This window comes from Podarcis vaucheri (genome assembly GCF_965113315.1).
Source record: "Podarcis vaucheri genome assembly, chromosome: 14".
Classification (NCBI taxonomy): Eukaryota; Metazoa; Chordata; class Lepidosauria; order Squamata; family Lacertidae; genus Podarcis; species Podarcis vaucheri.
Genome location: NC_138752.1, coordinates 30,407,096 through 30,459,248, shown reverse-complemented (window position 1 = coordinate 30,459,248; position 52,153 = coordinate 30,407,096). Strand labels below are relative to the sequence as shown.

The following is a 52,153-nucleotide window of genomic DNA, read 5'->3' as shown; positions in this document are numbered from 1 at the left end:
CCAAGTGGGATGGGCTGGCTGTGGACATTCCTCCTGAGCTGGTCCGTCAGGCTGGCCCCTTTCTGACGGACAGCCTGAGCCAAGCAGGGGCCTGCACAGACCGGATCCAGCTGTCTGCAGCAGGTGGCCTCTCCTAGTTCCTGGGATCACTTTGCCCTCACTGCCATCCTGCCCATTTTTATGGGCTTGTTCGTGGCTCAGCTCTCGATTCACCCGGGGCGGGGGAGAGACTTGCAACAGCAGTGCTGGGGGGGGGGTTGGGAAGGTCCAGCCTCTGGGAGGCTGCAGCAAGGCTCCTCCTGCACAAGGCATCTCTAGGCCTACTGCAAAGGGCAGGTCAGTCTCTGCAGCTTGGGGGCTCTTTTTTGTCCTCCGGTATGGTCAGTGGGGGTGGGAGGAAGGAGCTGGCGCCTTGGCTGGTTGCTTGGCTGAAGGAAGGTCTCTCTCCCCCCAACACCCTGAAGCTATCACCTTCCCATCATCTCTGCACAGCCCAGTCCCAGATATTTTGTTGCCCAAAAGCAGCTCTCCCCTTCCCTTCCCAGTTTAGGTGACTTTTGGGGCCTGGAATCTGTCTAATGCAAGGTGTCAATAGCCATGACAGGAGAGGCAGGTGCTGTCCGTGGTAGGCAGAGGTCTGTGGAGCATTTCAGGCAATTGGCCTCTCGCATAGCCTGATCCTTTGAACCCCTTCTACCACTTCCTTCTCTCCCATTTCCCAGGTAAATTTAGGGGAGTGAAGTTCAGGAAAGCAGGAGTCAGGTGGCCAGAGAGCAGTATCTATATATCCCCACCAGGGGGCTATTTACTCCCCTTTTGCCCCCTTGTATTGCTGAGCTCCCTTTAGGAGGCGATCAGCCCAGGGGAGCATTGCTTGATGTGATGCTCGTCTACCTTTTCTAGCTCTGTGGTTCTCCCCTTGTCCCAGCTCTTCTGGTAATTGGCACGAGGCCAGAAAGAGGCCAGTTGCACAGACCTTCATCCATTTTATACATGTTATACTAAACATGTGCATGTGTGTCAGTGTGTATGGCTGGCACAAGGCGTAAGCCCTTGATTATCATGCCACCTTCCTCGCTGGAGGCTGGTGCATCATAGAGGCTCCCATGTGCAGGAAGAGGCCACCTGGTTGCCAACCAAAACTGGGCGCATTCTGCCAAAGAGATCGAAAAGGAAGCAGCATCTTTATTGGTGTGTCATGTGCCTCTTCCTAGAGCACGTTAGCCTATGCTCCAATTCACATCAAGTAGAGGAGAGGGCGGGAAGAGGAGGAGGTTTGAGGAAGCAGGCAAGGCAGTTGCTCTGTCTGTCTCGTTTATTGTTAGCCCACAGAAAGGCCTGAGCTGTAGGAAATGGGAGGTTGCTTGTATCGCTCTCTAACAAGCACGGGTTGATGGTGGACTCCTCTTCTGCTTCTCTTCATCTAAAATAAACCCCACCCACAAAGAGTCCAACTCATAAAATGTTTTCCACCACAGGTGAGTTGGTATTCTGCAAAGGACTCTTACCCTCTCCCTCCAAACAAAAACTCTCTCCCCTCCCTGCAGTGTCACCATCTTCAAAACCCCAAGGTTTGAGGGCAGCAGATTGTACAGGAGAGTCAGGTGCATGGCCAGCCGGCTCAGGCAGGCAGCAAAAGGGTTCCAGCATCACTGAAACGTCAGCCCTGGCTGGGTTAACTGAGGCGTCTGGACGGAGCTTTGCAATATAACCCCCATTTCCACAACTCCGGCTCTGCCCAACCCTAAAGGGTTCCATAGAAGCTGCAGCCATGCACATTCCTCCAGCCAGGTATGATGCTCCAACTAAGCAGATGAGCAAAATGGGAGACCTCCAACTGATCAGTGTTTTGCAGGGGGGAGTCCAGCACATGTTTGTGTGCTTAAAAGTGCCCTGCCACTTTAACACAACGAACTCACGGGGTGGGGTGGGGGAAGACCACCACCACAGACAGACTTTGGGCAGTTAGGATAGTGACAGAGAAATGTACCGATGATGAACTATTGATTATGCAAGTGAATCAGAATGAATGCACATTTGCCGTAAACAAAGCGGAACAGACACTCAAAGCAGACTGGGCATGCCCTGACCTCTGTGCAATCCAATTGGGACAAAAGCTGAACCAGGAGCCCAAGGAGAAAGGGCTTTGCATTAGCAGCCACTCTTGAATCCCTAAATGTCCCACGCTGCAAGGAGCTGAGGGAGAAGGAGCAGGCTGTCTGGGTGGGCATTCCTGAATGGACTAGAAGACCCTTGAGGTCCCTTCCATTCTGCAATTCTACGAAGCCCCCTTGGAGGACAGAGTGGGGTTTCTTGGCTCCCTTTCCACATCAGCTGGGCATTAAGCTTTAGTCGGATCTGCTTCCCCATCGCTATCCATCTCCATGACATCCATGGCCGACACGCGGAGGGAGTCATACTGGGGAGGTGGCGTTCCTGGTTCAGACCCAGCCTCGCCATCTGCGGCCAAGTTGTCGTCCCCAGGATTGTCATCGACTCCCTCCTCCCTCTCCTCCTCCCCTTGGAAGCCCAGGTTGGTGTGAGCCTCCACCCTCTCGGACACGGTGGGAAGAGCGTCCTGCTTCGGGGGCTGGCTGCGCTTTCTCCTCAGCCCCTTGAACCAGCCAATCATCTTCAGGATAGTGATCCAGACAAAGTCGATGAGGATCTCTCCAAACTCAATGATGCACAGCACAGAGCCTCCCATCCAGAAGCCAAACTGGCCACCCAGGCTTGAGAGAAGCCAGACAACCTGCAATGGGAAGAATCACAGGTTGAGAAGGCACTTGGAGCAAGGGGAGGTAAGGGGGGGATCCTGACCCCAGGGGGGCAACTGTTTGCTTTGAGGGCCTTCCAGTGGAACAAGTCCAGAGGATGGAATAGGCTTTGTATCCAAGTTGTCCTCACTGGACTTTAATCACAAAAACCCTTATTTATGTCCTTTTCAATTTTACAATCATGCCTTGGATCCCGAACGCCTTGTGAGTCAAATGTTTTGGCTCCCGAACACCCAGCAGTGAGTGTTCTGGTTTGTGAATGTTATTTGGAAGCTGAACGTCCAACGCGGCTTCCGTGCCTTCCAGTTGTGTGCAGAAAGCTCCTGCAGCCAATCGGAAGCCACGCCTTGGTTGTCGGACATTTTCAGAAGTTGAACGGACTTCCAGAACGGATTCCGTTTGACAACCAAGGTACGACTGTATTGGAGTATTTCCAGCCAAGGACACAACCAAATTTTAGAGGGGAAACTAACAAGACTTTAGCTTTTAAATAAACTATCGGGGGAGTGCTGGAGATTCAAAAGCTGAAGAGTGAACAGTTTAAGCTTGTCTTTATTCCAAAGTTGGAATAAGTCTTTCTCATCTCATCATAGTCCTGGAGAGCTCTCCTGCTCACAGACGGCTCCCATTCTTTGACACCAAATCAGTATTTTCCCAGAGGCCACAACTCACCCTTTGCAACATGTGAAATAATAGCATCCCTGAGACAGTTTCTGTGACAACTCAGAAACAAAAGCCAAACCAGGAGGCACCTGAGAGAAGGGAAATGCTTTTCCAGTGGAGAGGGTGGGGCTTAAACACATCCCTCATTACTATTGGACAACCCGCCACCCTGTGCTTCATAGAATAGGCTGAGCAAGGGGATCTGGACCCAGCCCACTTACAGTTGTCCCTGCTGTCTCCACAATGGTTCGGTAGTTGTACTCTTGGAAATAGATGTTGAGCTTGATGATCCCAGTCCTGCAGGAAGCGAGAGGAGAAACAATTAGCTCCTCTTCCTCAAACATTCATTCACCAGGCCTGATAAGCTGCTGCCTGAGATTCTGCCCTTCCCTTCCTATAGGCTCCTGCCCTGAAGTTGGGGGCCATCACCGCCTCCTGTGGCAGGGAGTTCCACAGTTTCTCTGTGCTGTGCGAAGAAATACTTTCCACCATCTGTCCTAAATCTCCCAGCTTCACTGGACGTCCACAACTTCTGAGCGTTAGCAGAGAGGGGGAAAAGCTTTCCCCTATCCATTTTCTCCACGGCACAGGCACCCCACTCTCACTTGGTGGCTCTGGTGTACGTGGCACACAGGAAGGCTCGGCAAACAAGGCTGTGGCAGCTGCAGCAGCTGCAAAATGGGCCTATAAACCTGGGGCCAGTCGCCCAACTTCCGGCTGCTCCGGCGCAGCCAAGATCAAACTGGTTGCAGTTTGCGGGAGAAGGCTGAGACACTTTGCAGAGCTGCAATTTCACAATTGGTGGAGGTAAAAGGCTTGCAATGCGGCAGCGGTGGCTGCTGCAAGGGACCATGTGCCGCCTGGAACAGCTGGGGCTGGCTGAAGCGCATTCCTCCTGGGCCTGCTTTTGCCACAAGAGCTTTCCAAAGTGGGTTCTGGAGCTGGAGGATTGGCACCTCCTGGGGCCTCAGAAAGCAGGGAGAGCAGCTAGGCTGGACGAGTCTCAGAAGCCAGAGGGGGCTTTGTTGGTTCTCACCTGTGCTCTGTGGCCAGAGCAGACGCAAAAAAGAGGAGCCATGCAAAAGAAGCAGCAACTATCCCAAGAAGGCCTGACGGGAGCAGGGAGAGCACAGCGCCCTGGGCTTGGCCCTCAGCAGCTGAGCATCACAAAAACTTCCCTGGGGAAGGGGCCTTCATCCCACATACCTTAGCTCTATGGGTTGGTGTGGTTGGGAATCTGCTGAGGGCTCCCTCCCCCTCCTCCCCACTTGCTTGATCCTGGAGGTGGTGAGGAGAGGCCACAGCCTGATGGATCCCTGCTTGCTCTCTGCCTGGCAAGCAGTTAGATGGCAGGGATGAGGAGCAGCCAGGGAGTGGGGCAGGGGCTGGATGAGTTATTGCCTCAGGCCCCTCCAAGCCCTGGAGCCAACCTTGCCTCTACCACACATTGATTTTTACTGCATTCATAGCCCACCCTTTCCCTCCAAGGGGTTCAAGGTGACGTACATGCTTCTTTCCCCCTTCTCACTGAATCCCTGCAACAACCCTGTGAGGTAGGTTCCACTGAGAGGCAGCAGCTGCCCCAAGATCGCTCCATACAGGGCTGAGTGGGATCCAAACCCAGGTCTCCCAGGTCCTTGTCTGGCACTCTAACCACTGCACCACACTGTCTCTCAAGCCCCAGGCTGCCAGCTTAAGTAGCTGCCTTCCCTTCTTCTGATGCGGGTGGCGCTGTGGGTTAAACCACAGAGCCTAGGACTTGCTGATCAGAAGGTTGGCGGTTCGAATCCCTGCAAGGGGTGAGCTCCCGTTGCTTGGTCCCTGCTCCTGCCAACCTAGCAGTTCGAAAGCACCTCAAAGTGCAAGTAGATAAATAGGTACCGCTCCGGTGGAAAGGTAAACGGCGTTTCCGTGTGCTGCTCTGGTTTGCCAGAGGCGGCTTAGTCATGCTGGCCACATGACCCGGAAGCTGTACGCCGGCTCCCTCGGCCAATAAAGCGAGATGAGCACCACAACCTCAGAGTTGGCCACGACTGGACCTAATGGTCAGGGGTCCCTTTACCTTTACTTTCCCTTCTTCTGCATCTCCCTGTCTAACCCCCCCACAGCCCCCCTCCTTGTCTCTCCCCACCCATTCCTTGTGGCTCAGGAAGCAGCTGGCTTTTACTCACCTGTCCACAGTGATATCGCGTGACTTATTTCTTTCATAGGATAAAATATGGAATATCCAGTTCTAGAAAGAAGAAACAAAATAAGGTTTCTGGAAGGAGGGATGCTCTGACTGCCATCTGTGTGCAGTACCTCACCCCCTTTTTGCTTACTTGTACATGCAACGTCAGGTGGCTTGCAAATGAATAAATGTAAATGAATTAATTGGTTGCCTTTCTGACGTGGGTACATTTTTAGAAGCATAAAGCACTTTTATCCATTCAGGACAAATAAAAGAAAGTACTTCTTCATGCAGTTAAACTATGGAACTCTCTCCCACAGGAGGCAGTGATATTCACCAACCTAGATGACTTTAAAAGAAGATTAAACAAATTCATGGAGAAGAGGACTATCCATGGTTATTTGCCCCGATGGCTATGCTCTACCTCCATGGATGAAGGCAGCGATGCTACTGAATGCCAGTTGCTGGAAACCTACACGAGGGGAGAATGCTTGCAGGCTTCCCAATGGGGCATCTGGTTCGTCCCTGTGAAAGCAGGGAGCTGAACTAGATGGGGCCCCTTTGGCCCGATCCAGCAGGCTATTATGTTCTTAAAACAGGAGCTTATTTTTTATTTTTAATATTCCCTACTGGATGAATTTCATCCCTTTTAAAGAGAGCCACTTCTCTCTGTGTTTTTAAAATAAATTTAATCTTACGCATCCGAGTCTGGGACTGGGCTGCTTTAAAAGCCCCAACCACCTAAACATCTACCCAACTCCATGTGGGTAGATCTTCAGAACATCCAGAAGCCAAAAGACTCCCCCAAAAGCATCTCTGGGAGACCCACCTCAGAAGCCTCAGAAGGCCAGTCAGCCATGGAGATAGTCATCTTGTACTGGGTGTTGCTGTCGAAAAAGGAAGGAGAGAGAACTGTCATTCCCAGTCCCCCCTTCCCTGTCTCTTTGCACAGCAAAGCCCAGCTGGGTTATTCCAGCTGCCCCACTGGAGAGGCCCAGGGGTCAGTGCAAGACGGAGAGCAGGACTTCTGTGCCTCGGGAACTTTGTGGGACGCCGCCTGTACTTACTTGCAGGTCTCCTTGCAAGACTCGATGCAGGTCTGGCGGATCTCCAGTTGGTTGCGCAGCTCAGAGAAGCAATATGCTGCAGAGTTCAAACAAAGCACAGTCATTGCTTTCAGGAACTTGAGTGGAGTTGTTTTCTCCCTGTCGAATTTGCGGGGCTTAAAAGCTCATGGAAGTGCCAAAGGGGAGACGGTTGTTCCTGTGATACCGCTTCCCTCACTCAGGGCCGGATTTAGGTCTGATGAGGCCCTAAGCTACTGAAGGTAATGGGGCCCTTTATGTATCCAGCTGTCCTTTGTCAACAACAAATTGTCCCTGTTTTTTGTGTGTTGAATATATGCTATATGGTAATTTATGGACCTAATAGGTATCTAAAGCCATTTAGAAACACTGTTGCTGTATGTAGGCTTTATTTTATTTGTTTATCTTATATTTTGGAAAGGTACATCCAGTTTTTTCCCCTTTAAATTTTGTGGGGGCCCCCAAGAGAGTGGGGCCCCTAAGCTATAGCTTGTTTAGCTTATACGTAAATCCGGCACTGCCCTCACCCCAAATCAAGCTGCTGTTGTCCGGAGCGGAACTGAAGGTCCACACTGCTCTGGCAACCCGTCCCACATTCATAAGAACTTGACCTTATGGTGTGGCAACACTTTGGAAACTCCCTGCCTATTGATATCAGGCAGGCACCTTCACTGCACACCTGCTGAAAACATAATTCTTTAAAACTGTCTTCAATATATTGTTATTTAAACTTTTCAAACATTTAAATTATTGTTGTTGATTTACACTTTGAATGCTTTTTTTGTGTAAACCACTTTGAGGTGGGTTGTGTTTTTACGATTAAGTGGTGTATAAAGACTCTATGAAATAAAACAAAACAGATTATCTTCACAAGTTGAATCTAAAATTGCAAGCTTTGACACTTCGCTTTTTAAAAAAACACACCAAACGATGGAAAGACATTCAAAACAAAAACAGATGCATGAGTTTTAATTCCTGGCCCTTTCAAAGCATTGCCCTGGCTCCCAGTGTCCCTTCATTGCTTGACTAATCCATCATGGTCAATGACCCATTTACACAGGTGGAACACACACAATATCCAACACCCACTAAATAAACCAAATAGCTGTAACTAAACAAGGAAGCTGGACTGCTTGGGCAGTGTTTGCAGGGCAAACACACTTTCCCCAAGAAGGGGAGCACCCCCCGCGTCCTTTCTGTGTCCATTCTCACCCCAGTCTGGAAACTCCTGATTGTTGCAGTAAGGCTTCCCTTGGACCCTAGGGAAGGAGTAGTGGCAGCAGTTGCAGTCCTTCACCATCCAAGCTTGGAAGCAGGAACGTAGGCAAGCCTGGAGGAAGAGAGGACTCTGCTTAGAGCCAGCGAGTTCCCAAGAGGACTTGGAATCATAGAATGGTAGAGTTGGAAGGGACTACGAGGGTCATCTGGTCCAATCCCCCTGCAGTGCAGAAATCCTTTGCCCAACGTTGGGCTCGAACCCACAACCCTCAGATTAAGAGCCTTATGCTCTACCGATTGAGCTATCCCTCCAAGAGGGGACCTTGCGTTAAGTCTCTCTCTCAGCCTCCATCCCCCATGTGAGGAGGGAGACCAACTGAGAAAGGACATCACCTGTATTTCTAGCCAGGAGTGGCTTGGAGTGCTGCAGCAGGTAAAGCAAACCTTGGGTCAGGTCCAACTGTGACCTCAGCACAGTGGCGTAGCGTGGGTTGTCAGCACCCGGGGCAAGGCAAGTAATTTGCGCCCCCTAACCCGTGGATTTGCGCCCCCTAACCCCCAGACGTTGCGCCCGGTGCGGCCGGCCCCCCCTGCACCCCCCACGCTACGCCACTGCCTCAGCAACCCACCACTATCGGACCTTCTTGAAACTGCATCAAAAGTTGCTAAGGAGACACAACTTGGGACAAACTTGCTTGACTGGATGGTTGAGGGGAAACAGAACACGGTCTGTATTACTTACCTGGATGGAGTAGGTTGTCCTGTAGACCGCTCCTGTGGAGCTCTCCTTGCGGTCTTCCATGGTGCAGTTGGAGCAGGGCTCAGTCGGCACTGTTTCCTCCTGCAGGGAGGAGGAGGGGAGAAGTAAAACCTTTCTGGATTTGTTGGGTCAGGAAATCCTCCTTGCCCCTTGCCCCAGCTACCTGTCCCTGAGGAAGAGGGCAACCTAGGTGAGTTAGGTTTCCACCATATCTCCTCCTGCTGAGACCAGATCCTAGGATTGTAGAATTACAGAGCTGAAAGGGACTCCAAGGGTCTTCTATTCCAACCCCCTGAAATGCTCAAGAATCCCTGACCGAAGACCAGATAAGCTGATTCCGCTCAATTCCTAGTGGAGGGATCAGGGAAAAAGCCCAAACAACTCTGCCCCCAAGCACTGGGGAAGCTCCATTTATCTGAATCTACTCAACATCTCATCACAGGACTTAGAAGTGGTTGTGACCCAGCTGCCTACTCCCTCATCTTGGCAAGAGACGTTCTTCTGCAGACTAGGAGGCTCCATTCAGTCTAAAAACCTGACTCATCCTAAGCCTGGAATGGGCAAAAAAGTGCATATTGGATTTTATAATGTCCCTACATTCCCTAGTCCATCCTTTTGCAACCTGCTGTTGCCCAGATGTTTTGGACATCAGCCACAGCCGGCTGTATGGAAACATAGCCACTGGTGGCTGGGGCGGATGAGAAGGGTTGTAATGCAAAACATCCAGAGGGCAGCTTAACTCAATGGCAGAACATCCAGTTCAATCCTAAATGGCATCTCCAGACAGGAATAGGAATAGCCCCCTGCCTGAAGCACCGGAGATCTGCTGCCCATCAGTGTAGACAATACTGAGCTAGATGGACCAGGTGTCTTCCTTTGTCCCGGTTTAAATCAGCCCTTGATTCAGAAACAAAGAGGACTGGAACCTTGTGTTGTTTTTAAGGGAAGGACCGTCGCTCAGTGGTAGTAGAGCATTTACTTCCTATGTTCCTAGTTAATAGTTGATCCGCGCTACTGAAGTTCTCGCCTCTTGGCACACATCAGACAGGTATTATTTACCAGCTGTTCTTCCACTATAGACTTTACTGGGCTTTTAAACCTGTTTACGTCCTTTACAACATGAGTGGTGATTTCCCCTCCCAGGAAGCAGAGCGGCCAAGGCAGAGTAAGGCAAGTTGCCTTTGGCTATGGAAGAAACCAAACACCTTGCACCTTCCATGTTTGGAGGGCTTGTCTGCCATTGTTTACATGAAAACAGTTTACATGAGCAGGAGTCGAAGGAAGGAGACGACCGCCAGCCTTTCCTTCTCGGAGACACATTTAGAGCAGAGGAGATGTACTTAGGGACTTGGGAAAAGAGGAGACAGCCGGCTGCTCCCTCCCCAGCCTCCTGCCCCTTGGCTGAAACAAACTTTGGCTTTTCAGTTTACAGTTGTTGGGATTTTGTGCAAGAGGGGAGGAATGCTGGGAAACTTGCCCTTCGACTTGCTTTGCAGAAAGCAGCAGCAATATGCGTGGCAGCAGCAGAGGCCTCCAGCAAAGGAGAGTCCCCACCACTCAAGCCACCTGCTCTGCTCTGCAGAGGTAACCTCTGCTCATCAGGGGAATCACAGAATTGTAAAGTTGGAAGGGCATTTATTCCAACCACTGCAATGCGGGAATCACAGCTATGGGGTTACTTTCAAACAAACAAACAAAACCACCTTGTATGCTTGGAAGCTACTCTGGCCAGGAGGCAAAACTGCCCCACAACCCCCAATACAAGGACAGAGGGAAGAGGCAAAGGCACTCTGCACATGCTCAAGGACATCCTATTTGTTTGTTTTTGCTGATATACATATACATATACATACATACATACATACATACATACATATATATATTTATAATCTGCAGGTTCCTAAGCTGATTCCTGGCCTCCAAACTCACCTAAGACTAAGTCTTGAATTATGGGGCCCAACTGCCCAGAGAAAGAAATCCGATCTCAGGGTGACTTAAAATCAAGAGAGCAGGCACTGAAAGGTGTTTCCCTTCTCTGAGTTGTTTTAGACCAGTGGTTCCCAAATCATTTGGGCTACTGTCCCCTTGGTTCCATAAACTCATCCCCAGTGTTCTCTACCCTATAAAAAGCATTATTCAGAATAGCGGTTTGCAGGACCCAGTAAGGAAGACAATAACCCAACATAATTCAAAACAGTCACCATTAATAGCCCGTTTATTCAAAATCCAGTTTAAAATATTTAGCTTCATTAACAAAACTTGACAGACTTGATCCCCTGATACTAGCTTTTCAGAGTGTGATAGTCATTCACACCTCCAGCACCCCCCCGCCCCCTTGCCTCTGAGCAGCCCCTTAGGTAATCCTGCAGCCCCGCAGGGGGCAGCACACATTGGGAACCACTGTTTTAAACTGTGTTTTAATTGTTGTAACCCACTCTGGGACCTTCGGGTGGAGGACTTGATGATGACGATGATAAATTAAGAATAAATTAACAATTGGAGTGAAGTGGAGAAATCATCACCTGGTAAGTAGGATAGTCTTGATACAGATTCTTTATAGGGATGTCTGACCCGTTCACCGTGCAGTCGCTGTAAGGAGCTCCCATCCGCACAAGTTCATCCTAGAAAGAAAGAAAGAAATCTTAAGGGCAGATGGGATCCCTGAACAGTTGCTTCTTGCTCTCAGTTCTCCTGTCACTCACCCCATAAAAGAAGCACCAGATCCCTGAAAGGCAGTGATACTGCCCTGAAATGAAGAGAGGAAGGGGGCTTTGCTCCCTGCATGCAAAAGTCTCTGTTTTGTTGCGCCAATGTATTAAGAAGACACCAGAAACATCTGTATGTTTTCCTGAAGTCTTAGGCTGTGTACACTTCCCTGGGCTGAAAACAGAGCAAGATTGTACTTTTTTCAATTAAGATCAAAGCTGGTTTTGTGGGGAAGTGCACCATAATGCAGAATTTCATAGGAAATGGCAGGATAGGTATGGATTGGCTAATGTCATGTGTACGCCTCTTCCCAAACCAGTTGTGGGAGCACACTGGATGCAGAATAAACAGGAGCATGTGAACGCAGCCTTGCAAGCAAAGTAGGTACATCAGAAAAGCCTGGGTGCCGGACTAGGCCAAAGAGGACCATCTAATCCAGCCTCCTGTGAAAGCAAGAGCATTCAGCTCACCTGGGATTCCCAGAAACTGGTATTCAGAGGCGTACTGCCTCCGACAGAGGACAGTGCCATAAGAGCAGGAGGAGAGACCTGCTTTTGGATTAGACCAAAGGGGCCCAACCTAGTCCAGCCTCCTGTTCTCACACTGGCCAACCAGATGCCTTAATGGGAAACCTGCAAGCAGGACCTGAACACAAGCACCTTCTGCACCTGCCCGTGGTTCCCAGGAACTGGTATTGCAGGACAGCAAGAAGGAAGGACACTCCCTCTTGCCCCGACTCTTGGTGAAACTGGATTTTAGGTGTACTGAAACAGGCACCCTGATTTTCTGTCTTGCTGGATAAAGTTTGGCTTCAGGGTGGGGAGGAGTTTCGGCCAAGGAAGGCTTGGCGTTTGAGTCTTCCTAAAGCAGAGTCCTGTCATCTTAAAAAGCAGAGACATCACCTTGCCAACAAAGGTCCATAGAGTAAAAGCAATGGTTTTCCCAGTAGTGATGTATGGAAGTCAAAGCTGGAGCATAAAGAAGGCTGATTGCCGAAGAATTGATGCTTTTGAATTATGGTGCTGGAGGAGACTGCAAGAAGACCAAACCTATCCATTCTTAAGGAAATCAGCCCTGAGTGCTCACTGGAAGGACAGATCCTGAAGCCGAGACTCCAATACTTTGGGCACCTCATGAGAAGAGAAGACTCCCTGGAAAAGACCCTGATGTTGGGAAAGGTGGAGGGCACAAGGAGAAGGGGACAACGGAGGACGAGATGGTTGGACAGTGTTCTCAAAGCTACCAGCATGAGTCTGACCAAACTGCAGGAGGCAGTGAAAGACAGGAGGGCCTGGCGTGCTCTGGTCCAGGGGGTCACGAAGAGTCGGATGCCACTAAACGACTAAACAACAACAAAGCAGAGTCCCACCTCCCTACTGGTTGGACCAAGCAAGTTGGCTGGACCCAAGGGAGTCTCAGCCACTCCCGTCCCCGCCCCAAATTCTGCGAACAGTCGGGACATGCCAGGCACCTACCACCAAGACGCCAATGGAGGTCTCTGTCCCAGACATGGCATAGATTCCCTGATCCTTCAGGAAAGGGAAGGTCTTCTGCTCATGCAGCATCAGCCAGGCCCCGGCCGTCGAGGTGAGGTAGGGGATGTAGTCATCTTGGCTGATGTCCAGGATCAGCTTCAGCCCTGGGCAAAGGGAGCAAAGACCAGTCGTCAGCCTGCGGCCCCCAGCAAGCAGCGCGGGAGCTCGAATCGGCAGTGGGGGGTGGGCACAAAGAGAGACACAAAGTCCCCACCTGAGCCTCATTCTAGCTGCAACAGGCACCTTTGGAGAGGAGAAGAGAGGGCTTGGCTCTGTCTGGCCTGGTCTGGGGAGGACTCTGTGGTCTCTTGCAGTCTAGGGAGCAAAGCCGGCTCTGCCATTAGGCAGAGGGTGGTGGCTGACTCAGGCAGGAAAAAAGAGAGCCATCAGGGCCTCAGGTGGCAAAATAACTTGGACATGCTTTCATGCTGGGAGGGAAGACTCCCTTGGCTCTTCTGCCTCCAGGGATAAAATGTCCTAAGCCGGCCCTGCTGTTGGGGTGGCTGGTTGCCTGCCATGCACAGGCCTTGCAGGACTGCATGGCTTCGGGGCAGAGCATTAGTTCAAACCTCTGCCAGGCATCTCCAGTGAAAAGGTCACAGGGCTGGGAAACAGGGCTGGGAAAGTTACAGGGAACCAGGCAGAGGGCCTTCTTGGTAGTGGCACCCGCCCTGTGGAACGCCCTCCCACCAGATGTCAAAGAGAACAACAACTACCAGACTTTTAGAAGACATCTGAAGGCAGCCCTCTTTAGGGAAGCTTTTAATGTTTGATGCATCACTGTATTTTAATATTTTGTTGGAAGCTGCCCAGAGTTGCTGGGGAAGCCCAGCCAGATGGGCGGGGTATAAATAATAAAGTATTATTATTATTATTATTATTATTATTATTATTAAGCCAGGAGCCTGGGCCTGGCTTGACCTTTGGGGCCTAGAAGAGATTAGGAATGCCCAGCTAAACAGCAGGTGCTTTCCCCATCACTCCCTCCACCTGGAGGCCTGGGAATCAGGCCCCTTTTCACGATGGCACCCTAAGACTCCAGAGCCCCCCCCTTCCTACTCAGAGGAACCTGCAAGGACATTCAGATTTGGAAGCGGAAAGCAAAGCCAGGTGTCAGGGCTGCTCCTTCACCTCTTCTGCGCTACCTACCAAACTCTGCGCCAGGATTGGAAGAGATGAGTGGCTTCTTCTCCACGCCCCAGTTGAAGATGTAGCAGTTGCCGTGGTCCGGGTGGTAGAGGTGGGTGAAGTTCCTGCAGAAGGAAGCCCAGGTGAGAAAGGGGGAGAGGGGCGCACATTTGGGAAGGGAGCAGTTCACTTGGCTTGCAAAAAACAAAACAAAACAAAAACCTTCTAATACACCAGTGGTCTCCAAACATTTTTTTGGGGGGGTCTCACCCCCTTGGTTCCCTAAACTCCTCTCCAGTCCCCTCCACCCCAAATAAAGCATTATTCAGAATAGTGGTTTGCATGGCCCAGTAAGGGAGATAATAACCCAATACAGTTTAAAACAGTCACACCCCCTGTGAAGTAGGAATGTGTGTTTATTCAACATGCAATTAAAACTAGTTTCATTCATTCAACAACACTGATGAACTTGATTCAGGGATACCAAGGTTTTCAGAGCATGATAACCATTTAAACCTCCAGTCCCAACCCCCTGTTGCCCCTTTTCACACTTAGTGAAGTGCAGTTCCACCCATTTTGAGGACCACTCTGCCACAGCCAACAGAAACAAAAACTTGCTATTATTTGCGTCAAACCTTTCAGTGTCCAGAATGCCCTCTCCTGTCTGTCCAGACAAATAAAGGCTGTGAGATCAGGATGACCTCCTGTAAAGAAGCGGGATTTGAGCCTGGGTCTTCCACTCCCGCACGAGGGGTCCGTGTAGTGTAGTGGTTAGAATGTTGGACCAGGGTTCAAATCCCCACTCGGCCATAAGCTCACCAGGTGACCTTGGGCCAGTCACTGCCTCTCAGCTTGACCTGCCTCACAGGGTTGTTGTGGGGATAAAATGTGGGGGAAGAGAACTATGCAGTGCTTTTTTCTAAAAAAAATATGTTTAGGGGTACTCTCGTTTTGTCTCAAGAAAACCACCATTTTATAGTTCGAATTGGGAAAAATAAATACAGTAAATGGACAAAAGTACAAAGATTCACAAAATGTTTAGGGGTATGCATACCCCTGCGTCCCGCCAGAATAAAAGCACTGGAACTATGTAGGCCGCCTTGAGCTCTTTGGAGGAAAGAAGGTGGGGCATAAATGCAATCCATCCATCCATCCATCCATCAACCAACCAACCAACCAACCAACCAACCAACCAACCAACCAACCAACCAACCACTGCTAATTCCTCTGTCCCCTGTCTGTATTTAAAAAGCTGGTTGTAAATGATCAGAGCCAGCAGCCACCACCTCACTCTGCATCATATTATCAAGGCACCAGTTGAGGAGGGTGGGGGAGCTCTCAAAAATGCCCGAGCCAAAGACCCAAACCACAAACTGCAGCAGAAGGCAACCCCACCCTCTCCCACCAAGCTCCCTGAGCTACAAGCAACACCTGCCCCATCAAAACATCCTAAAGGGCTAAAAAGATATGTCAACTGCTATCTTGATGGCCTTTGGCCAAAGGGGTTTTCTTTCTCCTTTCTTGACAACAAAAGGAGCAGGGCCTGCCTTGAAGGTCAGGTGCCTGTCGTCAGGCAAAACTTATTTGCTCACCTGATTTCTGGTCCTCACAAACAGAACCTGAGAGGTCTGGTGACAGACAGGCCTTGGGATAAAAAAGCAAATTGCAAACAAGAGAGCGAAGAGCCAAGTAGAGCAGAAGGAAAGTCAGAGATGCGCCAGTCGGGTGACATTTGGCTTTTGGCACTTGGAAGGGGGGGTGAGGGGGTGGCTCTCAGCGAAATCCCAGACGTCACTCCAAAGAGAACGTCCTTCTCAGCCAGAATGATGGGAAGCAGCGGGGTGGGGTCAGCCCTAGAGGAAAGGCCAAGGCCCCTTTAGGCTGCCTCCATGGAAAGACGGCTTCCAAGTCAAGGGGAGAGAATTCAGTTCTTGTTCTGCAATAGAGCAGCCTCATCTGGACTCCTGGGTCCAGTGCTGGACACCACGCTTGAAGGACGCCAACAAAGAGCTTTAGAGAAGCGCAGTGAAGATGGAAAACCAGTCCTGTGAGGGAAGGTTGAAGGAACTGGAGCATATTTAATAGAATCATAGGATGGTTGGAAGGGACCCTCAAAGGTCATCTAGTCCAACCCCCTGTGATGTAGGAATCGCAGCTAAAGAATCCTTGACAGGTGGCCATCCAAGCTCTGCTTAGAAACCTCCAAGGAAGGAGACTGTGGGAGGCTGGGGAGAAGGTAGGGATACCTGTCCCATGGAAGAGGGGGGAAACCTGCCCTTTGAGCAAAATAAAGTGGGCTTGAGTTACAGGATAGATCTCAGAAGGGCAGCAGAAGACGCACTGGGGGCCTCTAGGCTGTGTCGCTATTTTGCAGGAGGGATTCAAGAGCAGACAAGAACTTTAGGTTGGTGCTATTAAGGCGGATCTGAGTGTTCTGCCTCCCTGGCACAACGTCCACTTGGAAAAAAGAGAAAAGAGGACTTTTGCAGTTATTTAAATGGTGGGTAAATACGTTGAAAAGTGTGGGGTGATTGATGGAAACCAGGATTAAGGATTTGTTTTGTTGTGTAACCACCCCATAAACAAATTAGAGGGAACACTCAGTAAAGACCGGGCTGAGTCCAACCACTGTGCCAGCTTTGTGCAAGCAAATAAAGTCAAGAGGTCATCTTGGGGATGAAAAGAGCAATTTGACCCTGACCTGAGAAAGAACTGAGATGGAGCGTGGACTCTCCCTTGCTGGAACTCCACAAGCCCAGGCCAGAGAGCCAGGGTTCAGGGAAGTTCTTGTTCTGCATTTGCAGCATCAATTGAGCGGGGTGGGGTGGACTCGTAATCTGGTGAACCGGGTTCGCGTCCCCGCCTCTCCACATGCAGCTGCTGGGTGACCTTGGGCCAGTCACACTTCTCTGAAGTCTCTCAGCCCCACACACCTCACAGAGTGTTTGTTGTGGGGGAGGAAGGGAAAGGAGAATGTTAGCCGCTTTGAGACTCCTTCGGGTAGTGATAAAGCGGGATATCAAATACAAACTCCTCCTCCTCCTCTTCCTCTTCCTCTTCCAAGACCCCTCCAGTTCTAGAATTGTCCCTGTGGAAGTCTGACTCCAAAACAGGATCTGCCCACAAAGTTTTCTCCCTCTCTCCTAACAGCAGAATTCATGGAAGTGGAATGTTGGAAGATTCTGGACAGATAAGTCCTTCACACAGCACACAGTTGAGCACTGTGAGAACAGGAGGCTGGACTAGACGGGGCATTGGCACATCAGGAGAATGTCTACTCCATTGCCCCAAAGCTTGTGGGGCGAAGGGGAAGTCAGAGAGAGCGGTTTTGAGGCTTCTTTGAACCGCATTTGTAGGAGATACTTGTGCAACAAGGACAGGGGCTGAGGAGGCCGTGATCCTCCCTGCGTTGCTTTTGTATGACAGGAGCTGCAGTCATAGCCAATGTGGGCAGAGCACAGTGCCGGGCGACAGATGTGCTGGGAGCCAGTAGGAGGCCCTTCTTGTTTCGGCTAAGGGAGAGAGGAAATGAGTCCTGTGCTTCTGTGAGTTCCAGAGCTCTGGCCAGTGGCCAGGTGAGCCTGACTGCAGCAAGCCCAGGTCAGCCCGCCTAGCCTGGGGCTCTGATAACCAATCTGTTAACCAATCTGTTCCTGGTTTAATTAAATAGCCCCAAGTGTTTGCTGATTGATAATTAGCCGCAATGTACTGGACACGGGTGACTCAGCAACAGGGAAAGAAAACCCTCCATCTACAGAGCAAGCCAAGCCATTCCTCATCTTTCAGATGCAGGCAGCGAGCAAACTTTGCAGCTACACAGAAGCATTCTTCAGTGTCCCAAGCAAGACCAGATCACTGATTAATTCTTAGTCCTTGTATACAAAAGCAGAAATCATTCTCATTACCATGCAACATTACCAGGTTGACATCAGCCTGGACGTGGAACATCGCTCTTAAATTTTATTATGATTCCTCTGGCAATGATCATCTGCGTCTGAAAAAGGCTTCTGTGTAATCTGAAAGGTCACACGCCAAGCATTTGGCCAATCCAACAAAAAGAGAGTTTTGCTTCTCCTGCTGGATGGGACTCATGCAGCAGCTGAAATATTGGGCCAAAAGTTGTGTCCATTTCAAGGTGGGGGCAGAGGTGGCGGCGGCAGATTGTCCATTGGAAGCTGACCAAGACATGCATTCCTTTCAGCGATTCTGCAAACTGGTCTTATTTGTTCTGGCCTCTAAGCTTCTGAGGGTCTAGGATTTTAGGTCTATTAAAATCTGATTCCAGTACACTGGATGTCATTTTTCAGACAGTAATCCACCCGAAACCTTGAGACTGGGCTAGAAATTTAATTAAATCAAATCAGGCTATTGGTGCCAGTAAGAAGCACTAAGTCGGCAGTGGGAGTGGGGTGGAGCAGGATGGGACAGCTCCTTAAATCCATCCTCTGCACACACCCCCAGCCATCTCCTCTGAACTAGGAAACAGCTCTAGCCTTTGCCAGCCAGGCACCCTCCAGCTGTTTTGCACCACAACTCCCAGGTGCACTGGCAAGGGCTGATGGGAGCTATAGTCTACATCAGATGGAAGGCCCTAGACTGGTGGAGTCTGCTGTGGATCAACTGTGCAGTACCACCCTTGGATTTGGGGTGCAATTTGAGCCAAGGAAGGAATGGAAATTATTGATAGTTCCCTGCAGATCTTACACACATTTCATAGCTTGCACATGTCATCTTGTACTGCAGATCTGGTGATACAAATTCACAGAGGAGACACAGCTATCAATGGCTACTAGCCATGATGGGTATGTTCTGCCTCCACTGTTGGCGGCAATATGCCTTTGAGTACTATGTGCTGAGAATCGCAGGTGGGGAGAGCTGTTGCTACTGGGTGCTGCTTGCTAGGAGAATGCTGGACCAGGCTGGGCCTCACTGGTCTGATCCAGCAGCTGGGCTCTTCTGCTGGGCTCAGGGTAACTCCTTTCCTGTTGTGCATTGGATTTTTCATGCAGCTGCCCCCACCATTCTGCTTAAGCTCAGAATCAAACAAACCCCTGTGTTGCAAAGAGAACATTGGCAATGTACAGGCAACACGATGACCATGTACATATGCAATAAACAATCTTTTATAGAATTCCTTCAAACCATAACAAGTCCAAAATGAAATCTTTATTCTCAAAGTCTCTGAAAATCTTTAAATGAAGCGAGGTACCAAACTTTGTACGATGAGCTGTGAAGCTTTGTGTATTCAGCAAATATGATGTCCAACACTGAACAGTGATTCCGGATCTAGACTACTGTTTTGTAGAATTCTTCGTCAGCATGGTGGGAGGATATAGAATTGCTTCATAAACTCATCTTATTTTGAATGAATGTATATAAATGAAAATATCAAATGCTGTGACTACATTACATGAGCACTGTTCCACAGCATTTGATATCCGTACAAAGTTCGGTACCTCGCTTCATTTAAAGATTTTCAGTTAAACAAAAACACGGCAAGGTCCCCCCCGGATACCTACTTGTAATTGCAAGGCTCTGCTCCAAACAGACAGGCCAGGATCATTTCCTCTGCCTTGTAGCCAATCTCAATCCTCTCTCTCTCTGTCTTCTGGGACAAGATGCTGGTGGACTGCAAGACGTACCACTCAGTCACTGCCTGGGCTGCGCTGGTGAAGTTCCGGTAGGTGCAACTGGTGCCGTTATTGGTGCACTTTGAGCAGAATTAGAGAGTGGTGAGGGAGAGAAGCAAAAGGAGCAGTGGCGTAGCGTGGGGGGTGCAGGGGGGCCCGGCCGCACCGGGCGCAACATCTGGGGGGTAGGGTTAGGGGGCGCAAATCCATGGGTTAGGGGGCGCAAATCCACGGGTTAGGGGGCGCAAATTACTTGCCTTGCCCCGGGTGCTGACAACCCACGCTACGCCACTGAAAAGGAGGCACGTTTTTGCAGAAGAGATCACTAAATGGAACCTCTATGTTCAGGGGCAGCTGGAGTCACAGGAGAAGGGACCTAAGTTAGAGGCACAGCACCTGCTTGGCATGCAGAAGGTCCTAGTTTCAGACTCTGACATCAGGTAGGTCTAGGAGTCTTGCCTTGAACTCTGGGGAGCCATTGCTGCCAGTTAGTGCAGACGATGCTGAGTTAGATGGACCAGCGGTCCAGCTTCCTAGGTTCTAATGAGGTTTCAAATGAATGAATGGAGGAGTCAGCTAGCAATGGCTATGGGTCATGCTGCACCTGGGAACTGCAGGTGAGGATCTCCTGTTGCCCTAAGGGCCTGCTTGTGGATTCTTCCTGTTGCTGCTTCTGGTTGACCCCCCTTTGGCCTGATCCAGCACTGCAGGGATTGCCTGATTTTTTTAGCTCCCCCCTGCTGACTGCTTGTGGCTTTATCAGAGGCACCTGACTAGGTAAGATGACGGACCCACCCCTTCGAATGGAGGTGCAACAAAGAGGGCCAAAATCAGCTTTGGGGAAGGCTAGAGACAGCAGCAGCTTCTTCTCCTTTGCTTCCGGTTTCAGACATCCAGGGTTCATAAGGACTTAAGAAGAGCTGGCTGGATCAGGCCAAAGTCCAGCATCCTGTTCTCACAGTGGCCAACCACTGTGGCTCATGGGAAACCTGCAAGCAGGGACTAAGCACACAAGCAACACTTGGTTCCCGTGGCTTTTAGCAACTGGTATTCAGAGGCACTGCCATATATAGAATATAGAGGCAGAGCTTATCCATCATGGCTATTAGCTTCCTCCATGAATTTGTGTAGCCCTCTTTTAAAGCCGTCCAAATTGGTAGTCATCACTTCCTCCTGCGGGAGGGAGTTCCATTATTAAACTATGCATTGCATGAAGAATTTCTCTGTCACACGGTGACATGTTCCCAGTGTTCCCCCTCTTTCACCTGGGGCAGAGCAGGATGACTCAGTGGTGCGCCTCCCCTCCCCACCTACTGGTCCCCCCACCTCCATTGGTCCCGTGGCCCCCCTCCCCTTACCAGCTTTAAGGCCAGCTTGCAGTTCTTGCCATCTAGGTTTGCAAAAGAGGAATGGTTTCCGAGGATGTCATAGATGACTGGATGAGTCTTGTTGCTTTCATCAATGAGCATTAGGGGGATCTGGTTCCACAGCTGCATGTTCAGATCCTGGCTAGAGTTTGTTAGGCTAGACACAGTCATGTTCTCGTTGGGAGGCTGCAGGATTTGTCCAAGGGCGGCCTCAATGAGGTTGTCCAACTCCTGCAAGTAGGGCTTTGCTTTGGAATATCTGGAAAGCAACCATCCCTAAGTTTAGTTCTCCCCATTCGCCTGTGAATGTCGTGAGAATGCAACAATATCGTGGTGCAAATTTCTTCTCATAGGCACATTTTTGCAATGCTGTTTCCCACTTCTGACTTTCTCTAAAAGCTGCCAATTCCAGCTAAATTACCAACATTCTCCATCCTATGACCCTTGAGAAAGGCTTACCCAAACCTCCCATCAACCCCCAACCAGCACAGTCATAGCAAGATGTGGAAGGTATAAGCTGTAGCCCCAAACTCCTGGAGGGCTGGGGGGGGGAAAGTCTGCCCTAAAACATTACACCTTCCCCTGGGCGTCCCTGCTCTTGCCACACAGGTGCCAACTGCTTTCCAACTGGTGGTGTGTACGCTGACCATGAACTTTTGCCTTTGAAGGTCCAAGGCAGATAGTTTTTATGCACAGGAATCCCCAGAATGAAAAGTCTGTTCTGCAGCATTCCAGAGGATAACCCTTGCAAGCAGTGAGAGCAGCAGATCCTACAGCCATGCTGCCCAAGGGAGGATGGCTCCTCAGGTGCAGCCATGTGGGTAGACTTCAGGAGCTGCCGCCCTTTGGGGTTCAAGTGGCATCTCTTAATCCCAACTAATTTAGCACATAAAAACAAAAGAGCGACCTGGAAGCTGCATAAGGCCAGAGGGGGGTCGTCTAGTCTAGCATCCTGCCCCAATGGGAAACCACCCCAGGCAGGACCACTGACCTAAGAACATAAGAAGAGCCTGCTGGATCAGGCCAATGGCCCATCTAGTCCAGGGTCCTCTACTCTCAGTGGCCAGGCAGATGACCCGATGGGAAGCCCACAGACTGGAAATAAGCATGACAGCACTCCTCTCCCCACCTGTGATTCCCGGAAATCAGTGTGATTCGGAGGCATAACAGCCTCCAACTGTGCAGGGAGGAGGAGGAGAAGAAGAAGAAGAAGAAGAAGAAGAAGAAGAAGAAGAAGAAGAGGAGTAGTAGTTTGGATTTGATATCCCGCCTTTCACTCCCTTTAAGGAGTCTCAAAGCGGCTAACATTCTCCTTTCCCTTCCTCCCCCACAACAAACACTCTGTGAGATGAGTGGGGCTGAGAGACTTCAGAGAAGTGTGACTGGCCCAAGGTCACCCAGTAGCTGCATGTGGAGGAGCGGAGACGCGAACCCGGTTCACCAGATTACGTGACTACCGCTCTTAACCACTACACCACACTACACCACTGGGAGAACCTACTTGTTGTGGCTAGTAGCCATTAATCTGTGTAAGCCATCTAGGTTGGTGCCCATCACTGCCTCCTGTGGCAAGGAGCTCCATAGTTTCACTCTGCTACGTATGAAGAAGTCCTTTCTCCATCTACCACCATACAGCTTCACTGGGTGACCCTGCTGAGTTCTAGTATTACGAGGGAGGATGTTCTCCCTCTCCACTTTGTCCCACAGCACACAAAGCTTTATAGAATCCTAGAACTGTAGACTTGAGGGGGACCCTCAGGGTCATCTAGTCCAACCCCCTGCAATACAGGAGCCACAACTATGCACCTCTGTCTCACACACAGCCTTACTTGCCTTTTTTTCCAAACTAGAAAGCCCACATAACACCTGTTTCAGACAAGGCTGCCCAGCGGCAACCCAGTCAGATAGGCAGGGTACAAATCATAAAATCATTATTATCACCACTCGGCAGACCAGCTGCAAACCTCCAGATCAAGGGTGCAGAAGCTGTGGGTTGTTGGACTCCAACTCCCATCATCAAGCCCCATCCCTGGGGGGGTGATGGCAACTGGAGAAGCAATGATACTCCTGATCTAGACTGTCTAGAGCAGCCTTTCTCAACCTATGGGTCCCCAGATGTTGTTGAACTACAACTCCCATCACCCCTAGCTAGCAAAGCCAGAGGTCAGGGATGATGGGAGTTGTAGTCCAACAACATCTGGGGACCCACAGGTTGAGAACCGCTGAGATTCCACCTCCCATGCTGGACTGCAATATTGGATGCCTGCCTTGCGGTGAGTCCGAGGACATTTGTCCTGAAGCAGCTCACCTGTATGGGCTTGCATTGCAGATGGTGACGGCAGGGAAGGTCATGGTCTTGAAGCCAATGGCAAGGGAGGCAGAGACGCCGTAGCTCAGGTATGTTAGGATGAGGGACCCCCAGTTCCAGAAGACCAGGGAGGCAAAGAGCAAGGTCAGGAGGAACCAGATGACTTTCTTCTTGGGTCCCTCGCGGATGATGCGCTTAGGCCCGTGGGTGTTGGTGTTATCGCAGTACCAGACCAGCAGCTCTTTGTAGGTGTAGCCGGGACCCTTCTGGAGGCGATGGAGAGCCTTCACAAAGTACCTCTTCAGGGTCATTTTGGGCTCTGTCATTGGAGGAAACAGGAGCCCGTTAACAAAAACCTTCTGAAAAAACAACACCCAGAGTTGCCATGCAATGCAAAGTTGGCATCTTCCACCTGGCACTACAGGAAACGGTTCAGGGTTTGTGGTTTGAGGCAGACATCGTCCAGTCCCCATCATGGGATAGAGGCCTGCTAGCTGCTATTGTGGCCCCTCCCCCTATGATGCTTGTTTCATTAGTATTATTAGTATTATTTTACTATGTATTGATGCATGTATTTTACACGGGTGGGAACTAGTGTTATAAACTGGGATAGAATAGCTAGAAGCCAAATGGCTCTTGGGACCTGGGTGCCAAAACAGAATGTCTAGTTGCCATTGCGGGGGGGGGGGGTAGGCAACACTTTTTAATTTATTATTTTCATAAGCATGAACTAATATGCAATTCACATAAGTGACACAATGTTAATATCACATTGTTAACAGAAATTGTTAATACATGTTTAATTTTGTGTTTACAATAAAAGTATTGGGACCATACTTTTTCAAAACACTCTAATCTTTATTATTAAACTCCTTAACATAGTGTCTAAACATATACTTTGAATCTTCACAGCACATAATTTCAGTAATCCTTGAGTGTCAGCCAGGCGCAAAAAATGGCACCCAGACTTTTTGAGGTGCTCACAAATGGAGAATATTTGGGTGCAAAATGCACCCGGTGCCCTGCTAATTTCAAACCCTGGCAGGATCATACCCATAACAAAACATTTTTTAAAAAAGCATTCCAAGAGCAGTTAAAAATATTCAAAAAATCACTTTCTAAAGCTGTTACACTTAAAACACCTACCGGTAATTTTTAAATTAGTTTTAAATGTTCAGGGATCTCAGGGTTGCCAAGGACAGGGTCCTTCCACCATCAGAGGCCTAGGTAAACAGGAATACTTTCATATTCCTTCTGAAAGTCAACAATGTGGGAGAGCATTCTATTAAACAGGGAGCCACTGCTGAAAAGTCCCTGTCATGGGTTAACACCAACTGGGCAACCCCCATTGGTAGAAACCACTTAGAGTCTCCTTTGAAGTACAACCCAGTATATAAAAAATAACTAAATAAATAAATGGTGCTTGACAGGGATGGAGATGGGTCAGAACCGGAGCAGGGGGGTATGAAAAATCTACCAGGAATTTGTTCTTCATAAGCCTCATTGAAATGAACGGGAACCGGACAGTGGTGCCAGGCCTGGTGGATTGGGACCCCTGCTGGAGTCATCGAGGAGGAAGTCAAGTGCCATGTGGATCTTCCACTCAAGGCACCAAATGTTTTGGTCAACCCTGGATTTAGATTTTGTCAGAATGATTCATATTTGCTCTCTGGAAAGCAGGAGATATTCCTGCCACTCCTTTCTCCATCTATGCAAACCCATGCAGATGGGCAAAGCTCTTTTCCCACCATCTGTACAGGGGAGCAGACTATGGCCTGCCAAGGCCTGGCTGCCACAGAAAACCAATTCCCTGTGAAGTGGTGGCGCGGCCTGCCATTTTAGCCTTCACGATGAAGAGCCAGGGAGTTAGGGTGCCATAAGCCAGAGCAACACTTCCAGGGACTCCTGAGGCTGCTTCCAGACTGTTCTCCAGGGGAGCTAATCGTAGACCAGCCAATTCAGGTTGCACAGTTAAAGTAGTGGGTTGGGTGCTCTCGCGCAATCCCCAAAATCCCAAACTTTTTGCGGCAAGGGAGGCGAGGGGGGAAAGGGAATGGAAAGTGTAAGTTAGCAACTGCTTGACATTGTGTAAAGGACAGAAGAAGAGTTCTGCTGGATCAGGCCACCATCTAGCCCAGTATCCTGTTCTCACAGTGGCCAACCAGAAGTCCAAATGGGCAACTCAAAAGCAACCTCCCTACAAATGAATGCTCGATAAACAGTCAACTTTGTGCCAATGAAACAAGATGAATGGCCGGTAAACAGGTCACCCAGAACTGGTCTCAGGCACAAAGCAGACATGGTGGAGTTATGGGGAGGAAGGAAGAACAGACCCTGCAAATGTCCCTATTTTCCAGGGATGTCCCTGATTTAGAGAAGCCGTCCCAGCCTCTGATTTGATCCCAGAATGTCCTGCTTTTCCTTAGGATGTCCCTATTTTCATTGGGGAAATGTTGGAGGGTATGGAAAAAGAGCTGGACTGTGTCCCCCATCCCCTCCACTTATCCCCTCCCAACTACTTTCACCCGTGTTTGGCAACAGGTCTCAGAAGCTGCAGGAGGACACAAATGATTCCAAGCTCCCTTTGGGGCACCTTCCAATCCTCTGTGACTTGTTAGGGGTGCAGCTTTCATGGTCTCTAGAGACCCTCCCTCCTGCCCAGTGGAAGCAAGGAACATAGCTGCCCCCGCCCCCCAGCAAGCCTCTGCTCTCCTGGAGGCTGAAGGAGGAAGATTCCTCCCAGGCAAGAAAGAGCTGCCTGGCAGGGGCAGGACCAGAGGTTATGTTTTTCAAATACTTTCGCCTTTAAGATACCATCGGTACATTTTGTTCTGACGATGGAGGGCTGCGGCGGAGTTTGCATTGGCCTCGCGAGTCCTAAAAGGCACGCCTTGTACTCCTCTAGCATGCCAGGGATGCATATTTCTGAATCGGTCGATCCCAAGGTGGAATGTCAAAACGAGAGAGAAAAGAGAAACCCATCGAGTGCTTAGACAACGGTTTGTAAGGTGTAAGGGCTCATCCACACTGACCTTTGGCCCTGTTCTTTCCAGGCACAGGCCTGCAATTTTAAGCACACTTTTTCATTTTTGCTCCAGAGCTTTCCCTGCAGAAACCCACTCTTTAAAGCTGAATTGGATTGCCATTTGCTCTGATTTAAAGAGTGGGTTTTCGCAGGGAAACCAAAGGGGGGACACACACACTCAGACATAGAGCTTTCAAGTGCAGACCGTGGGTGGAAAGTAGAGGGGAAAGGAAAATGTGGATAAGCCCTAAGAGATGAAGCCAGAGCTAATCTGAGCAAGGCCAGCAGGGCTCAGTGGCAGGACACCTGTTTGGCATGCAGAAGGTCCCAGGTTCTGTCCTCAGTGGCATCCCCAGGTAGGGATGGGAATGTCCCTTGTCAGAAACCCTGGAGAGTCACTGCCAGGCTGCACAGATCTTCTTCTTTGGTGATCACTCGTAGCCAAGATTGTCTTCCATGAACACGGTTTTAACAGCGAGTCCGTAAGTGACTGTGGAGGCCAGTTCTGGATCCACATGTCCTGCCACAGTTGAGACAGGTTTCTGGGCAGGAGTTGATCATGGCAGAGGCGGAGCTAGCTGCTCTGGCACCCGGAGCGGTGCACATGCTGTACTCCTGGGGGTGGGGCGAGCCGCCCACGGGGGTGGCGTGGCGAGTGTCCCATAGGGATGTGGTAGCGAGCACAGGGTTGACGCATCCCATGGGGGTGGCGCGGCGATGTCACTCCTCTCAGGGATGACACCCGGGGTGAACCGCACCCCCTTCCTCTGCCAGTGGATCATGGTGAAGATTTGCCAAGCGTGCCTTCCTCTTAGCGTATTTCTCCCTTTCGTCATGAGTTTGAGCATCCTCAAAGCCCATGACACCTTTGCTAAAGGCTGTTCCCCAATTGGAGCACTCGCAGGCCAGTGTTTCCCAGTTGTCGATGTTTACACTAGATTTTTAAAGATTTGCCTTGAAAGAGTCTAGTCTGTTGACCACCAACATTACGTTTTCCATTTTTAAGTTTGGAATAGAGTAGTTGCTTTGGAAGACAATAAGCAGGCACCCGCATAACATGACCAGTCTAACGAAGCTGATGTTGAAGAATCATTGCTTTGAAACTGGTGATCTTTGCTTCTTCCATTGCACTGGCATTAGTTCGCTTGTCTTCCCAAGTGATAATATGGAGCTAGATGGACCAGTGGTCTCACTCAGTTTTCTATGTCCTGGTTTAAATCAGCCCTTTATTTAGAACAATGAGAACTGGAACCTTTTGTTGCTTTTAAAGGAAAGAACCATAGCTCAGTGGAAGTAGAGTATTGCTTTTCACACTAAAAAAATCCAGGTTGAATCCCCAATATCTCCAAGTGGAGCTGGGAATGTCCTCTGTCGGACACACTGGAGAGTCGCTGCCAGTCAGTGTTCGCAATACTGCACTAGATGGAAGCAAGTCAGCTTCCTCCGTTCTCTTTGATGGGGCACAGAAGACCTTGTGAAGAGAAGCAGCTGTGGGGACTTTCATTCTTACAGGGTCCCATTCTTGTCCATTTCTGATATGTTAGCCCAGGAGGCAACAAGGTCTTGGATCTTAAAGTTCTTCCCAATGTTTAGTCGGAATCTCCTTTCCTGCAATTTGAATCCATTGGCTTGATCCTACCTTCTGCAGTAGCAGAAAAGAAGCTTGTGTCATCTTCCATGTGGATTTTTGAAGATGACTATCAAATCAACTCCCAGTCTCTTCTCCAGGCTAAACTCTCTCAACCATTCCTTGGTTTCCAGCAGTGTTAGAAACTCAGAGATATAAGCTAGGCACCAAATGGCTCTTTAAACCAGGGTTTCATTTGCCAAAACGGAATGCCTAGTTGCCATTTTGGGGCCAGATGGCTTGAAAGTCATATTTTCAATAATACTTTTTTGGCTCCTGAAATTCATTCCGATTGTGCAGATAAAATATAATGGATAGAATTCTACAGGATGTGTTGCTATTGTGTGTAAAGGGTCAAGATCCCAGGATCCCCAAGAATGCACCTCCAGATGGTGGAGAGATCAGGTGCCATCCTGGCATCCGGGCATCTTCACTTGGTTGCAAGTGGCCGATAGCACAGGTACAAAATGTGCCTGATACCTGGTGAATTTCGAATGTTGATTTCCAGACCTTGATTAACTTGGTCTCTCTTTGAACACCTTCCAGCTTGTCAATATCTTTCTACAACTATGGTGCCCATAACTGGACATAAGATTCCAGGTGGGGACTGTTCATCTTCTCAGATATCTATCATCTATCTATCTATCTATCTATCTATCTATCTATCTATCTATCTATCCTGGCCTTCATCCAAGGATCACAGGGTGGTTTACAATATTAAAACACAAAAATACATAGTAACAAACAAAAATGAACCTCCTCTCCCAGTTTAAAAGCCATGTTTACTCAGTCAAATGCCTGGGAGATGAGGAATGTTTTTGCCTGGCGCCTAAAGATATGTAATGAAGGCACCAGGTGAACCTCTTTGGGGAAAGAACTCTACAAATGGGGAATCACCACAGAAGAGGCCAGATAACTCCCAGATAAACACACCGATTCTTCACCTGTTCCTCAGAGGTCTTGTTTTTTTCCATAATGCTGACCATCTTTGTTGCTAAACAATCAGGAGTTGAATCCCGCCTTGGTCTCCTGCAGATCCTCATCTCCCGCTGCCCTGCCCCAAACTGCTCTTTCATAGAGCCAGATGGAGATTCCTCCCCTCCCCCAGGGGCCATCTTCTTCTTCTTCTGTATGCAAACCCCATTAGAGAAGAATGAACTCAGGTTGAAGCAAACACACTCAGACTCTGCTAGGCAAAGGCTGCCATGCCAGGCGCTCTGGGCGCGGGTGTTTGTTCCGGGATGAGTCACTCATCTCCCCAGAGGGCAAATGGGGATGCTGTGTAGCTAACGAGAGGTGGCCAGGAGCCCACGTTACCTTTGGCAAAGCACCAGCACACTTCCTGGGTGCCTTTGATTTTCCCAACCATGAACGCACACACTGCAAAACCTGATGGCTGCATGTGCAGAAAATGCAAGCTGGCTTGTGAAAAAGCACAAGGCAAAGGGGGAGGGCCGTAGCTCAGTGGCAGAGCAGCTGCCTTGCATGCAGAAGGGCACAGGTTCTATCCCCAGGTGGGGCTGGGAGAGAGAGTCTCCTTGCCTGAAACCCTGGAGAGCTGCCATTGTCAGGGCTCATCCAGTAATTCCAATGGATTGCTGAATATTGCTTTATTGGATATATGTTGTTTATTTTAAAGTTACTGCGACTTTTTTGTATTGGGTCCAATTGTTATTAGGTGTGTGATATTTGCTGCCTATTTTGTTGTTTCTTCACCTTGTTTATAGTAAGTGGTACTTTGGTTCTCAAACTTAATCCGTTCCAGAAGTCCGTTCCAAAACCAAAGTGTTCCAAAACCAAGGCACGCTTTCCCATAGAAAGTGATGCAAAATGGATCAATCCTTTCCTGACTTTTAAAAACAAACCTTAAAACGGTAATTTAACATGAATTTTACTATCTATCGAGACAATTGATCCATAAAATGAAAGCAATAAACAATGTACTGCAGGCACACAATCAATCAATCAGTAGCTGAACTGGGTTCCACACAGTCACAAAAACAAAACAAAAAAAGCCGCAAAAACAAAGACACAAAATAAATAGCAAAAACAGACCTCAGCGTAACACTCAAAATGGAGCACGTTCGGCTTCCGAAAAAAAGTTCGCAAAAGGGAACACTTATTTCCAGGTTTGCAGTGTTTGGGTTCCAAGTTGTTTGAGTACCAAGGCGTTTGAGAACTGAGGTACCGCCATATAGAAAGGTGGGATACAAATTAAAAGTGAAATGAAATCCACACTTCATTTCTAGGTACTGCTCCACACTTTCCCAGTCCATGTCTGAGCATTTTGGGGGGTTCGGGGTTTGCCATGACATTTCCCCCACGAAAACAGGCTTTAACGCTGAACGGCAATTTGGGATTTATGTGGATTTATTTTCAGCTGTAAAGAGCAGGTTTTCACAGAGAAAGCAACAGGGCCAAAAATAAATAAAAATAAATAAAGTGCTAGGAGATGGAGCTTTAAAACATGGGCCCGTACCTAAAAACGAAGCACAAAAGGAAGTCTGGATGAGCCCTCTGTGTAGAGACTACTGAACTAGATGGACCAAAGGTCCAGCTCAGTAGAAGGCAGCAGCGTCCAATCATGCTGTCATCTCAGGGACTGCACCAAAGTCAAGCCAGGCTAAGACCCGCTGCTCCCTGAGGCTGGGAAGAAAGGCCTCTCCACCTTGGTCATGGGCACTGCAGGCCCAGGGAGCGGAACGGGTGTCTGCAGACGGTGCACGGAGTCCGATCGGGAGGCATTTGCAATCTCCAGCCTGGCAGGCTGGCTGAGTGGCAGGGAGCCAGTTGCGGAAGCCAGAAGCAATGCTCTGTGACCAGGCAAAGGAAACATTTGCCGGGCATGCAGAATCTGTGCTACAATTGGCCGCAGTTTTGCTTTTGTGGGGAGCACCTGCAAAATCAGCTGCCGTTGCATGTGTTTGGCAAACTCTGACCCAGCAGGACGAATCTTTAGGCTTCTTTCTTTGTGCAAACAGCAGTGTGTGTGTGTGTGTGTGTGTGTGTGTGTGTGTGGCTACGGCTCTTGTCCAGTTTAGGAAAACTTGCATAGAGGCACTACACATTTTTAAAAGCCAGAAGTGGAAAAATTATGGAGGACACGTTCCGCCTCACCCATCTCCCTGATGTGGAAAGAGAGATGATTGCAGGAGGAAGCAGGGGCGTAGGAAGGGGGGGGCTGTGGGGGCAGACCGCCCTGGGTGCCCTCACTGAGGGGGGTGACAAGCCTACCCTGAGCCATGGGGTTAGTGAGGGAGCTGTGCCACTCTGTCGGCAGCATTCCCTCCTTCCCAGTTAGTTTTGACAGCTTGGGGGAGGCTTGGAAGTTACGGGCGGGCAGCGCGCTGAATGTCCACCACGGGTGGCGCGCTCCACTCTCGTGTGCTGCTCGCTCCGCCTCTGGCTGCAGGGCATGCACGTCACTCCAGACACCCAAGCGGCTATCCTGGGAGGGCACCCTCCACACCATGTCCCCCTTGGGAGCGCATACCCTGGGCAGCATAGATATATGCTCCGCTGCTGGAAGGAAGCCCATTCAGCTGGGTCTACAGCACTACTGTAAGACCATCCCAGCCCTGATTTGCTCCTTTGGCAGAGCTGGGACTGGCATTTTTTGAGTCTTTGGCAGATATCAGCAGCCAAGGAGCTTGGGGGGCTGGCAGACTAGGAAGCTGCCCCATTCTTGCAGGCCCTCAGGTGGCAAAGGGCCCACCTCCATCCCTCCCCAGGAGACCGCGGGGCGAACGGACAAGAAGGAAGGGGAGGATATCTGGCAAGATCCAGGGGTGGAGTGGAGCAGAGCCGAAGCCTCACCATTAATTCCATGGCAGGGACAACCACATCTTCTCCCAGATCACAGCCAATCCTCTGCATGCCAATTAAGTCAGAAGCTGTTCTCAGAGAGAGGTCCCCACTCACGGAAGCTAAGCAGGCAGAGGGGGAATCAATTCCATCAGCACGCACGACCAAGGGTTCAAGCGCACCTTCTAGTTTAAGAAAATCCCAAAGCCGCTTTCTTAGGACCAACAGAAATGCTGCAGAATAACTGAGCAAGCCTTTGGGTCCACCAGATCTCTTCCACAGGCTGGAAGTTAATCAAAGTGGAAGGGATGAAAGAATTGGGCATTCAATTCTGGAGTGCAGCTGCCAGTCAGTGTGGACAATGCTGAGCTAGAACAATGGTCTGACAGTATGGCAGCTTCCTATATTCCTAATTTGCTTCTACACGCCACTGGTGAGAGTCTTGTATCCAGGATCACTCCATGCGAGGAGGGAGCCTGAAAGGCATAACTGCCAGAGGGGAAATGGATCAGGGAGAGTCATCTTAGGACCTGTCCTGGTTTTTCACCACCACCAATTTCGCCATGCAGGATATGACTGCATCGAGCCTCTCTGCAAACTGAGCTATGCCCACCCAGCTGATCTGTCTAGGCGCAGCCTCCCTGTGCCTTACCTGGCGAGCTTCTGTCTTCTCCAGTAATTGCTGGTGGATCCATAGCGATCTAGGACGGCGTTGGCTCAAAAGATGCCACAGGGGGAGTGAAATGGGCAGAGGGCGCTGTCCTCCATTCGCCAATGGGAGGCGAGTGCCTTCCAAGACCCACTCAAGTCCCAGGCAGAGCTAAGGGAGCTTCAACCAACAGCCCCTTCCTGCGGCAGAATTTATTAGGCGTTGGTAGCAATGGCTGTTTTCGGGAGCAGAACAAGCCTTGGGTTACACGTGTGCAAAAGGGGGTGTCCCCTTTGTCTCCTGCAAAAGGGAAAGAGGCAGATTATAAATGACCATTGTTAAAAATGTCATTATCACCGCCTGTCCCTTTCTGCATTCATTTCCTTCTGACTTCACTCTTGACAATGTCCCTTCCCTCCAAAACCCCCCACCTATGTGACTATATACCTGCAACTCAATATATGATTTAATACACCTGATACAGTGGCATGTACTCCACAAAAGCTCTTGCCATTGTTAATTTGTTAGCCTTTAAGGTGCCACAAGACTCTTCTCAGGCTTTTAAGGCAGAGAGATGTCTTTAAAATAAATTGTTTAGCAGTGTTCTGTGTTTTTAGCCTACACTATGCAGAGGCAGGAGGCACAATTGCCTTGAAAGTGCAGCAGGTTTAAAATTCATCCCTCAGAATCTCCTCTCAATATCTGAAGATCTCGAAGTTTGAAAGGATGTACACAGATTTTAAAATTTGGGTTAAGCTTTGTTTGCAGGGCAGCAGTTGAAGAAGGAGCAAAAAGGGTTTTCTTGTGTGTGTGTGTTTCTTTGTGGCTGATTGCTGTTTTCCCTGTGTAAAGGTCAGAGGGGGCAGGGTTTCTGTTGAGGCAGGGGATTAGCTGTAGGAGGAGCTTATCAGAGTTTGCAGGGCATCAGTTGAAGAAGGGAGGAGCTTATCAGAGTTTGCAGGGCAGCGGTGCGCGCCTAGCGGCGCGCACAGTTAGATCCATCTTTTAGATTTAGGGGAGCTAGTCTCAAACGTTTGTGGGGGGAGATCTAGGTGTTTTTTTGTGTGGGGGAAGTTATTTGTCCTGTCTTCAAGCTTTTTATGATGGAGGACCTCTGTAGCCAACCCCAACGACACGATCTCAAGATGGAAAGGGAGGGAACAGCTGCAGTCGCCTGCGATTCCTGCGCAATGTTTGCCATCTTGCCAAAGGTTGCAGGCAGCTTTACCTGCAGCAATTGCATGTTGATTGTTCTCTTAAAAGACAAAGTCCAGCAACTGGAGGAACGTGTAGCTACGCTCCAAAGAATTAGAGAGCTGGAGCTCTTCTTGGAAGCAACAGAGCACACCGTCTCCACCAAGGAGGAGACAGGGGACTCCCCTGAGAAGGAGTCTAGTTCACCAACACAGGAGCCAGATATATGGAGAAACGTGACTCAAAGAAGTAGGAGGCCCAGGGTTCACTCTGATTGCTTAGAAATACACAATCGCTTTGAGGTCCTCTCCCCTAGCATGGAAGACGAAGAGCAGACTCCATTTGAGGATCTCTCCCTCATTACAGTCGATCAGGTATATGAAGACGAGCAGCAAAGTCAGTCCTCAGGGAATGTGCAGGCGACCTTGGAACGGACAGCTCACGGAAGAACCCCGACCAAACCCAAGAGGAGGCGTGTAGTGGTGATAGGGGATTCCCTACTGAGGGGAACAGAAGCAGTGATCTGTGGGCCTGACAAGATGTCTCGGGAAGTGTGCTGTCTCCCCGGGGCTAAGATCCAAGATGTAACTGAACGACTGCAAGGAATCATAAAACCCACTGACAAATACCCCTTCCTCTTGGTTCATGTGGGAACCAATGACACTGCAAGCAATAGCCTCCAGAAGATCAAAAGAGACTACGAGGCTCTCGGCAGGAAATTGAAGCAACTAAATGCACAAATTGTCATCTCATCTGTCCTCCCAGTTGAACGACGTGGCCCAGGGAGAGAGGGGAAAATAGTGGAAGTGAACAGCTGGCTTCGCAAATGGTGTAAACAGGAACGGTTTGGATTCTTAGATCACGGACTGCAGTTTCTTGAAGATGGACTTCTGGCAAGTGATGGGCTGCACCTCACAACGGTTGGGAGAAATGTTTTTGCCAAAAATCTCAGAAACCTCATCAGGAGGGCTTTAAACTGACTAATGTGGGGGAGGGAGACAGTGCTCCTGAAGGTAGGAGCCTATCAATTAATGAAGATGATCATCCAAATGTCATAGACCAAATGGAGAAAACAGCACACGGACCTAGTGGTGGGAGGAAAAAATCCTTAAATAAGAGACACGGGGGAATGAGTAATGGACTTCAATGTCTGTACACTAATGCGCAAAGCATGGGAAATAAACAAGATGAGCTTGAGCTCTTGGTACAGCAAACTAAATATGACATAATAGGCATCACTGAAACCTGGTGGGATAAGTCCCACGATTGGAATGTAATAATGGGGGGATACAATCTATTTCAGAGAAACAGACCAGACAAGAAAGGAGGAGGAGTGGCGTTATATGTCAGGGATGTGTATACCTGTGAAGAGATCCAAGATTTAGATCCTCAAAGCCAAAGTGAGAGCATTTGGGTCAAAATTAAGGGAGAGAAGAATAACAGAGACCTCATTGTGGGAGTTTACTATAGATCCCCAAGCCAAACGGAGGACATAGATGATGCCTTCCTGGAACAGATGGCCAAGCATGCAAAAGGAAGGGATATAGTAGTAATGGGGGACTTCAATTACCCGGATATTTGTTGGACGTCAAACTCAGCCAAGACCATAAGGTCAAACAGATTCCTCACTGGCCTTGCAGACAACTTCATTGTCCAGAAAGTGGGAGAAGCAACAAGAGGAACAGCCATTTTAGATCTGGTCCTAACCAATGTTGATGACCTGGTTAGTGGGGTAGAAGTGGAAGGATCATTAGGCGCGAGTGATCATGCTCTTCTGAAGTTTACTATACAGCGGAAAGGAGCAGCCAAGCATACTAGGACTCAATTTCTTGACTTTAAGAAAGCCGACTTCATAAAACTTAGGGAAGTGCTGGGTGAGATCCCATGGACAGCAATACTAAAAGGAAAGGGAGTTCATGATGGCTGGGAGTTTGTTAAGAGGGAGATACTAAAAGCACAACGTCAGGCAATACCAATGAGACGGAAACATGGAAGGTGCCTAAAGAAGCCAGGGTGGCTATCTAAAGAACTTTTAACTGAATTAAGATTAAAAAAGGATGTGTACAAAAAATGGAAAAGGGGGGAAACCACCAAAGAGGAATTCAAACAAATAGCCAGCACGTGTAGACACAAAGTCAGAAAAGCTAAAGCACAGAATGAACTCAGGCTTGCTAGAGAGGTTAAAAGCAACAAAAAAGGCTTTTATGGGTATGTTCGTAGCAAAAGGAAGAACAAAGAAACAGTGGGGTCACTCAGAGGAGAAGATGGTGAAATGCAAACAGGGGACACAGAAAGGGCTGAACTCCTCAATGCCTTCTTTGCCTCAGTCTTCTCCGATAAAGAAAACAATGCCCGACCTGAAGAATTTGGAGCAAATGATTCAGCAAAGGAAACACAGCCCAGAATAACTAAGGAGATAGTACAAGAATATTTGGCTAGTTTAGATGTATTCAAGTCTCCAGGGCCAGATGAACTGCATCCAAGAGTATTAAAAGAACTGGCAGATGTGATCTCAGAACCACTGGCAGTCATCTTTGAGAATTCCTGGAGAACAGGCGAAGTCCCGGCAGACTGGAGGAGGGCAAATGTTGTCCCTATTTTCAAAAAGGGGAAAAGAGAGGACCCAAATAATTACCGCCCAGTCAGTCTGACATCAATACCAGGGAAGATTCTGGAGCAGATCATTAAGCAAACAGTCTGTGAGCACCTAGAAAGGAATGCTGTGATCACCAATAGTCAGCATGGATTTCTGAAAAATAAGTCATGTCAGACTAACCTGATCTCGTTTTTTGACAGAATTACAAGCCTGGTAGATGAAGGGAACGCAGTGGATGTAGCCTACCTTGATTTCAGCAAGGCATTTGACAAGGTGCCCCATGATATTCTTGTAAAGAAGCTGGTAAAATGCGGTCTTGACTATGCTACCACTCAGTGGATTTGTAACTGGCTGACTGACCGAACCCAAAGGGTGCTCATCAATGGTTCCTCTTCATCCTGGAGAAGAGTGACTAGTGGGGTGCCACAGGGTTCTGTCTTGGGCCCGGTCTTATTCAACATCTTTATCAACGACTTGGATGATGGACTCAAGGGCATCCTGATCAAATTTGCAGATGACACCAAACTGGGAGGGGTGGCTAACACCCCAGAGGACAGGATCACACTTCAAAACGACCTTGACAGATTAGAGAACTGGGCAAAAATAAACAAGATGAATTTTAACAGGGAGAAATGTAAAGTATTGCACTTGGGCAAAAAAAATGAGAGGCACAAATACAAGATGGGTGACACCTGGCTTGAGAGCAGTACATGTGAAAAGGATCTAGGAGTCTTGGTTGACCACAAACTTGACATGAGCCAACAGTGTGACGCGGCAGCTAAAAAAGCCAATGCAATTCTGGGCTGCATCAATAGGAGTATAGCATCTAGATCAAGGGAAGTAATAGTGCCACTGTATTCTGCTCTGGTCAGACCACACCTGGAGTACTGTGTCCAGTTCTGGGCACCACAGTTCAAGAAGGACACTGACAAACTGGAACGTGTCCAGAGGAGGGCAACCAAAATGGTCAAAGGCCTGGAAACGATGCCTTATGAGGAACGGCTAAGGGAGCTGGGCATGTTTAGCCTGGAGAAGAGGAGGTTAAGGGGTGATATGATAGCCATGTTCAAATATATAAAAGGATGTCACATAGAGGAGGGAGAAAGGTTGTTTTCTGCTGCTCCGGAGAAGCGGACACGGAGCAATGGATCCAAACTACAAGAAAGAAGATTCCACCTAAACATTAGGAAGAACTTCCTGACAGTAAGAGCTGTTCGACAGTGGAATTTGCTGCCAAGGAGTGTGGTGGAGTCTCCTACTTTGGAGGTCTTTAAGCAGAGGCTTGACAACCATATGTCAGGAGTGCTCTGATGGGACTTCCGGTTTGGATCGCCTGCAGCATGGGTGCGCGGAGAAGTTGCTGAACAGCCTTTTCCGAACTGCATAGGGTTCAGAGGGGGCAACGCAAAGGCACTGCGACCCCCGAAACCTCAAAGGGGGCCCCCTTGAGGGAAACGCAACCGGCAGCGTCAGAGGGACCCGAAGCCCCTGTGAGTCTTTTTCTATTTTGGGAAAGCTCAGGAGCGACGGACCGAGAGGCGCAAAATGGTAAGCCCTGCGAACCCCGTGCAGTAATGCCTCGAGCCCCAGCTGGAACTGGCGACAAATCTCCGTAACTTTAAGAACAACCGCTCTGGGGCTATCTAACAAATGTCGGAATTGAAAATTTGGAGCATAGAGCCCGTGGCGTGTTGGAGATAATTTAATTAAATTATGGAGCCCAATCTGCATTTCGGAGTCAAGATGGCGCTGGGGCGCTAATTGGGAGAGCGAAACAAAGAAACTTTTACCTACCCGCTGTAGAAACGAAGAAGAGAAAGTCCCCGCTGGGAGTTGCACGGGGCAAAAGTATCCAAGACAGACAGTATTTACACGGAAAAGAGACTTTCGAGACTTTGTATTAAATAGTTCGCTACAGATAAGTTGGGGAGAGAGAGACTAAACCGAATACTAAGAAGAGCGAAAGGAGGCGAAGGCGAGAGGAGGAGACGGAGGGGGTAGGAAGGGGAGAGAAGAGCTAAGTTTGAGAGACGGAAGAGACGAACTTTACCCCCCCCCCCAATATCACAAACAGTCCCGCGGGCTTTTGACAGCGGTGATAAATAAATAATTTCTGTCGACTTTGAGCCTCCGCCCCCCCCTTTTTTCTTATTTTTCATTTCTTTTTCGTTCTCTGTTCTCTCTCCGCACTTTTTTCAGCTCCCCCAGGCCTCCGCTGCTTTGCAGCTGGGCGGCCACGGGAGGAAAATACTGTGTGAGCCTGAGCACGTACGCCAGCCCCTATCTCCATTGGGCTGCAACTAAGTTGAAACTGGGAAACCTAGCTTGGAAATCTAGCGCGACCTCGATTTTTGGCCAGACTTTGATGGACCTGACTACAGTCCAGGACTTAACACTAAATAGAAACACAAGAACTATGACCCTCCTTGGTTTTGCTTAATTTGAAGAATACCTCCTTTTGGAAGGTGGCAGAAGCTCTGTTCTGTACCTCATCCCAGTTGGATGCAAGGACTGAAACCTAGCCACCCATCCACTTTCTTTGATTGTAGAACACCTAAATCCCACAGAAAGACCTGGAAACCTAAAGGACCTTAAGCGGTGCATCACCCTTTGTTCATTTTCTCTCCCCCTTTTCCTTCTTTCTCCTCTTCCACGTGTGCCCCCCCTCCCTGCCTTTCCTGTTTCCCACCCTTGATCCGGTGCTCTGGCTGCCCTCATGGAGACATCAATTTGAACTTGAAAAAACCACTACCTGATCTAAATTTGAACATTGGGCTGCTGTTAAAATCAGAACTTTGGATTAGGCCAAACAAGTGGCTGAAACCAACCCAGAAGAAAGAATTTCAAACCTCCTCTCACTGTTTCTGGACTCTTTTTTTATCCCTTACCTGCCCCTTGTCTCTTTCCCTTCGCCAGCCCCCCCTACCCTTCCTCCCACTCATCTGCGTAACCCCCCCTCCCCCTTTTTTCCCCCTCTACTTAGTGAACTTTAGTGCTCTAACCTGTCAAAGGAGCAAGCCAACGGAATCTCCTTTTAGATTGTACGCCCCTTTGGGGTCAGCAGAAAGAAATACAAGGTTGGTTATCTTCTAGGACTGGGGAGGAGGGAGGGAATAGACCGGGTGGATGGCGGGAAGAGACGGGAAAAAGTCGGTGGGAACACCTATAGAGAGGAAAGTTTCAAGGCAAGAGGAAATAAGGGACCTAGATGCCTTATGGCTGAAAATAAAAGAGGAATTTAGACAGAATGAAACCCACATGGAAAAAAAGCTAGGAGAGATGCAGGATTCCTTTGATAAAAAAATAGAGGTTGTGGTGGGGGAACTATCAAACAAAATTAAAGATCTAGTGGTCCGAACAAAATCCCTAGAGGACTCAAATAGGAAAATACAGAAAGAAACGAAAGACCAACGAAGAGAAGTAGAAAAAATTAAGGAAAATTTTGAAGAATTAAATAAAAGCCAGGATCAGGTGTTAGACAATTTAGCCATGATGGAAATGAAGCAAAAGCAGCTAAATTTGAAATTTAGAGGAATAGGGGAAGCAAGGGAGGAAGATATAAAAGAAAAAATGACAAAAGAATTGGCGAGGTGGCTAGCACTGAAAGAAGAAGAAGTTGCACAAACCATAGAAAATGCTTTTAGAATAAAAATAAGACCGAAACAAAACAAACAGAAAAGGACCCCAGGAGACTGCTTAGTGATCTTCAGATCGATAGAGATGAGAAACATAATTCTGAGAGAAAGCTATCAAAGGAAATTAATGATTGATGGAAAACCAATTATTATTTTCAAGGAAATACCAATCAGGCTTCTTCGCAAGAGAGAGGGCTACAAACAGATAGTCAATACTTTGAAAAAGAACGGCATACAACACAGATGGGAATTCCCTGAAGGGATCTCATTTTTTTACAAAGGGAAAAGATTCAAGATAACAGAGATTCAGGAAGTCAGTAAATTCCTTCGCAGATATGAAAAAGAACTTGGGGGGCTGTTGGTGAGATATGGGGAGAGAGGTGGTGAGAGGGAGGGGAGGGGGGGAGCGGGGGGAGGGGCGGAGGGAGGGGGTGAAGAGGAGGAGGGTGGGGGGGAGGAGGAAGAGGAGGAGGCGAAGGAGGAGGAGGAAGGGGAGGAACAGGAGGAAACAGAGAATCAAAACACCCGAATTTAAATTAGTCAAAACTCAAAACCTAAACAGACAAATTACTGACTTCTTAATTAGATAAAAGTAATAATGAATCTTAAAATTTTAACATGGAATGTAAATGGATTGAATGAAAAGACAAAAAGGAATAAAATTGCAAATGTGTTGAAGAAGAAAAAATTGGATGTAATCTGTTTACAAGAAACTCATGTAGCCAAAAAGCATAAGCATGTATTAGTAAATAAGAACTTGGGAATAGAATTTATAAACTCTGGGAGAGAGAAAAAAAGGGGAGTGGTAACATACGTCGATGAAAAATGGGAACCCAAACTGTCCTACAAGGATGAAGAAGGGAGAATTTTGGGAGTGCAAATAAGCTTTCAAGGAGAAAAGATTGACGTGGTAAACATCTACGCTCCAAATTCAAATAGGTCTGAGTTCTATAAAAAATTGGAACAAGTGTTAGTAGAACTAGGAAACAATAAGTTGATATTATTGGGAGACTTTAACGCAGTGCCGACATTAGAATTGGACAGGCAAACAGAAAAGAGAAAACGAAAACAAGGAAAGTTGCCGGAATCATTCCAAGACCTGAAGGAGAACATGGACTTAACGGATGTGTGGAGACACAAGCATCCAACAGAAAAACAATTCACCTTCTTCTCAGAAGTACATAAAAGCTGGGGAAGAATAGACCAAATTTGGACCTCAAGAGAAATCACTCTAAGAGCGATAAAATGTGAAATCCATCCGAAAACCCTCTCCGATCATAACTCAATAACTTTGGAACTAAAAGGAAAATCAAACGGAGGTTTTAGATGGAGATTGAATGACTTTCTGTTGGATAACGATGAGGTGATCGAAAAAGCCAAAACTACATTAAAAGAGTATTGGGACTTGAATCTTAACACAGGGATAAACATAGAAACAGTTTGGGATGCCAGCAAGGCGGTCTTAAGAGGTTTCTTTATCCAGCAAAACAACCACAAGAGAAAAACAAGGCAGCAAAAAACAGATGAAATACTTAAACAGCTGAGGGAGTGCGAAAAGAAATTAATAGAACATCCGAAAGATGAACAAAGTTTACAATCAATAAAAATACTACAAAGACAATACTCAATACTAACAAACCAAGAGGTAGAATGGAAAATCAAGATAATGAAGCAGAGATACTTCGAATCAGCGAACAAAACAGGAAAATTCCTAGCCTGGCAACTGAGGAAAAGACAGAAGCAGAATGTGATAAATAAAATAATGGTAGAAGAAGAATTAATAACCGACCCAGAAAAAATACAAAAAAACTTCCTTAAATTTTATGAGGAATTATATAAAAAAGGAGAAGAAGACCCAGTCCAAATAGAAAAATATTTAGAGAACTGTATAGGAAAAACGGTCACAGAAGAAGAAAGAACCCAATTAAATAGACCTATAAATATGGAGGAGATTGAAAACGCGATAAAAAAATTGAAATTGGGGAAGGCACCAGGCCCGGATGGGTTATCGGCCAAATATTACAAAGTGTTGGGAAGCCATTTAGCACAAGTACTCTGTGACACCATGAACAATATTTTAAGAGGAGGGAAAATTCCTGAGACGTGGAGAGAAGCTTTTATAACACTAATTCCTAAACCAGATACGGACAAATCGAACATGAAAAATTACAGGCCAATATCGTTACTAAATAACGACTACAAAATATATGCGGACATCATGGCGAACAGATTGAAGAAATGCTTAATAAGGATAATTCATAAAGACCAAGCGGGTTTCCTCCCAAATAGATTCATGAAAGATAATGTGAGGCACGTCATTAACCTAATTGAATATCTGGAGATCAACAACAATATTCCGGCGGCCCTGATTTTCATAGACGCAGAAAAGGCGTTCGACAACGTCTCCTGGTGGTTTTTACTAAAATCGATGGAAAAGGCAGGGATTGAAGGTGAATTCTTAAAAGGAATACAGGCAATATATTCTAACCAGCATGCTAAATTGATAATAAACAACAATTTTACGAATAAATTCAAAATAGAGAAAGGAACAAGGCAAGGATGCCCCCTCTCCCCGCTCCTATTTATTTTGGCCTTGGAAGTCCTGGCGAACAAAATTAGGTCCAAAACAGAGATAAAAGGGATCAAAATAGGATTTAAAAAGTTTAAATTAAAAGCTTACGCTGATGATCTGATGCTATCCTTAGAGGAGCCGCAGGAAAGCGTGGGCAAAGTATTGGAGATTATGGAGGAGTACGGTAAACTATCGGGCTTCAAGTTGAATAAAACAAAAACAAAAATGTTAACAAAGAACCTGAGAAACGAAGCGACGGAAAGATTAGAGAGACAATTTGGAATCCAGGTAGCTAAGAAAATAAAATATTTAGGGATTTGGCTTACACCCAAAAATATAAATCTAATCGAAGATAATTATACACCAACATGGAATAAAGTGAAAAAGGACTTGGATGTTTGGAACAGGGTGAACCTCTCGTGGCTGGGCAGGATGGAAGCAATAAAAATGAACATACTCCCTAGGATGCTGTTCTTATTTCAAAATATACCTGTCATCAGAGGGTCTAAAATATTTAAGGATTGGCAGAAGACACTTTCAAGATTCATATGGCAGGGAAGAAGGCCAAGGATTAGATTCAAACTGCTAACAGACCGTAAGGAGAGAGGAGGACTGGCAATACCTGACCTAAAATTATATTACGAAGCGGCTTGTCTTTGCTGGGTCAAAGATTAGATAACCTTAGAAGATACGGACTTATTAGATCTGGAAGGAGCCGATAATAAATTCAGTTGGCATGCCTACCTCTGGTTAAATAAAGAAAAAGCACACAGAGGGTTTTCGAGCCATATTATAAGAGGACCCTTGTATGAAGTCTGGGGAAAAAATAAGAAATTGTTGGAGAGAAGAACACCCTGGTGGCTGTCCCCAACAGATTTGTTGTCAATCAAAAAAACAAACATGGAAGTACAAAAACTGACATATGAAGACCTACTAGTGAGATGTCAAGACAGCTGGAAACTAAGACCATATGAAGAACTAAGGGAGAGGTTGACGGGTTGGATACAGTATCATCAAGTTAATGCGATATGGACAGAAGATAAAAAATTAGGAATGAATGAAAAGAAGTCCAAATTCCAGATTGAAGTAGTCGAAAGTAAATCGAAGATACTATCCAAGATGTACAACATACTACTGGAATGGGAAACTAAAGATGAAAAAATCAAACAAGTTATGGTCAAATGGGCAAAAGACCTGGGACATGACATAGAATACGAAAAATGGACAAAATTATGGAGTGAGGGATTAAAATTCACGGCAAGCGCTGCAATCAGGGAAAACTTAGAAAAAATGATATTCAGATGGTACCTTACACCAGAAAAATTGAATAGAATGTATAGGACCGCAGACAAAGCTTGTTGGAAATGTAGGACAAAAGAAGGTAATTTCATACATATGTGGTGGACATGTGAGGAAATTAAAAAATTTTGGGACCAGATATATAATGAGTTAAAAAAGATACTTAGATATACATTTCCCAAGAACCCAGAGGCCTTCCTATTAGGGATGGTCGGGAAAGATATTCAAGAAAAAGATAAAATTCTATTCCAATATTCAACAGCAGCGGCCAGAATGCTAATCGCTCAAAATTGGAAAAGCACAAATCTCCCAACGGTGAGGGACTGGCAATTAAAACTACATGACTTTATTGAATTAGCAAGATTGACACAAAAAATCAGAAATCACAAAAATACAAAGTTAAAAGAAGACTGGAGTAAATTTATGGCTTATTTTGAAGGTAATTTTAAAAACCTACCAAATACAGCAGGTTTGTTGTAAAACTCCCGATGTGCAAATCATAAACAAATACCAGCGGTAAAAAGATAACTATTGAAAGCAAAAACCCGAAATCAGTAGGGAAGGAAGTCGACAGTTTTATGTTTTTATGTTGTAGTTTTTTTGTCTTTTTTTCTCTTGTCTGATTTTCTATTTTCCTTTTTTCTTTTCTTCTTTCATAGCACTTAAGTGTCGCAATTTTTTGTTGAATGTTTTGTTTTTTCTTTTTGTGTGCATAAAAGAAATTCAATAAAAATTATTTTTTTTTTTAAAAAAAAGGAGTGCTCTGATGGTGTTTCCTGCTTGGCAGGGGGTTGGACTCGATGGCCCTTGTGGTCTCTTCCAACTCTATGATTCTATGATTCTATGATTGTAGGGGGGGTAAATGGATCCTCCCTGCAGTCTTTCTCAATACAGGTAAGAAGCATCTCATGGGGCAGGGGGATGAAAACAAATGCTTGAATCTACATAGAATCACAGAACTGTAGAGTTGGAAGGGACCACAAGCTTCATCTAGTCCAGGCATGTTCAAAGTCCGTTTTGGGGGCTTAATCCGGCCCACTGGTCAGTTTAATCTGGCCCCTGTGGCTGTTTATTTCCTGGGGTAAAGTCCTGAAAAACCTCAACAACTTCAACCCTAAAAATGGTTAACAACTTTGGTCGGCCCTCATGGCCCTTCACTTCATCAAATCTGGCCCTCTTTGAAAAAAGTTTGGACACCACTGATCTAGTCCAGGGGGTAGGCAAACTAAGGCCTGGGGCCAGATCCGGCCCAATCGCCTTCTAAATCTGACCCGCAGATGGTCTGGGAATCAGCGTGTTTTTACATGAATAGAATGTGTCTTTTTATTTTAAATGCATCTCTGGGTTATTTGGGGGCATAGGAATTCATTCATTTCCCCCCAAAAATATAGTCCAGCCCCCCGCAAGATCTGAGTGACAGTGGACTGGCCCCCTGCTGAAAAGGTTTGCTGAACCCTGATAGTCCTACCCCCTTGCAATGCAGGAATATTTTGCCCAACGTGGGGCAAATTAAGCATGAGATTAAGAGTCTCTTGCTCTACAGACTGAACTACTCTCACAGATGCCATCAGAGCTAGTATTTGCTGCTCTGACTTATTGACACTGCAGAGGGTCCATGAAGATCCCCCAGTAGAAATGTAAAATGGGAATGTAGGGCAACAGAGGAGCAGGAGACTGCGGGAAAAGCTCCAGGTAGGCAAGGAAGCTAGATGGGCCCAAGGCGGCAGCAGCAGCAGCAGGCCTGATGGTGTGACTGAGAGCTAAAGGGAAATGCAAGCAAAATGTCCCAGGTTTAGTCCCCAGGTAAGGTTGGATGAAACACCTGCCTGAAACCCTAGAGAACCACTGCTGTCCGTCGGTGTGGACAGTACTGAGCTAGAAGGACCCAATGGTCTGATGCAGGACAAGGCTATGGGAGACAGGTGAACATCTCCTGGGGTTTTTGAAGCCCTCCCTCCAGCAGCTGTTCCACCTGTGCTGCTCACTCAGCTGTTGAAACTAAGGTGTGGCTTGCGAGCGTCAGCTGGGAGCACTGGATTGGCATCCCTGACGCTGGGGAAAAAAACCTGCCGCCCACAACAACCTGGCCTCTCATCAAGCTCAGCAGGACACAATTCACCTGGCAGAGCACCAAGGATGTTTTCTGGCTAGCATGGCAAATGGGACACATTTGGGGAAACAGAGCTCTGTGTTGCTCTTTGGATGCTGTTTCTATCATGCAGAAACTGGGGATTGCAAGAGCTGGTCTTTGACAGGGAAGTTGAGCAACAAGGCAGAAGAGAAGGACATTTATGAGCACAGCAAAGTTGCTCACTTAAAACAGGCAGAAACTGGACTCTGGGAGTCCAAGACTCTTGGCACCCAGACAGCGCAAGGTCCTCCCTCCATCATTCAGGCTGCCCGTGGCTCAGAGCCCAAAGCCTTCAGGTTGGGAAGAACAAATAGTTTGAACCACCTGAGATCACTCACTGAGCTTCTTGAACTTTGACTCCTCGTTTGGAAACTGGAATAACCACCATTTAAATAAGCAGAGATCTTTGATAGGCCGGTTAAGGATGCCTCCAGCTCTTGGCTTAGGGACTTATTCAAGCAAAAGGTGGCAGATTTATTTGAGTATTTCTAGCAATAACTGGGTTTTTTATATTATTATTGATTGATACCTGCTTCATAAGAACGTTAGCAGAGTCTTCTGGATCAGGCAAATGGATCATCTAGTTCAATATCTTGTTCTAAAAGTGCCAACCAGATGCCTATTATAAGACACCCACAAGCAGGACTTCAGCCCCAGAGCACTCTCTACCTTCCTGTGGTTTGCCCAATCATATTTTGCAGCAACTGGTTTTGAGAAGCACGGCTGCCTCCAACTTTGGGGGCAGAGTATAGCTATCATGGCTAGTAGTCCTTGATATAAACTTGCTTAATCCTCTTTTAAACCCATCCAAGTCGGTGGTCATCCCTGCCTCCTGTGGGAGGGAGTTCCAAAGATTAACTATGCAGTGCACAAAGAAGTGCTTCCTTTGCTGGCGATCAGCTTGGCTTAAACCACCCTTCCCCAAACTTGATGCCTTCCGGATATTTTGGGTGGCACCTCCCATCAGCCCCAGGCAGCATTGCTGCAGGGCACAGAGGCTGGTGAGAGTTGTAGCCTCGAACTTCTGGAGGGCACCGGGTTGGGGAAGGGTTAGGGTTAATCTTCAAAGGAGCCTTTCCTGAGAATTTTTTTTTTAAAAAAGGATTTGGAAATGGTATATTGATTGATAATTTATTTGTTTAAATTGTTCAATAAAAATATATACAAAAAAATAAAATAATAAATAAATAAAAAGGATTTGGTCTTTAGCAGAAACTAGGGAAGGGCAATGCACTTTGGTGACTCTGGCCTCCAATGCTGCCTCCATATAGATTCGCAGACTTGGAAGGGACCACAAGGGTCATTTAGTCCAACCCTTTGCAATGCATGAAACTTTTTTGCCTAACATGGGTTTTGAACCCACAACCCTGAGATTAAGAGTCTCATGCTCTAACAACTGAGCTATCCCTTCCTGTGTGCTGCCGCCGCCCCCTCCTCCCCACAGCCAACATGATCTGCTCCAAACCCTTATCCCCTTCCCAGGGTCACTTCACACATTACACACTTTCCCATATAACAGCAGAACATTGTGCACATGCCAAACACACGTTTTCCACCATGTACATGAGCTGCACTTGTCGAAAAGCTGGTGGTTTCAGTCTTGCACAATTCTGATTCTTGGGGAGGGGCAGCGGGCAGCCAAATCTGCCCCTGGTAGAGAGGAGTGGAGCAGGTTTAGGCAAAACTGTGCATCCCTGCTCCCAATTGGGGTGTGTGTGTGTCATTATTCTCCCAGTTTAGCTAACCCTGAGCCAGAAAACAGCCTCAGTGTGGCCAATAGATTACTATCCCCCCGCCCCTTTTCAACACGGAGGTCTCCAGAGGAGTTACAACAATCTAAAAATGCCATTACAGTGGTACCTCAGGTTAAGTACTTAATTCATTCCGGAGGTCCGTTCTTAACCTGAAACTGTTCTTAACCTGAAGCACCACTTTAGCTAATGGGGCCTCCTGCTGCCGCTGTGCCACCGGAGCACGATTTCTGTTCTCACCCTGAAGCAAATTACTTAACCTGAAGCACTATTTCTGGGTTAGTGGAGTCTGTAACCTGAAGCGTATGTAACCTGAAGCGTATGTAATCCGAGGTACCACTGTAGAGTATTTAAATCAGTTAAAATAAATTACGGTCAAGAGAGCATTGGGGGAGCCCGACGGTCACAAAGGACATGGGGTAGGGTAACCTAGTCCAGCATTTTGTTCTCACCCTCTTCTGGGAGGCCCACAAACAGAGCCTGAGCGCAGCACAGACACCGCGGCTGGTAGCCACGGATAGCGTCATTCACCGCCATGGATTTGTCTACACCTGTAGTGCTCTGCCACTGGAACTCCCTGCCAATTGAAGGCTGGGGAGCTTCAGAAGACGAGGGGGGAAGCAGCAGCAGCGCCCAGGTGGGTGAAGGGTTCTGGCACTTGCTCGCCCCCTGGGAATGAAGTTAACCCCTTTCTTAACCTAGGAAGGTTCTCTCAAGGTTTAGGGGGGGGGGGAGGAGACAGATTTCCATCCTATAATCATCGCAAGTAAAGGGGAGGGGGGGGGTGGATGTAGAGAGGTAGCTTTCAGACCTCTTGGAAGAGGGAACGTTCCGGACTTCAATAAGCAAGAGTCGTATGAACTTGAGCCATGGGGACCCCTTCTGTCTTCATCGAAGGTGACCCCTCCCGCTCTGCTAGGGATTCCTCCTGTTCTCGATCCCTTGGGTGGGATCAGGGGCGGCCCCCCCCCGGCAGTGGCGTAGCGTGGAAGGGTGCAGGGGGGCCGGTCGCACCGGTCGCAACATCTGGGGGTTAGGGTTAGGGGGCGCAAATCCACGGGTTAGGGGGCGCAAATTACTTGTCTTGCCCCGGGTGCTGACAACCCACGCTACGCCACTGCCCCCCGGAGGTGATCGCTTAGGGGAGCCGGCGGAAGAGGCAGCCCTCCGGTTCGACGGAGCCCCCGGACAGTTTGATTCCCCCCCCCACTCGGCTCGGAGGGGTCCTTGGAAGGAGCGACCTGCCCATCCCTCACCTGCCTCTCCGCCTGCTTGGCGGCAGGTGCTCCCGCTGGTCCCGCGGACGCCTTCCTGCGTCTTCCCCGACGGCTCCGTCTCAGGCTCCGTCTCTGCCTGGAGCTCCCGCCTCCTCCGTCGCCTCTGCCCCTTTCTGTTGCCCGGAGCGCCCTCCGTTCCTTCCCACCCCCCCTCCCGTTCACTTGCCAAATCCTCGCCCGCCCCCACCCTCAGGTCGCCACCTCTTCCTCAGTCTTGTTAGTACAACGGCCTGGCAGGCGGAAATGCGGCCGGCGAAGCTTTTCCCAGGCGGGAGGATGCGGCTCCAGTTGGATTCCTCCCCGTCGGCGGGCTGGGAAGGGAAGGCGTGCCGGGCTTAGGGAAGAAAAAGCACTCTGAACATGCGCAGAAGCCGTCTCTACGCCAACCTTTCCGACAGGGGGCGCTGCGCTTCTGACTACCAGGGCTGCGAGGCTGCTCCCGCTGCCCACCCCCTCTGGCGACCTTTCAGTGCGGGGCAGAGCAGAGAGGGAGGGGAATCGGGACCTGCCTGACTCGGCTGCTGCAGAGCAACCACCCAGCCCAGAACAGGTTTCCTCCAGCTCATAGCCCCATCCCGTCCTGAATTCTCAAAATGCCTCTGAATTAGTTGCTGGGAATCGCAGGTGGGGAGAGAGCGTAAGAAGAGCGTGCTGGATCAGGTCAACGGGCCATCTAGTCCAGCATCCTGTTCTCACAGTAGTAGTTGCCTGTGGGATTCAAGCATAAGAGCCCTCTCGCCTCCTGTGGTTTCTCCCCTCCAGTGGCGCTCAGTTGCTGCTTGGTGTCTTTTCCCATTGGGACATCCCTTTGGCCCCTGCGAGAAAAAGATTCTGGGCTGAATGCAGCCTCTCTGGCCTGATCTGGCCACAGAATTTTTCTTATGGAACCTCCAAATCCAGGAGTAGTCTATCTAGGTCCTGGGAGGTCACATTGAGAACCGGATGTTGGCTTGATTCACGGGACACTGTCCATTTAAACACAGGAAGGTGATGATGGGGATGGGCTTGATCAGACCCATGTCCGGTGTCCTTGTCTCAACAATGCCCCTGCAGGGCTACCAAGCGGGGCACAAAGTTGACCAGGGAGCCACCTCCCTCTCCACTGTTTGTTGCTTTTGACCTGGCACATTCCAAGATAAACTCCATGCTTCTCTGGAGAGAAACCAAACACATTGGCCATGAACCTCTTTGTTCCTTCATGAGGTCCGGTCTCTTTGCCTTCTCCTCTCCAGAGATAGCAAGTGTCTTTGCAGAGTTCACTACAGCCCTGCTGATGGCAGACACACAGCTGGAATTGACTGTGCTGGCTTCCTTGGAGGAGGAAGAGGAGGAGAAGAAGCAGGAGGATGCTTAGGAACATCTGAAGGTGCCATCATAAAGAATTGTAGAGTTGGAAGGGACCCCAAGGATCATCTACCAGTGGTGGCCAAATTTGGCCCTCCAGCTGTTTTTGGACTACAACTCCCATCATCCCTAGCTAACAGGACCAGTGGCCAGGGATGATGGAAATTGTAGTCCCAAAACAGCTGGAGGGCCAAGTTTGGCCACCACTGATCTAGACCAACCCCATGCAACATGTCCCTTGGTCTGTGTAGCCCAAGTGCTCCCCTTTTAATGCCCTGATCTCAAGCAAGGTGGGAGGGAAGACTAGAAAGAGAAATGCACTCTGCACATGCCTAGAGGCCCTCTTCTCAGTTACTTCAAACATTCCTAACATGGAATATGCAGACCCTTATCAGCATCATTATTCTAAAGACTTCTCTGCTGTCCTCCACAAAAGCTTCCAGGACAGTTTGTTGACTCTGAGCCTGACATTTCCCCCGCCAACGCTGCCTCTTTGTTTTGTTCCACCGCTTGTGCAATTGCCGAAACTCACATCATGGGGCCTCATGTGCAACGTATGACTTACAGTGCCGGGCTGTGGCCATTGCACTTTTCTCAGTGGAACTCTGGAAGAATGAATGCATCGCAAGCAAAGCTCACATAAGACAATGCCCAGGGGACCATTTTTTGGCACGGGAAGGAAGCTCTACGTTGTGTAAACAAAGGGTTCATGATGAGTTTGGCAGCTGGGGAAGCCAGAGGGCTCTCAGAGCAGCAGGCAGGCTGGTTTTGCTTTCAAGACATGAATTGCTGGCAAGCACCTGTGTGGCTGCTTACACCTTAAAACACACCTCCCCAGCCCACCCTCAAAAGAATAATGGGAACTGTAGCTTTCCCCCACAGAGCTACAATTCCCAATACTTAGCAAACTACAGTTCCCAGGATTCTTTGGGGGAAGTCAAGTGCTTTCAATGTCTGGAGTGAACACCGACAGATGTCTCTCTTCAACATTTCATAGGATCATAGAATTGTATACAGGCAACCTGTGATTTGCACGGGGTTTGCATTCTGGGTCACTGTGTGCATTGGTAAGCTCATAAGCCCACCCTGTCCCCATTATGCCCTGTTATGCCCCTGCCCCCCTCCATTATGTCCTTTTCCAGGTCCAAAAACAGCCCATGTGTGCATGGTCATGTGTGCTTTGAATGCGCACAAAACAGCCGTTCCCTGTACAGTGGTACCTCGGGTTAATAACTTAATTTGTTCTGGAGGTCCGTTCTTAACCTGAAACTGTTCTTAACCTGAGGTACCACTTTAGCTAATGGGGCCTCCCGCTGCTGCTGCGCTGCCAGTGCGTGATTTCTGTTCTCATCCTGAAGCAAAGTTCTTAACCTGAGGTACTATTTCTGGGTTAGTGGAGTCTGTAACCTGAAGCGTCTGTAACCTGAAGCATCTGTAACCTGAGGTACCACCGTAGTTGGAAGGGACCCAGAGGGTCATCTCATTGAACCCCCTTCAGTGCAGAAATCACAGCTAATTTCCGGAAGTGATCTACTTTGGATGTCACCTGGATGTCCAACTGTGCAAAAATTAGGCTTATATCTTTCCTGGTATCCATATTGGAAGAAGAAAAAGAAGAAATCTCCCTTCTCTTGCCATTAAAATGGGTGCAAGTTGCTTTATGAAGCAAGATCAGAAGAGCCTGGCTGCTGGATCAGGTCAAAGGGGACCCATCTAGCCCAGCATCCTGTTCTCTCCATGACCAGCCAGATGCCCTAATGGGAAGCCCACAACAGCAGGTCTCTCCCTACTTGTGCTTCCCAGCAGTTGAGGCATCCTGTCTCCAACAGTGGAGGGAGAACCTACTCACCATGGCTAGGAGACACGGATAGCCTCCTCCTCCATGCATTTGTATAATCTTCT

General features: G+C 48.3%; 1 protein-coding gene across 3 annotated transcripts; it reads right to left on the bottom strand.

Annotated features, from left to right (window-relative positions):
- Window positions 1-1,165: 1,165 nt before the first annotated feature.
- SCNN1B (sodium channel epithelial 1 subunit beta) lies at window positions 1,166-49,055 on the bottom strand. Of its 3 annotated transcripts, none has more exons than XM_082199353.1 (15): window positions 48,887-49,055; window positions 32,456-32,752; window positions 23,348-23,666; window positions 21,031-21,298; window positions 19,562-19,752; window positions 14,064-14,167; window positions 12,855-13,018; window positions 11,196-11,294; window positions 8,656-8,754; window positions 7,908-8,025; window positions 6,678-6,753; window positions 6,440-6,497; window positions 5,612-5,673; window positions 3,662-3,737; window positions 1,166-2,752 (listed from the first exon to the last, which is right to left on the bottom strand). In XM_082199353.1, exons 2-15 carry the CDS (start codon window positions 32,496-32,498, stop codon window positions 2,342-2,344), a joined length of 2,088 nt encoding a protein of 695 aa, XP_082055479.1. In that variant the 5' UTR covers window positions 32,499-32,752; window positions 48,887-49,055; the 3' UTR covers window positions 1,166-2,341. The 3 variants fall into 3 exon arrangements, with proteins under 3 accessions (XP_082055479.1, XP_082055480.1, XP_082055481.1); XM_082199354.1 differs by having other exon boundaries at window positions 48,891-49,055; XM_082199355.1 differs by lacking the exon at window positions 48,887-49,055 and adding an exon at window positions 46,409-46,477.
- Between the last annotated feature and the right edge of the window lie 3,098 nt (window positions 49,056-52,153).

Coding starts and splice junctions, on each gene's coding strand:
- SCNN1B (XM_082199353.1), bottom strand. CDS start 32,498: ATGGATCCACCAGCAATTACTGGAGAAGACAGAAGCTCGCCAG. Junction 14,168..19,561: donor GCAGAGCCTTGCAATTACAA/GTAGGTATCCGG, acceptor TTCCTTCTGCAG/GAACTTCACCCACCTCTACC. Junction 5,674..6,439: donor GGCCTTCTGAGGCTTCTGAG/GTGGGTCTCCCA, acceptor TCTTCTTTCTAG/AACTGGATATTCCATATTTT.